This window comes from Arachis stenosperma, chromosome 10 (genome assembly GCF_014773155.1).
Source record: "Arachis stenosperma cultivar V10309 chromosome 10, arast.V10309.gnm1.PFL2, whole genome shotgun sequence".
In the NCBI taxonomy this organism is placed as follows: Eukaryota; Viridiplantae; Streptophyta; class Magnoliopsida; order Fabales; family Fabaceae; genus Arachis; species Arachis stenosperma.
In genome coordinates, this window is record NC_080386.1 from 20,675,437 (window position 1) to 20,747,525 (window position 72,089).

At 36.4% G+C, this 72,089-nt stretch overlaps 1 protein-coding gene across 1 annotated transcript; it reads right to left on the reverse strand.

The window, feature by feature from the left end:
* Positions 1-4,904: 4,904 nt before the first annotated feature.
* Positions 4,905-6,720, reverse strand: LOC130956848 (uncharacterized). The gene is made up of 2 exons (XM_057883807.1): positions 5,441-6,720; positions 4,905-5,331 (listed from the first exon to the last, which is right to left on the reverse strand). Exons 1-2 carry the CDS (start codon positions 6,718-6,720, stop codon positions 4,905-4,907), a joined length of 1,707 nt encoding a protein of 568 aa, XP_057739790.1.
* Positions 6,721-72,089: the final 65,369 nt, after the last annotated feature.

The following is a 72,089-nucleotide window of genomic DNA, read 5'->3' on the forward strand; positions in this document are numbered from 1 at the left end:
CATCCGAACAGTTGGGCTTCTATCCGCTGTTTCGAGATGGTCTGTGAATATCTCGACCTGCCGTGTCCGTAGATGTCTTCCTCTTCTTCTTCACCCTCACAAACCCTTCCAAGGAGGGGAAACATAGAAAGGGTTCATGTCCTTCCGGGCTGCTCAGGGTCGGAAGATTTTCGGCTTGTTCGAAGATTCTTACCATGGGTTTAAGGACAAGTATTTTAAGGTCCGTCCGGCCAAAGATCGTCACCCCTTTTGGTTGTCTCTGGAGGGGGCACGGCTCATCCCGACTTATGGAGCTTCGGGGCGGGAGCCAATAGTTTTATTAAGGTGGTTTATAAAAACATGTCGGCAGTAGATCAGCAGATTGCCGAGGTGCTAAACGCGGTTTTTGGGAAAACCCTGTAAATCCCCATCTCCTTATGGGTGATCGGGAGTCCGGCCGTAACTATATTTGTGAGATGCTTTTCACTTTTTCCCTTTATCTTTTTTCCCTTTTGTTGGTATTATGTGACGATTAACCGACCTCCTTTGTTTTCCTGCAGTGGATATGTCTGCGTCAGTGACTGGTCTTCCCGACCTGTTTCAGACTTTCCTTGGTGGTGGTGATGATGAAGAGGATAATGATCAATCTGTTGCTGAGACGTCCGCAGCTCCCCCAGAGGACAAAACTTCTTCAGGGCAGGAGGCCGTTGTTGGGGGGACCGGGACCTCAACGCAAGCCGCCCAGGTCGAGGTCGGGAAAACGGTTCATGACTCTCCCCCTCGCGAAGTGGTAGGTCAAGGGGGTTCGACGTCCGCTCCTGATGATGACGTGGAGGTGGTCGTCCCTACCCCTAAAAGGAAGAGGCCGGCGTCTTCTAGTCCCGAGGGGGTCCTCACCGTCATGGAGAGGAATTTTGATGCAAGTAACTTTATAGATACCCAACTCATTCCTGGCACTGAGGAGTACTTCCATGAGTCTTCCCTTGCCGGGCAGGCGAGGTGGATGTACCGAACTCTTCTGCGGGGCGCCGTGATAGCCCGGAAGGCCGAGTTTTGAGCTGTCCGGGATGGAGTCTCTCCGTCGGAAATTGGACTCCGCTGGGAAGGCCAACAATGAATTGAAAAGTGAAGTGGAAACTCTCCGGCAGCAGTTGACTCAATCTTCGGAGAAGTTGGACGCCGCCGAGAAGAAGGCTACCACCGCTGAGCAGAAAGCTACCTCCGCCGAACAAAAGTTAACAGCTGCTGAGAAAAAACAGAAAGAGTCGGACGCGACGATTGAACGTCTGGTCGAGCGTGAGATGGCTCTGGAGAAACAGGTCGGCGAGGCGCAGAAGCGTACGGCCGAAGTCGAGAAGGAGAAGCAGGCCGTGGAGGCCGATCTGGCAACGTGGAAGGCCAAGTATAAAGACGTCGTCAAACAGGGTAAAGGCGATTTTGGGCACCGAGGAGGCCCTGAAGGCTCAAATTAAAATGTTGCCCCTGAGTTCGACACGTCGGCAATTGGCGTTTTAAGATTATTAAGGATGGCCAGGTTGTGATGTTCCGAAGAAATGAACTCTTTGTTTCATCGTTTTTGTTTACCGTTTTTTTTGGCTTGTAACAGTTTTTTAGCCGTTTTGGCTTACGACAGTTTAATCTTAGCCGTTTTAATTTTGGCTTTGTGAACAATGACTCTTTGGCCGCTTGCTCGTGTTGTCGCGATGACGTTTTCTTACTCGTCCGATCGTGTTATCGTTTTTAGTAACCGTTTTTGGTTTATAGTTGTTTATATCGGCGGCCCGTGGGCTCTCGTGTAGTTGCTCGTTACAACGGTAGTTGATGACCTCCCGGGGTGATCAGTCCCGGGTTAGGTGCGTGCTAGTCACGACATGATTTTATCTGAAAAACGGAGGTAAAATAGAATGGAGAATTTGCACGAGTGTATCTTATTCGGTATCCACGTAAAAGACTTGAAAGTTTACTATGAAATTCAAATGGCAAGTTAACTACTAGCTAGATTAGCTGGCAGGTTGCTGCGTCCTCTAGGAGTAGAATCTTCTAAGGTTGTCCGCGTTCCATGTCTCGGGACCTCCTTGCCATCGAGCCTTTCTAACTTAAAGGCCCCTTTTCCCATCACTTTCTTGATTCTATATGGGCCTTCCCAGTTGGCCGCTAGCTTGCCTTCTCCTGGGGTCGGCAGGCCGATATCATTTCGCCTCAGGACGAGGTCGTTTGCCCCGAATTCCCTCTTGAGCACTTTAGTGTTGTAGCGGAGCGCCACTCTTTGTTTTAGCGCCGTTTCTGTCAAGTGGGCCATTTCCCGGGCTTCCTCTATCAGGTCCTTTTCTACAGTTTCCTCTACTCCCTTCAAAAGCAATCGCGGGCTTGGTTCACCGATCTCACGGGTATTACTGCATCACCCCGTACGTTAGTCGGAAAGGGATTTCCTTGGTGGAGGATTGCTCGGTTGTTCGATAAGACCAGAGGACCGATGCTAGCTCGTCGGCCCAAGCCCTTTTTTTGTCCAACCCCTTCTTAGCCCTGAGAGGATAACCTTGTTGGCGGACTCCACTTGTCCGTTCGTCCGAGGGTGTTCTACCGAAGAGAACCTTTGCCTTATACTAGGCCGTTGAGAAATTCTGTGAACTTTTGTCAGCAAATTGTGTGCGTTGTCCGAGATGACGACTTCTGGTATCCCGAACCGTGTTATCACCTGCCTCACATGAATTTTCTGCAATTGGCTGAGGATATGCTAGCCAATGGTTCGGCTTCTATCCATTTGGTATAGTAATCAATTGCCACTATGAGATATTTGACCTGCCCAGGGCCGACAGGGAAGGGCCCTAAGAGGTCGATTCCCCATTGAGCGAATGGCCGGGAGGTCGTCAGCAAGCTCAACTCGTTTTGCCGTGCCTTGGCAAAGTTGGCGTTCTGTTGGCACTTTATGCACTTTTTGACAAACTCTTTGGAATCTGCCATCATCGACGGCCAGTAGTACCCAGCTCGGATCAACTTCCTTGCTAGGGCTTTTCCTCCGATGTGGTGCCCACAGCAGCCCTCGTGGACTTCCTGAGGACGTAGTCCGTTTGGTCGGGGTGTAGGCACTTCAGTAGGGGCTGGCTGAGCCCTTTTTCTGAACAGCTGTCCTTGGATGACGGGTATTTGGCCGCTTCTCTCCTTAATTTCCCCGCATCCTTTTCGTCACCAGGGACTTGGCCGTGTTCTAGGTAGTTGGTGATGGGGTCTAGCCATGAAGGACTTAGGGTTGTTATGTGTAGTGCAATTGCAGGTTCCCTTGTCATGCCTTGGATGAGAGACCGGTTTCCCTCCCCTGGCTTCGTGCTGGCTAATTTTGATAGGAGGTCTGCTCGTGTGTTTCTTTCTCTGGGTACATGCTGGACCGTGACCTCGTCGAACTTTTGGCTCAAGCTTTTGACCTTTTCCAAGTACTTCTGCAACAAGGGGTCCTTGGCTTGATAGCTGCCGTTTACTTGGGAAGTGACGACTTGGGAATCGCTGCATACTTCCAGCCTTTTGCGCCGACCTCTGTTGCTAGGGTCAAGCCTCCTATGAGGGCTTCGTATTCTGCTTGGTTGTTCGAGATGGGGAACTCGAATCTGACCGATTGTTCGTATACGACCCCGTTTGGACTTTCTAGGATGATCCCGGCTCCTCCGAAGGTCTGGTTGGAGGCTCCGTCCCACATGGAGCTTCCACCGTGTACCCATGTCTTCGCCTGGGTCTCCTGTTACTTCAACCAAAAAATCCGCCATCGCCTGCGCCTTGATGGCTTGCCGGGGCTCATACCGTATGTCATATTGAGAGAGTTCGATGGACCAAGTCATCATTCTTCCCGCCAGGTCGGGTTTTTGGAGAACTTGTCGGATCCCTTGGTCCGTTCTGACGACCACTTGGTGACTCTGGAAGTACTGTTTTAAACCTTCTCGAGGAAGTTAGGAGTGCTAAGGCTAGCTTTTCCAACTTGCTATATCTTAACTCTGCTCCTTGTAGGGCCCTGCTTATGAAGTAGACTGGTTGTTGGGTCCTCCCGTCCTCCCGCACTAGTACTGCGGCCAGGGCTTCGCTTGTTATAGCGAGGTATAGGTACAGTGGTTCCCCGTCCCTTGGCTTCCCGAGAACGGGAGGTGCCGCTAGGATTTCCTTGAAGTGTTGAAAGGCTTCTTCGCACGCGGTGTCCACTCAAACGCCATCCCTTTCTTCATGAGGTTGAAGAATGGCAGGGCCTTTGTCGCCGAGGCCCCGAGAAACCGGGAAAGCGATGTCAATCGCCCTGCCAACCTCTGGACGTCCTTGACACAGCCCGGGCTCTTCATCTGAAGTATTGCCTGGCATTTCTCCGGTTGGCTTCTACCCCTCTCTGAGTTATCATAAATCCTAGGAACTTGCCGGCTTCCATGGCGAAGGCGCACTTGAGGGGGTTCAGCCTCATACCATGTTGACGGAGGGACGCAACACACTGCCAGGTCGTTTAGGAGGTCGTCAGGTCGTGTCGTTTTTGCCAGGATGTCGTCCACGTAACTTCGACCGTTTTCCCTATGAGGTCGTGGAATATCCTGTTCATCAGCCTTTGATATGTCGCCCCTGCATTTTTCAAGCCAAACGGCATTACCTTGTAGCAGAAAGTTCCTCCTGGCGTTATGAACGCCGTTTTGTCTTCGTCTGGTCGGTGCATCGGTATCTGATTGTAACCGGAGTAGGCGTCCATGAAACTCAGATACCGGTACCCCGCCGCAGCGTCGACGAGTGCATCTATGTTGGGGAGAGGGAAGCAATCTTTGGGGCATGCTTTGTTAAGGTCAGAGTAGTCCACGCACATTCTCCATCTGCCATTGTGTTTTTTCACCAATACCACATTTGAGAGCCACGTCGAGTAGTCCACTTCTCGTATGAAGCCTGCTTCTAGGAGGCCGCCGTTTGCTTGGCTACCTCCTCTCTCTCTCCGCCGACATCTTTCTTCTTCGTTGAGCCACTGGGCGTGCTTCCGGCTTGACGGCTAGGTGGTGTGAAATGATTTGTGGATCAATGCCCGGCATGTCGGCTGGCGTCCATGCGAACAGGTCCTTGTTGGCCCTTATCATTTCAATCAAAGGCTCCTTCAACTCATGCGGGAGGTTCTTGTTAACGAATGTGAATCTTTCCCCTTCGTCACCGATGCTAAATTTCTCCAGGTCCCCTTCTGGTTCCGGCCTCGGGTTGTCCTCTACTCTGGCATCGAGGCCGGCTAGGAATACGCCGGATGCTTCCTTGGACTTCTTTCTGAGGGAAAGGCTGGCGTTGTCGCAGGCGACCACCGTCTCGAGGTCTCCTCTTATGGTCCCTATGGATCCATCATCGTGACGAACTTCATAACTATAGCTTGGTGTTGATTATGGCCTCAAAATCATTGATTGTCTTCCTTCCCAAGATGATATTGTAGGCTGTGGAGTCTCGGAGGATCACGAATTCGGCCATCGCCGACCTTCGGCCTTGCATCTGTCCTACCGAGATCGGTAGGGAAATAACTCCGTCTGGTTTGATGAAGTGGTCGCCTAACCCGATAACCCCGTGCTGGTGGGTCGTCAGGTCGGCATCCTTCAGCCCCAGTGCGTCGAACACGTTTCGGAACATGATGTTTGAGTCGGCCCCAGTGTCGACAAGGATCCGTTTGACGAGGCCGTTTCCTACTCTGGCCGTGATGACCATGGGAGGGTTTTCCGGGGCGTCGCTGAACCATTGATCTTCTGGGCCGAAAGAAATGGACGGGGGTTTTTTGGTACTCTGCACTGGTGAAGATGAGATCGCCAGAACCTTGGCGTCTTTCTTGTGTGCCGACCGAGATTTTGGTGCAGTGTTCTTTGCCGTTACCACGTTTATCACCGTGAGGCCGTGGTCTCTGTCTTCAGACTCTTGTCGCCGCTTGACCGGGCGTGTCTTGCCTTCCTCGTCCTGGTCGCGATAACGCCTTCTCGGCTCCCTGATGAGATGGGAGAACGCTGCCAGCTTTCCTTCCCTTATCGCTTGCTCTAATGCATCCTTCAAGTCGAAACAGTCCTGCGTTTGGTGGCCATATCCCTTATGGTAATCACAATAAAGGTTCTTGTTTCCGCCTGTGCGGTCCTTGAGTGGTCGGGGCTTCGGGAGAATTCCTTTCTCCGCAATTTGTTGGTAGACTTCCATGATGGGGAGGGTGAGTGGAGTGTAGTTAGTAAATTTCCCCACTCGAGGGAACGGTCTAGGTGCTTTGTTTGGCGCCTCCTCCCTGGCCTTTTCTTTCGCCCTCTCCCCGTCGCCACCGAACTGACGAGCCTGGCCGTAACCAGACTGCCGCTTATTGGCAGCCACGACTCGGCTGACTTCTTCATCGTTTATGTATTCTTTGGCCACTGTTTGGATTTCATGCATCGTCCAAACCGATTTCGTTGTAAGGTGCTTTCGGAAGTTCTCGTTAAGGAGGCCGTTCGTCAGGCAGAGACTGGCCACCGAATCGGTTAAGCCGTCGATTTCCAAGCATTCGTCGTTGAACCGATCTAAGTACCTCCTGGTCGGCTCTCCCTGTCTTTGGGTTACCCCGAGAAGGTTGATAGGATGCTTGGCCTTTGCTATTCGCGTTGTGAATTGAGCCAGGAATGCGCGGCTGATGTCTGAGAAATTGTAGATAGAACCTTGAGGGAGGCCGTTAAACCATTTGATCGCTGGTCCTGCTAAGGTCACCGGGAAGGCACGGCATCTCACTTCGTCGCCTACTCCCTCTAGATTCATCCTGGCCTCGAAGGCCGTCAGGTGTTCTAGAGGTCTTGAGTTCCGTCGTACCTCATGTCCGTTGGCTTGTCGAAGTGTTTCGGCAGCCGGACCTCGAGGATAGATCGTGGAACGGGGTGGCGCCCATTATCACAGGTTGTCGTGTTCTTCCGTCTTCGCGACCTCTTGTCGCTCGATGGGTCGGTCTGCCTCGGGAGTAGATGATCGTGTCATTTCGTCTCCTCATTATGGGTGACTCCTCCCGCGAACTCTCTGCCTCCGTCCGCGGGCGGCTTCGGTAAGAGTCTTCCTCCTCGCTTCCGGGAGACGGGGTATAGCTCGGATCGGTAGAGCGTCCGTCCCGCTCCCTGTCGGCAAGCTGCCGCTCCAGGTTCTGGACTCGGTGGCGCAGCTCTTGCATTATGGCGCTATCGCCGCCTGTTCCTCCGAATGGTCGTGTCCCCGTGCGTCGATGGGGGGGACCTTCGCCGCCCCCCTTGCGAGGCGACGGAGGCTGCCCCCTCCGCTCCGGCAGCCCGGCCTTGGTCGCCAAGACCCAGTACAGCTTCCATTTAGACGTCCCCACAGACGGCGCCAATGTTCGTTGGTCGGCTCCTGAACAGGTCGGGTGGACAGAAGATGCGAAGGTGGATAGATGAGGGTGTCTTAGTCCTGGGTGCGCTGATCGAGGGTCTGCCGAGCTGGCGAGCACTTGAGTTGGTGACGGACGAGGGGGGGGGTGCCACCTGCAAAGACGCTCCGACGCTCAAGTCAGAAATCGTACAAGCAGGGGGAGTAATGTAGAAAGTGACGTACCTCGGGGGAAGAGCCAATCTTCCCCTTATATACATGTCAGTAGTGGGCCCCTTATGGGACAGGCCCATATTCCCAAGGACGCTGTCCTGCAGCCGCGTGTGAACCGTACAGGACGCGTGTCCGGGTCGGTTGGAGGGCGCGTGTCCGGGTCGGGTACTGCTCGGGTCGGGTCGGCCCAAAGCTGGTTCTGGGCCGGGCCGTAACAATTTAGAATTTTAAAAATTAACGATAAATATAACTTTAATTGATGATGAAATAAAAATTTAATAATAAATTAATTAAATTGTCGCATATTATACAATGATAATTTTGATCGGTTTAGAAAGGTAATTCTAAAACCAGACTTAATCTAATCCATGCAATTTACTAAAAGTATGTTCTAATTCAATTTGACTTAAAAATATTTTATAAATTCAAAAAATATTCCAAAATCCGTCATTATATATATTTATATTATTTTATATATTTTTATAATGAAATAATTATTTATTAAAATAATTAAATCATACAATTATATGATTTAATTTTTGTGTCCATATATTATTATTCAACTTAATGTTTTTGGTTAGGTACGCAACAAAAAATTTAAACAACGTGAACAGCAGACTAAAAATTTGGTCCAATAAAATTTAAAAAAGAACACTCCACCTAAATTATCCAATTAAAAAATTTTATTCAGTAATTCAAAATTTTAATAATCTATTATACCCTAATTTACCAAAACACCAACTTCTCCTCCAAACTCTCTACAGTCGCAGCGGTCGCTTGGTCGGCAATAAGGACCCTCATCGTGGTTGATCTCCTCTAGACCAGAAACGAACGGCGCCGTCTGGCTCCTCCTCGCCGTCGTCACTTGACTTGCCACACACTGTCACCAGCGTCGCTCACTCCTACTAAAAATAACCATCCACTTAAGGATAAAAATAATCATCCGCATATCTAATAAATTGAACATCCAGCATATTTTAATTATATACTAAACCTAATAAAATCAAATAATCATCTGCATAAGAATTAAAATAACAATCCGTATACCTACTAAAATGACCATTCTGAACTGGCTATTGAAGTAGCTTCATTGAAAGGCACGGCCGTGTTGAAAACAACGCAACAACTAACACTACTGCTCCTCCTTCAACAGTTCGATAACTACTAACGGTGACCATCGGTGAGAATGATGGTAGGCAACCCCTTCCATAGTGGTGAAAGATCGGTGCATCCCAGTGGTCACGTGCTTTCACTGGATCTCTGTATATTGGATTCACTGGAACTTCTTTATGGTTCAAAAACATGGCCTCTGCAACTACATGACCTAGACATAACAAATAAAAGAATGTATATGACGAAAATATTAACACCACATAAGTAGCGAAAAATAAAAAAACCTCCGATCATTTATCGTTTCATGTGGTACCGGACTTGAAAGAACGGTGAAGAAACTCCCATCATTGATCATTGATCGACGATGAAGCCAGTGGCGTAGCTGGCACCGGCAGACTTATGTCAAAGGAGCAGCATGCGGTTATGCAGAGGACGACGACAGCGGAGACGACCTTGCTGAGTGCTCTCCGCCAATCCTCAGCGGTAGCAATGTTCTCCTATAATGAGGGCGGATCAATCTCCATGCAGAACTCATCGGTCTTTGCTACAAAGGGAAAGCAGCGTCATGTGAGGCTTCGGTGGTGTCGACGGGCGGCTACGGCAGCGTCGGTATGGCCGGCGGGGGTGCAGCGGCGTCAGGTGAGGACCAAAGAACAATGATGGCGCGGACGTATAATAAAAATTATGGTAATATTAAGAATAACTGTATGTAATGTAAATACGTTTAAATACTAATTATTTTTTAATCCATTGTTCACATTAATCATAATTGTCATTATTTTCTTATAATTTTTCTTTTAGTATTGATAAAAAATGTGTTACATTATGTTATTTGGCTTTAGATAAATTTTATTTTATTAGAGGACAATCTTTTTTATTTTTCAGAAGACACAAAACATTTGTCTAAAATTTTTTTAATTAATTTAAGAAAAACATCATTGACGTTTTTATTAAAAGAATATTTTTTAATTTTAAAAATTACTAAACTACTAAACAGTATTGTCGTTTTATTTTTACATTTTTTTAAATTATTAAAATAGAAAATACTATTGCCTGTTTTGTTTTGTTTTTTTTTAAATTTTCAAATAGAAAACAGCTTCATCATTTTATTATTTTAATGAATTTGAAAATTAAAGTTACGATACCTCTATATTTCGGTACAACATACATAAAAAGATCATGTGGAGAGATAACAGCCGTAATATTAAAAAAAAAGTAAAGTATTAAATTGGTTTTTTATGTTTGGACATAATTTTGTTTTAGTTCTTAAGGTTTAAAGCGTCTTATTTGAATCCAAAAAAATTTCATTTAGCATCAATTTAGTCTCATGGTGAGGTCAAACTTAAATAATTAACTGAATGTCTTACATAACAACAGTAGAAGAACAAAATCGATAATTTAAAGAACAAATATAACCTCTAGAGACAAAAATCAATCGTTGATGCATCAATATATTTATTTATCATTCTCTTTAGTTCTATAAAATATTTTATTTATATTATAAGAAAAATAATAAATAAATATTGATGCATCAACAATTGATTTTGTATTTTTGGAGCTTGTACTTGTTCTCCAAATTATCGATTTTGTTCTTGTATTGTTGTTATGTAGGATATTTCGTTAATTATTTAACTTTGACCTCACTGTAAGACTAAATTAATTCTAAATGAAATATTTTTAAATTCAAATAGGATACTTTAAACCTTAAAGATCAAAACATAATTACGCCCAAAAGAACCAATTTAATAATTTACCCTAAAAAAAATAAAAGATCGAGTTTCGAAGCCTTGAAACTGGGTTAGTCTGGCATTGAATAGTGTTATTGAATAGTAATTACCACCATAAATAGAGTACTTGGAAGAAAAAAACGTGCAAGATACTTGGGCGCCGGCGATACAAGTATTACAACAAGTCCTTTCCCTACTTAAATGTTACATCAAGTTTTAAAATAAACGACTATAATATGTAAAACACGGATACTTAGTTAAATTATGATGTCAAATATATTTTAGATACCATACTTATTTATATTTGTCAATTATATATATTTTTTGTGTTTAATTATGTTTAAATAAAAAAATTTATTAAAAAATTACTTCATAAAAAATTTAAAAATATTAAAAATAAATTAATATCAATATATATCAAAATATTAAAAATAAATTAAAAATTTAATTTATATCTTAATATCAATAAAAAATATCAAAATATTAATATAATTCATCTAAAAATTACTTCATATATTGTATTTCCGTGTCTTATAAAAATTTAAAATTCGTGTGTCTATATATTTAATATCGTGTCATGTTCCGTATCTTATGCATCATAGCTAGTCATCATAAGTCATGTTAGATAGACAAAATCAAAATTAACTAATAATTAACTGCTTATATTGGAGTATATATTAAAATATAGAACAATTAATTCATGTTAGATACTAGACAAAATCAAAATTAACTATTAATTAACTGTTTATATTGAGGTATATGTTAAAATATAGAATAATTATTAAATTTATAATTATATTAATTAAATTTAATTTACATTTATAATTGAACTATATAAATAACATAATCAAATTAAATAATTTATATGTATAATCAAAATATGAATAAAATTATGAAGTACATTAAGAATCGATTTTTTGTATTCACGAAAAAAAATTAATTATGGCATTGTAAAAACATTAATTTATTTTGGCGGTTTGATCACTTTATAATTATTGAAAATATATGTCAAACAAACGTATATATAAAGAAACATAAATACATGATTGTTGTGGATTTCATATGTTCATATAGCATTGTTGCTAATTTTTAAGTAGGTGTTTGTAATACCGTTTAATTTTGAAACAAAAATTAATTTAATTTTAAGTATATATAAGTTTTACTACAAGGAAGCTATATGGCGGCCGTTTTTTTATGATTAGCGGTAATTTTAAATAGTCGCAAAATTAAAGATTGGCGGCTCACTGAACCGTCCTGGTTATAGGTGACGGAATTAGATTTGGCGGCCATTTTAAGAAACCGTTGGTATAACTGCCGCTAAATGAATATTTCAGAACACACGATTAGAAAACCGCCGCTAAAGGTGAGTTACAGGATTTGTTTCATGTTTATTGGCGGCTTTTTGTTATAATATACGTATAATATATTTAAGATAAAATATATTTGCACGATAAATATATTACTTTAACATAATTATATTTTTATTAAAATTTGTATTAACATTATTTACAAATTAGTTATTTATATATTAAATTTATTTATTTTTTTAATCTTATTTAATTTAAAATAAATTTAAAAATTTATATTTATATTTAAAATATTCTTTTTTTAAAATACATAATTCTAATAAATAAAAATTATTTCTTTAATTTTATATTGAACATTTTTAATTATCTTTAATTTTATTATTATTTTAAAATTATTAATTTTTATTTTAATTATATCATCTCATCGTATTATACATTATTAATTTCTCTTATTATTTTTTTACATGTATAATTATTATTGTCTTATCGTCGCTATTATATTGCCTTGTTTTATTCTCTTTTTTTTCTTTTTCTATTAACTCCGACCGCAATCAATTACCACCATATCATATTACTATTATCACAACTCTCATTTTTGTTTATCACTTTGATCCATACATATTGTGTTAACTTTTGAATTGTTAAAGATTTGTTAAAAGAATTATTTTTTTTGTTTGATTTAGATATTTAGATGTATAACTATTATAAAGATACTTATTTTTCATACTTACTTGTTAAGTCATATTTTATTATTTAAAAAAAATTAAGATATCAAGCATTTAAAAATTTTGTATAGAATAATTAAATAAGAAATAAAAAATTTATTAGTTATTTAATTTCTTTAATATATAAAATAATTGAATTTAAATTAATTTAGGTGTAATACTAAAATCATTATGTTGTTACTATGTGTAATGATGAAGATAAAAATTTATAAATATTTGTAAATTTATTTATTTCTCAATTATATTTAATTTAAAACAAATATAAAAATTTATATTTAAATCACTCTTTTTCTCGCATAATTTTATTAGCTAAAAAAATTTACTTCTTATAATTTTATATTCAAATTTTTAAATTATCTTTAGTCTTATCATTCTTTTAGAATTTTTAATTTTTATTTTATTATTCTTTTTTCTTATCATTATCTATCTATATATGCCTCACCACCACGCTTATATTAATTTGTTCTCTCTTCTTTCCTCTGTTTTTATTCTCTTTTTATCTTCTCTCCAATAGCAATTAGTACCAGCATATATTAGTTCATAATTATTACACTCAGAGCTGAATACTATTTTAAAAATAAAAGTTTAAAAAAAAATCTCGTAATTCTTATGTGAATCATTTACACTTCTATAAATGTAATGAATGAGTAAATTTAACCTTTTTTATTATGAAATTTTTTTATTATCTAATACATTTAAAGTCACATATTTTCATTTATGATAAAAGTTAAAAATTAACGTTAAATGACATTAATACTTTTTGGTTTAATAAAATCAAAATAAAATACAAAAATAAGGATAAAAACTAAAAAAATAGATGGCTCTAGAAAAGGATAATGTTAAATTTTATGTCATTAGGTATGAGAATCGTGATTTATTTTATTATATTTATTTTTGTACCAAATAACAAAAAAGTTAAATTTTATGTCCGTTTTTTATTACTTATGTTACTCATCTATAGTTGTTTAAATTATACTCTATAGCCATTGAGCCATGTTTTCTTCCAACAAAAAAATATGTATAATGTCATTTTCTTTTTTTTTTTTTTTATAGAAATACATCCATTATATCATAATTTTAATAATTAATGTAAAATTTAAAAAATTAAATAAATATATATTTATTTTTATTACATTCAAGAGTGAATTATATATATTCCTATAGTCACAAAATAGACTTAACTTGTTTTATAATAAATAGTTTTTTAATCATTAAATTTACAAAAGATCCCATCTTTTTATTTATCCTACAAGTTAAACATTAAAATTAATGTTAATACTTTTTTATTAACAGAACTAAAATAAAATATAAAAATAAAAATACAAAATTTTGAATTCTAAAATATAAAATGGTTATAAGATAAAAAATTACTTAAATATAATTTTTATAAGGTACTCTATGAATGAATTCAGAAGAATGAATATTATATGTAAAATGAATGCTGATATATTGGTACAAAAATTATTCTATGTTAATTTTTTTAAAAGAATATTGTCTGTTAAACTATTTTACTTTTATTTTCTTAAAAGCATATCCATAATAAAAAAATTCACATGAATAATTTACATCCAATAGAAAACTGTTGAGAAAGTTGCTGTGAAAAATGTGTGAAAGTTTTTTTATTCAATGTAACTGAAATTTTTTTAATAACAAACTTCTCTAAGGTAATATTGAAACTTAAATTTAGACGCCAATTAACATTATATACTGTGTAGGTACCTAGAGTATATTAGAAGAGTATGATAGGTAAAAATTATTCAGTGTAAATTTATTTTTTTTTTAAAATTGTTCCTATTGAACTATTTTATTTTTATTTTTTAAAAATATATCCAAATAATAAAAATCTCCAACAATAATTTATATCCAATACAAAAATCTTAATGAGATTACGGTAAAAAAATGAATAGAAAATTTTTTATTTAACGTAACTGATGAAAGAATTTTTTAATAATAAATTTTTCTTTAGGAGCAATATTGGAACTTAAATTTAGACACAAATTATCCTTATATAAGATTTTATGTTATATTTAAGTAAAATGAGAAGGATGTAAGAGAAGATAGATAAGAAAAGAAAAAAGTTTTTTTGCAGTAATAGCAATCTGATATGATAGATAGTAATAGAGAAAAGAGATAATTATATAAGTTGTGTGATGTGTGAATTAATTAATTAGATAAGAGAGAACGTGAATGTATGTGATAAGAGAGTAGATGAAGTAGTGAAAGTTTTTTAATATGGAATAACTGACATATATTGGGATAAATTATTAAGAAGGGTAAATTTGAAAAAGAATTTTAGACACCAAACCTATGTATTGACATTATATAAGAATCGATTTTTTGTAATTACGAAAAAAAATTAATTATGGCATTGTAAAAACATTAATTTATATTGGCGGTTTGATCACTTTATAATTATTGAAAATATATGTCAAACAAACGTATATATAAAGAAACATAAATACATGATTGTTGTGGATTTCATATGTTCATATAGCATTGTTGCTAATTTTTAAGTAGGTGTTTGTAATACCGTTTAATTTTGAAACAAAAATTAATTTAATTTTAAGTATATATAAGTTTCACTACAAGGAGGCTATATGGCGGCCGTTTTTTTTATGATTAGCGGTAATTTTAAATGGTCGCAAAATTAAAGATCGGCGGCTCACTGAACCGTCCTGGTTATAAGCGCCGGAATTAGATTTAGCGACCATTTTAAGAAACTGTTGATATAACCGTCGCTAAATGAATATTTCACGACACACGATTAGAAAACCGCCGCTAAATGTGAGTTACAGGATTTGTTTCCTGTTTACTGGCGGGTTTTTGTTATAATATACATATAATATATTTAAAATATATTTGCACCATAAATATATTACTTTGACATAATTATATTTTTATTAAAATTTGTATTAACATTATTTACAAATTAGTTATTTATATATTAAATTTATTTATTTTTTTAATCTTATTTAATTTAAAATAAATTTAAAAATTTATATTTATATTTAAAATATTCTTTTTTTAAAATACATAATTCTAATAAATAAAAATTATTTCTTTAATCTTATATTGAACATTTTTAATTATCTTTAATTTTATTATTATTTTAAAATTATTAATTTTTATTTTGATTATATCATCTCATCGTATTATACACTATTAATTTCTCTTATTATTTTTTTACATGTATAACTATTATTGTCTTATCGTCACTATCATATTGCCTTGTTTTATTCTCTTTTTTTTCTTCTTCTATTAACCCCGGCCGCAATCAATTACCACCATATCATATTACTATTATCGCAACTCTCATTTTTGTTTATCACTTTGATTCATACATATTGTGTTAACTTTTGAGTTGTTAAAAATTTGTTAAAAGAATTATTTTTTTTGTTTGATTTAGATATTTAGATGTATAACTATTATAAAGATACTTATTTTTCATACTTACTTGTTAAGTCATATTTTATTATTTAAAAAAAATTAAGATATCAAGCATTTAAAAATTTTGTATAGAATAATTAAATAAGAAATAAAAAATTTATTAGTTATTTAATTTCTTTAATATATAGAATAATTGAATTTAAATTAATTTAGGAGTAATATTAAAATCATTATGTTGTTACTATGTGTAATGATGAAGATAAAAATTTATAAATATTTGTAAATTTATTTATTTCTCAATTATATTTAATTTAAAACAAATATAAAAATTTATATTTAAATCACTCTTTTTCTCGCATAAATTTATTAGCTAAAAAAAATTTACTTCTTATAATTTTATATTCAAATTTTTAAATTATCTTTAGTCTTATTATTCTTTTAGAATTTTTAATTTTTAATTTTTATTATTCTTTTTTCTTATCATTATCTATCTATATATGCCTCACCACCACTCTTATATTAATTTGTTCTCTCTTCTTTCCTCTGTTTTTATTCTCTTTTTATCTTCTCTCCAATAGCAATTAGTACCAGCATATATTAGTTCATAATTATTATACTCAGAGCTGAATACTATTTTAAAAATAAAAGTTTTAAAAAAAATCTCGTAATTTTTATGTGAATCATTTACACTTTTATAAATATAATGAATGAGTAAATTTAACTTTTTTTTTATTATGAAATTTTTTTATTATCTAATACCTTCAAAGTCACATATTTTCATTTATGATAAAAGTTAAAAATTAAAGTTAAATGACATTAATACTTTTTGGTTTAATAAAATCAAAATAAAGTACAAAAATAAGGATAAAAACTAAAAAAATAGATGGCTCTAGAAAAGGATAATGTTAAATTTTATGTCATTAGGTATGAGAATCGTGATTTATTTTATTATATTTATTTTTGTACCAAATAACAAAAAAGTTAAATTTTATGTCCGTTTTTTATTACTTATGTTACTCATCTATAGTTGTTTAAATTATACTCTATAGCCATTGAGTCATGTTTTCTTCCAACAAAAAAATATGTATGAAGTCATTTTCTTTTTTTTATAGGAATACATCCATTATATCATAATTTTAATAATTAATGTAAAATTTAAAAAATTAAATAAGTATATATAAGTTTCACTATAAAGGGGGCTATATGATGGCCGTTTTTTTATGATTAGCGGTGGTTTTAAATGGTCACAAAATCAAAGGTCGGCAGCTCGAACCGCCCTGGTTATAGGCGCCGGGATTAGATTTGGCGGCCGTTTTAGGAAACCATTGGTATATCCGCCGCTGAATGAATATTTCACGGCACACGATTAGAAAACCGCCGCCAAATGTGAGTTACAGGATTTGTTTCATGTTTATTGGCGGCTTTGAAACCGCTGCTATTTACCTAGATGTTTTCTAATTATCTCCCATTTAGCGGCGGTTTTACCTAGATGTTTTCAAGTTGTCTCTTGTTTAGCGGCGGTTTTAAGGTTTTGGTCACAGGTTCCGATGGTTGCAAACCGCCGCAATATGTAATAGGTTTTTTAAACTTTGAATCACTTATTGTTCAATTAAAAAATTTATAAAAGGGAATTTGGTATTTTATAAAAAAAGCGTATAATTTTTTAGAATATTATAGAACTATTTTTTTCTTTTTAGATTTTTTCATTATTTTAAGAGTTAATATTTTGAACCTTAGAATCTAAACTTGTAGCAAAAACAAAAAGTTATTTGCAAAACAAAATAATATATTCATGAAAATACGAAGAAAATAATTCTCTTGCAAAGAGTTGCATAGTCTAATTCAATAAAATGTTTGTTTCAATCCAAAATATCTCCAATCCTAATAAACTATTTTCACTCTTTCATTCCACAGAAGTCATCCCTGCAGCGATGTCTGGTGGCAGCTCCTCACCTTGCCGTTGAAATAGATAAATCAGAGCACTCTCCATTGCATGCATCTTTTTCTTATATGCTGCTGTCTCATCCTCCATCGCCTTCCTCTTCAACTTCTCGCCTTCCACCTCTGCTTACAGTTCAAACAGCTTCCTCTAGGTCTCCTCTAGTTGGACTCTGTTGCCCGGCACATGTGAATTCGGACCAAAAAGTTGACTAGGAGTCGGTCCGAAACCCACACCACGTACTCTACCCGGTTTCTCTTTTCTGAAAACCTGAGCAATGGAATCATTTTGAGACAACACTCTAGAAGACTCATCCTGTTGCTCAATCTTCTCAACTCTTTCTTACAGACATAAATTAGCAAATACAATCATTTTGTTGATAGATCCATCTCATGTCAAGAATATGCCAAATATGATGATTAACTGTATCACTTTCATCACAGTAAAAAACTCACAAATATGTTAAAAAAATTGGTCTCAAAAGATAACAACATAGAACAACCAAAGTAGAGAATCTGTTTCATAGGATGCCAACCACTATAAAAAGAAATAAGGGATAAGAGAAACTGAATCATTTAAATTCTACCCCAATTGTTTCTAAGTTACATCAAAGTTGAAAATGTCTAGAAACATAACAAGGTAAATTTGCAACAATAATTAAAAGTAAGGTGAATTGGAAATTGTAAAGTTCCTTTGGTCCATTTTGACATAGGGCAGTAAACCATTCAGTAAAGAAATGAAAAACAAAATGAGATAGAGAAGTAGACTATTACCCTATTTGAGATCATAACTTTATCGATCAATTATAATAAGTAGTACTTACACCAATTGGTTTTGCTTCATCATTGATATAGGAGCCATTTTTTTTGTGAACTGAGATCCATAACTCTCATCTACCGACTCTTTTCCCTTGTTGTTCCGACTGTATCAACAAAGTTTATACCATCACCATATCTCACACAATCAAGGGAACTTAAGTCATAGAAATAGTCCAAAGAGTGAATAAAAAAGTAAAGTACCTCTTCTTCCATCCGTCGTGCAAAGCTTTTCGATCCGCCAGTGTGGGTACATAGTTGTTTTGATTGATTAATTGCGTTTTTTCTGCACTTCTCCTGTTGGTCCATCAGAGACAAAGGGCTATTAGAAACTGATTTAAAAAGACTCCATGTCTAAATAAATTGTATTGTGGTGTACCAATGATATACTAGATTACTTTCGTCTCAGCTTTGGCGTGATAGTTAAGGAACCATCTCCAATGCTCTCGATGAATTCCCAGCGGACGACGCTCAATGTTTTGCTCAGTCGTGAATGTTGGCTAGTAACAAGCATTATACAACCTCAGCCTTGTTTCCTTCCAAGACTTTCCCATACTTTTCAAAATATTTTTCTTGATAGTTTCTGCACTAGCTTCATCAAAGTAAAAAATTTGCTGAACAGATAATACAATTTTTCAATAATGGTAAGAATAAGCATATTTAACTCAAACGGGATATAAACATTTACCTTGACACATTCGTTATAAACCTTGTCTTTAGTGGTAATCTTATGTCAACTATCCTCACAGATAGAAAATTTTCCATAGTTAGATCCCAGCAGACCAAGCACGCCACTCAACAGTCCAGCTTCGTCTCCAATTGCTTGCTTTGCGTTGTTGAACCTGAGCACGATCTTTCTACCATTTGGCCGTTCCATAGCCTCCCTCACACTTAGTTTTGATGGCTTGATTGTGTCATCGGAATCTATAAGCCAGATATAATACCTTATTTGTGTATCCGTTGTGGATAGCATGCGAGAAAATTAATATATAACATAGAGTCTAAATCATGTTGAACAAAGAAAAATTATTAAATATGTTACCGATGATCTTAACTTCTCAAAACTCTGTAGTCTTACGTCTTTTGTGAATCTGAGATCTAGAATTAACAAAGGGGTCACCAGCTTCTAGATCAAGCGAATCTACATCATTTGCATCAGCTGCCAAGTTTACGTGGCCTGGCTCCAAGTCCTGAATGTTATTTGTACTCGTTTGTAGAGCAGGCCTTGGTACACTGCGCGGCGGAAGGAAGGGGCATAAAGTTGCAGGGATACTATCACCACTGTCCGAAAGAATTTGAGAGTAATCGCGGTGGGAAGTGATCATCGGATATTTTATACGCTTTTTGACATCATTTTCATATAATTTTTAGTAGTTTTTATTTAGTTTTTATTAATTTTTTATAGGTTTTAGTGTTAAATTCACATTTTTGGATTATAATATGAGTTTTTGTATTTTTGTACAATTTCAGGTATTTTTTGGCTGAAATTGAGGAGTTGAAGCAGAAGTCTGATTCAAAGACAGAGAAAGCACTACAGATGTTGTCCAAATCTGACCTACCTGCACTCGGAAGAGCTTTTCTGGAGCTACAAAGGTCCAAATAGAGCGCTATGAATGGCTATGAAAAGCTGACTTCCAGAGCTTTTTAGAAATATATAATAGTCTATACTTTGCTTCGGATTAGAAGGCTCAAAACTGGCGTCCAACGCCAGCTTCCTACCCCCTTCCAGGCGTCCAGCGCCCAAAAAGCAGAGACCAATATACAAACACCCAAAGAGGACCCCCTAGCTGGAGTTCCATGCCCAAGAGACCTCATAGCACGTGGATCTCATCAAAACTTAGACCAACCAGTCACCAAGTGGACCCTAGAAGTGGATTTTAGCACTAAATAGACTATTTTACCCTTATTAGTCATCTGTTTAGTATTTAAAGTGTATTTTACATAATCTACAGACATAACGCATATCATTTAGCCCTATTTTCATTTTTACTTTGTATTTTTACTTCAGTATGAGTTTCTAAACCTCCTAGGTTGAGGGGAGGAGCCCTATTGAGTCCTATGAATTAATAAAAGTACTGTTGTTTGTCTTCGATCCATGTTTGATTAATTCTAATATGTATATTCGTACTTCATCATGGTGAATAGGATGATCAAACCAATTAGCTCTGTTTATTACATTAAGACGAACGTGCCTGACAAACACCCGTGTCTACTTGGGTCAGAATGCGTCTTTCACCGGACAAGGACGACTAACAACTTGAATATAAATCTCTCAGACGGCTAATCCATTATTTCATTTAGAACTTCTCGAGACATCAGTTCAGCTGATTTTCGGGGAAATTAGGGTCTCTGTGGTAGAGGTTAGAACCCAAAGATGCAGCATTCTCTGATTCGGAAGATCCGACCTTGTCTACGGCATTTTTAGTAGGATCATAAAGGAGAATGGACTGTACGCGCTTCACCTTCAAGTAGATATGGATCCACACTAAACCTGGAGTTTAGATCTGGAGGAGTATTGGCAGCTGCTCAAACTAGTGTCAATCACATACAGCCTGTTATTGAAGAAATTACTCACGAGCAAAGAGAGCAGTAGTACCATAGTTAATTCAGAAAGGCAAAGCGACTCCAACTCTCAACTCTATTCCTATCAGTATTTTCTACCCCTTTTGCTTTTATAGTTTCATGATCATCATACTTCAACCAACTCCATATACAACATTATTATTAATTATTCAACAACCTTCTCACTCCACCTGACTAAGACCTGCAAGATAACCATAGCTTGCTTCAAACCACAATCCTCGTGGGATCAACCTTGAGTCGCTCAGGTATTACTTGGATGACCTAGTGCACTTGCTGGTACTACCTATACAGAAGTGTGGGGTTTGTGTACACGCACCAGGAAGCCGAAGCCGGAGGCGAAGTTGTTTGAGGTTGCTAATATTCTGGTCCTAATTTTTGTTTTTTGTGTAACGACCTTTCCTAGCCATCTTAAAAGATAAATGGCACCTGTTTCCTTTCTAAAACAAATTACAATGAATGAGAATAAATCCACAAACTCTTTATTCATACTAATCCACCCAATTAAATGTAGGTTCTCATATAATCACTGAAAGTAAATCTTTACTTAATATTAATATAAGGAGCATATATTAATATTGGGTCCTAACACAGGAATTATTTGATTGGATAAAGAAGTGGGCATGAAAAAATTCCCTTCATAAACAGAAGGATAAACAGTGGAATAATAACAAATCACTTAATATATTTAAGAACAATATGGTGGCTGTAAAACACATTCAAATCATCCAAACAAATAGGCTCCTATAACACAATTACAGACTTCATAAATACTAACCTTCAAGGTAAGCTTCATTAGGTATTAGTTAATGACAATATATAACACTACTAAGTAATAAAGAAGAACACATGGTTCATGGAATTAATAAACAAACATAGCTGTAGATCACAGCTGAAGGAAGTTTAACCGTCAAAATCAAGGCATTCAGTCATTTATACCACACAAATCTCAAATTCAGCATTTAATTATATATAAAATGCAGTCAAAGCAGTCCAATTACCACCTAGATCCTGCTCCTGGATTTTTTCACAGCCCTGAAAACTGCACAGTAAAGAAATATTACTTAGCCAAACTTTATAGCACATTAATTAGTGTATAAATCACATCACTAACTGTGTATTATTATCTAAGAGTTAAAATATTGACTGATTTTATCAGTGTCATATCCATAGTACTCAACTGCAGTCTGCAAACATAGATCAGTTAACTCTTTCAGACATGTTTGCCTTGTGTTACAATGAAATTCTATCAACTGAAGTGTTAAATTCAGTTTCTTGAAATAAAAATTGTGGTCAACTTAGGCTTGCTAGCTAAAGCTATTTACTGGTGTATATTGACTAGTTGTATTTTTTCCCAAAATAAAAATAATAAGAGAATAAAAAGAAAACAAAAGAGTAGCAGAAGATGTATATCTATCTTTTTTTTTTTTCTAACACTCATTTGATTATTATTGATTAATTCTCAGAGAACCAAATCACAGCACAAACTACAAATAGTTTCACACTTCAGTGATCATAAGAAAAATTTGTTCTCAAACATATATTATCAATACATTCAAATTAACCATCTAAGTAAATACCACATATTGGGCTATAATCACTGACTTAGCTTCAGTTAATGGAGTGAGATTTCATAAAAAAATGAGACATGATTAATTGGAAGGCTCAAACCATTGGTTATCATGATAGGACTTTGATCAAATTTCTCATTTCTTTAAATATTACCAAATTTGATCAAAAGCAGAGGAGCATCGTACAATTATGGAAACATGCACAAACTTCGTTGACAGTAAGAACACCTACCATAATCACATTTTAACATCACAAATTAAAAGAAATACTGGTGGTTACCGGAACTGAGAGGACGAGCCAACAGCAAGTCCGAACCGATGACGACCACGTGCAGAGACAGTGACGCGACAGGTAGCTTCTAAAGACCGAGACTGCGATGCGAGATGAATAGTCTTCGTCGGCGAAAGCAACGACAGGCCATAGCGCGAGAGGTGAGAGCTTCTCTTAGGGGGTGGGGGCTTCGTTCATTGTAATAAGGGCTGTGAAGTAGGACTGGGGTGATGTACAGTGTATAAGGATTGAGTAGAAGAGATTGGGGCGCGAACAATTCATAATAGGAATAGCACAAAGGCGGGTATTTGAAATTTTGATAAACCAAATTTTTAGTTTTCTAATTATTCTGAATTAGTAATATTAATATTATGGTTTAATTGTTTTGTTGGTCCTTATAGTTTCGCAAAATTTTCAATTAGGTCCCTATACTTTTTTTCCTTTTAATTGGGTCCCTGTACCAAGTATATTTTTCAATTGAGTCCTTACACTTTTTTTCTTTTTATTTGACTCCCTGCACCAAATTTTTTTTAGTTGGGTCCCTATATAATTAAGCCAATTACTACCAAGAAAGACTTAATTGAAAAAAAATTGGTGCAAGGACCCAATTAAAAGGAAAAAAAGTATAGGAACTTTATTGAAAATTTCGTGAAACTATAGGGACTAACAGAGTAATTTAATCTAATATTATTAATAATAATATCGACAATAATAATAATAATAATAATAATAATAATAATAATAATAATAATAATAATAATAATAATAATAATAATAATAATAAGTTATCTTTTTCTAATAGCTCACACAATCAAATTTTAATTACGAGAATAGTATACTTACAATATTTCATATATACTTACCTAACTAAATTATTTGAAAATAAATTTGTTGTGTATATAAGCATTGTAGATATAAAAGAGATGATCAATGGCCTAACTCTTTACAATAGATATGATCAGAATGTTGATTTGGGATTAGAGTTTTATGTAAATTTTTCTTTAATATACTAGGAGCAAATAGTCTTTTTATTTTGAAGTGAAATATATGTATATATATTTCTTTTGTGAATTGAGTGTACAATACAACTAATATATATATATATATTTAAGTCCTATAAAAATGCGACCTCAATATCATAAGAATCCCCCAAGAGGAATTCGCAATAAGGAGAGAAAATTAATTTTTAAAAAATATATTTAAATTATGGTTAAAAACAAATAAATAAAGGTTTTCAAAAAATTACCAAAATAATCATCAGTTTGCTCAAAGAACATAGTCATGTTGATGAGTAGTGAGTAATTGAGTATGAACAAAATATGAAAGAGTAGAAGAATAATAATAACAAAGGAAAAGATAGTGGAATATGTTGATGATGAAACTGGAGATGCGTTGATGGCATAGTTTCTTAAAATAACGTTGCTATTTATAAGTGTGGAGAACCCTCTCCTTGAGATTCAGAACTTCTAAAGTCCTTAGCTGAAAAATTTTAATACAACAATCAAATTTTCTTTTATCCAATTCCTTTTGATTTGACACCATCTAATTAATACAATAGAAACTACCTTAGCTTAGTTTTCTCCACAAAAAGTTCAACAACCCCACACTATATGTTATTTAAAAAAAAGGATAATGAAAAAAAGTACACACTCAAATTGAAAGAGAAGACAACACAATCTCATAGAAAAAAATTGTGATTAATTAGTTGGAGATCTTTATATTGTTACTTAGAGTGAAAACAATGATATAGTAGTCCATGTCAGAAAAAAATAACAAATGTACCAATCTTAATTAAATATCAAATTTCGTGAGTCTCTAATATGATAATTTTTTTTAGGAAGAACAATCTCTAATAACAATTTGAATAGTTATAAAGGTACGACAAGATCAATAAATAATTCTCGGTTATCCTATATAACCTGAATCGAAATTCTTCACCTAAACTAAAGCATTGCTCTCAAGGATTTAAGTATAATTTTGCCCACATAGCCAAGTGCCACACATTCTTCTTCTCAGGAGACATTCCACTATAAGGATATTCATTCTCTTCTGGCATTCTATTGAGGTCATAGGACAGTATGGAAGCCTTTCGTTCAGCAGAATCGGCCTCATCAGAACTATTAGAGTCTATAACGTCATCTTTTTCCATTAAATCTGGAACCACCTCTCCCAGTTTTTCGGATCCCTTTTGAATCTTGGCTCAAGATAACCCTGAGAGTTGCATCATAGCCAAATAATAACGAAATATGAAGCATTAGTGTGTGAACATAATCTTATTATATTAATATAGTAGAAGTCGTGTCTTTCTTACGTTTCCATAGTCGATCAAGTCCATATTCTATGAGTTTGAATTCCTCCCGTGCTGCAATATCCAGTTCAACAACAAGAGTATTTTCATAGCGTGCCTGCACAAAATAGCCCTTTATGAAGAATAGCCAGGTGTATAACCAAGCATTTAGATAAGACTGAACAACAAGAAAGAAAATAAAGATGTCTCGCAGCAACTTAATTATCTAGTAGTCCCTTCAATTTCTAACTACACAACTATTTTAAATTAGATGAATAAAAGAATGGAAAGAGATTTATTTATATATATGTATGGGCTACTATATGCTCCTTATTGCTAGTAGAGATTATCATAAATAAAAACTTAATTAAAGTCTTCCTTATAACTAACCTTCATCTACAGAAAGAGGTAAAATATGTGTTGTTCCTTAATGCTAAAAATGATAATGCAAGTGGGCATGCAATTAATGTACTCAGAGTCATTACTTGCCACTGTTTTACATTATGGAAGTGACAACAGAATTCAAAAAATAACATCTGATTTTAATCTCTTAGACATGTACTCATATTATTATTCATTGGATTAATGAAATTCTCATATCACGAATTCTTGGGATAAATGAGCTCAGTTCTTAGTAGCATTATGACATAGATACCAAACTTTTTTGATAGGTTTTTAAAGGAAATACAAAACTTTCCATAGAATGCTAAGTAAAGGACACTTCTGCTAACCTTGTGTACCTTAAATCTTAATTAACTTTCTTGGCAGAAGAAATATATAAATCAAACACATTCTTAAATTACCAAGTATCTCACTTTAAACATAGAATATGTGCTGGGTTAGACAACTGGACAGAACTCACTATGTAGAATTTTGTACAAGCGCTTGATTATTTCTTTTTACCATAAGAAAAAGATTTTCTTAAAAGTAAAATTCACCATGCCTCATGTGCAGTATCGTATGTCTATATGTTTAATATCGTGTCATGTTCCATATCTTATGCATCATAGCTAGTCATCATAAGTCATGTTAGATAGACAAAATCAAAATTAACTAATAAATAACTGCTTATATTGGAGTATATATTAAAATATAGAACAATTAATTCACGTTAGATAGACAAAATCAAAATTAACTATTAATTAACTGTTTATATTGAAGTATATGTATCGAAATAAATCTCAAAGTGATTTCTGAAGTTACACTTAAAGCTCAAAGTGATCCCTGAATTTAATAGTTACCAATTTCATCCCTAAAATTGTATGTCGGGACCTAAAATCGTCCTTCTAGCACTTTCCGTCCATCTGACACCACCGGAAAACTGATCCGGACTTGCTTGTGACACACTAGCAAAAAGTAAATGACGTAGTATTTGTGGTGGCGCATAAATGATGCAAAATGATGTTTCACTCTAAAATTGCGTTCAAAGAATCCTCCCTCAACGTTGAACTAACGTATTATCTTTTCTCTCAAAACACAACACAAATAGAGGTTTTTTCTTCTCCCTTATACTCATCAATGACATTGGTGCGATTGCTGTAACTGTAGTAATTTCCTTCAAAAATGACTGCTCTGGAAGATCGATGTTGTCATCTTCATCAGACAGAGAGTGTGCTGAAGGCTGGTTTCTCTAAAAGTGGTAAGCAAAAAAGGAAAAAATATGTGATAATATGAAAGCTTTGTTTTTTGTTATTGTTGTTAATTTAATATTTTCAGTAGTTAGATACAATTTCTTCGAGTATAATGTGTGGGTATGCATGTTTGTATTTTGCGCTATTTGCTAGGGTTTAATCAGAATTAGCTTTCTTAGAGGTTAAGCCTATAAAATTTTTGACTGATTAAGGGTTGTTTGATATGGTAGAAACATGTTGTTTATCTGTTAGGATTTACTGCATTTACAGTTAAAAACAAGGTTTTATGTTTTAGTTGTGGAGTTTCCAATTTGTTAATGTGGTTGAAGATAATGAATTTGATCGTTAAGTTTTTTTTTTTTTAAATTGCAGATGGATGATCCTTTGATTATTTTCATATTTTACTATGGAGGATCATTTATCATAGACCATGATGGAAGTGTGCTAACAATGGTGGATAGATTTTTGAGTTATCGGGAATTGATATAGATACACTAGATATCTTTTTCATCTGAGACTAGCACAACAGCATTGGGTATGACAAGGTGACTCAATATTGGTGCTACAAGACCTTATTCCCAACCCAAACCCCACCACCAATGTTACAACCAAAACAATTTCCACCACATCACCATCAACTCCAATTTTAGAACCAAGTCACACCACTAGCCCCAAAATAATTTCCACCACATCACCATGAACTCCAATTTCAGAACGAAAGCACACCAATATCCCTACTCCAAAAACAATTTCCACAACAAAGCCTATTAGTAAATGTAATCCAGAACCAAAACAAAAGACCCAACCTACTGCAATTTCTATTAGTGAGCCCAACTCACCACTAAAAACAATGGCTTAACCCATTACAATTCCTAGTACTAAGCTCAACCCACCACCAAAAATAATGGTCCAACCCACTGCAAAACCTATAACTAGGCCCGAATTGAAAGAAACCAAAAAATTTGATATACGAAAAAGAGACTCTCAAAAAGTCAAAAATGTAGCACCACATGCAAGGAGGCTTTTAATAAGAGCAGCTGCAACTAAAATTTTTGGAAGAGCATCTGCTAAGGGAAAAGAGCCCCAAACTATGTTGATGACATTGTCTAGTTTAGATGAATCTTTAAATAGCAATGACAGTTATAATAGTGTAGAGGATGAACCATATAGGCCTGGTGGTGATGAAGTCTCTAGTGAGGAAGAAGAAGTGGTTGTGAAGATATCAGTTAGGAAGAAGAGTGATTTTAAATTGAGAACTACAATAGATAAGAAAGAAGTTAAACAAAAGAAAGCTATTATAATTGAGGGTGAGGGTTTGAAGATGATAAATTTTTTTCGGACTGATTCCTAAGGTTTGTGATATGACACCATACTATGATGCTCAAGATGAAGCTTATGATGAATTTAATGGTGGAGAGTCATGGCACTCAGAAAAAATGAGGACTCCTCCGAACTCTGAGGATGAGTTGGAGGAGGTTGATTTAGTTGAAGTCTTTCCTGTGTTCAGAGAAGAAGGAAGGTTAGGAGAGCTTAAATTTGAGGTTGGAATGAAATTTAATACAAAGATGGAATTCAAGGAGGCTGACGCGAGTACTATATTTAGAAGGGAAGGTAGATCTGGTTTAAGAAGAATGATAGTGTAAAGATGAGGGCTGTGTGTAAGGGTGAGAAATGTGGCTGGCTTGTATATACTTTTCGGGACAGTGAGGGTAATTGCTGGCAGATCAAGACCTTTATGGACGATCACACATGCCCAAGGAAGACTAAGAATAGGCAGGTTAACAGGAAGCGGCTAGCTTGCAAACTAGTGAAGAAATTAAGAAAATATCCTAATCTTAAGCATTTTGAGGCTGCACAATACATCAAGAGCAAGTGTGAGTTAGACCTGAACCAGTCCTCACTAACAAGGACTCTAGGAGATGCTAGGGCCGTAATGTATGGAGATGTTACTGCCCAATATGGTATGGTTAGGAATTATGGGTTGACACTACTGAAAAGTAATCCTAGCTCCATTGTTAGTATTACTGTCAGACCTCATCCCAACCCTAATGAAGATCTCACTTTTGAGAATATGTACTTTCGAGAAGTTCCCAACCCTGTTGCAGATCACTTATAGGCTTGAATGGAGCATTTCTAAAAATATAACATGGTGGTCAAATCCTCTCTGCTATTGGTCAAGATGCAAATAATCACATTTATGTGATTTCTTATGCAATTGTTTCTATTAAAAACACGGAGAACTAGAAATGGTTTCTGGAATTGCTACATCAAGACTTAGGTGATTATAAATAACATGGTTGGTGTCTTATTTCAGATATGCAAAGGTTATTATTGTTTATTATTTTGTGTTAATTAATGGTAGTTCTTGACTATTTCTATATAGCATTACTGCTGCATTTCTATTATTGTTGTTTATTATTTTGTGTTAATTAATGGTAGTTCTTGACAATTGCTATATAGTACTGCTGCAGCATAATTATGTTATTGTTGTTTATTATTTTTTGTGTTAATTAATTGTAGTTCTTGACAATTGTTATATAGTACTACTGCTGCATAATTCTGTTATTATTCTTTATTATTTTGTGTTAATTAATGGTAGTTCTTGACTTGCTATATAGCATTGCTGCTGCATAATTCTATTTAGGTTATTTATTATTTTGTGTTAATTAATGGTAGTTCTTAACTATTGCTATATAGCACTGCTGCTGTATAATTTTGTTATTATTATTTATTTATATTGCCATATGGACCAATCATTGTATTTGTTTACTCTGTTGAAGGGTCAATGTAATGTCACTTACACAACTTTAGGGACCATTTTGAGTTCATTAATGCAAATGGCCAAAGGACTCATGGAGCGAGACATTTTTTAGTAATGCACCTAAAATAGATAAGATCTATAATAATGCCTGTGAGGTTTTCAACTCACAGATCAAAGAACTTAGAGTGAAGCCTATTATCATACTATTGGAGGAGGTGAGGATGTATGCCATGAGATCTATAGCCAGAAACAAGGTGAAGATGAGGAACAACATTGGGATTCTACCTCCAATATAGCGGAGCAGGTTGGAAAATATAAGAAAAGGAAAAAAAATTAGATTTCCATGTGGTTTGGTGATACAAATGATGAGAAATTTGAAGTTCATGGCTAGCCGACCAATATGGCTGTGGACTTGGGCAAGAGGTTATGCACATGCAATTTTTGGCAACAAAGTGGTATATCTTTTATGCATGTTTTTTGGTTATTTTATCCATGACATACTGTTGGCATTACTTTTATTTATAGAAGTGAATTTTTGTGTAAGAATGCCATGTGTGCATGCATTTGCTGCATTGGCAAGGACTGATAAAAGGTCAGATGAATTTTGTCACAAATAGTTATCTATGGAAGCATACAACAACAAATATGCCTTCCATATAAATCTACTTCTTGGTAAAGCACTGTGGAAAAAATTACCACATAATAAACCTCAAGCACTAAAATTCAACAAGAAGTCAGGCCAATAAGAAAAGAAGAAGAAATGATACTGATAAAGAGCCATGTATAGGCACGAAGCATAAGGCCTCCTTAAAAGGAATTTAAAAAATGGACATTGTAGCTTCTGTGGTGAAATAGGTCACACCAAAAGGAATTGTGGTAAGAAGGCTGTTGACTTAGAATCAGCTGCTATAGCTGCTGTAGCGGCTGCTGCTAATGATACTAATAGAGGTCAAGTCAACAATTCTGCTCCAACTACTATTGTAGATAGTGGTGATGTCACACTTGTGCCATAGCCTTAGGTCGAAATTCAGCTTGATCTTAGTTAGCCTGTTTTGTCAGAAACTGATGACTCTCAATAGGTTTATATTATTAGTTACCTATATATATATATAATTACTTCAACACTCTTTTAATTTTATTAATCACTTCACATGTTTTATACATAGGTGCAACCCCTTTTTGTTCGGCTAATCAAGCTCCCTTCTAAAAGGAAGTTGTCCAAACCCAGAAGTAGCACTCCATCAACAAACACCCTACCTGCCACCACCCAACCACCAACATCCCACCTGCAATCACTCCACCAGCAAGCACTAATCCACCTAATCCCATGCAAGGTGCAACACAGGAAACTGTATCAAGGCTTGCAAATTTAATGTGATTTCTGCCTACTCTTGGATTCAAGCCACCCAGAACCAAGAACTAATGACTTAGATTGTTATGTTTAGGGACAGATGATGTCTTTGTTTATCTATTTTGATTAAGTTATTTACTTTGTATGCTTTCTTAATTAGGATCCTAGGGTTTGGAATTTATGAGATTTATATTTTGACAACTTTGATATACTTGGTGACCATTGTTCTAGCTCTATAATGTCTTTTTTGGATGTATTTTCTACATTATGAATATGAACTATAACTTTCTTGAATTGATCTGTATTAGATTTTTTGTTTTATTTTGTCCCTCTGATGTGCAAGTAAGAGTAATTGCAAACACAATTCATTTTCATTTCATTGCAAACCAGAAACATTTACAGTCACATAATGTGAATATGCACCTCTCATTTGTTTTTAGCAACATATAATTGTCTAAATTGCCTATCCCACTTTACAAACAAAATAACTTCAGTAACCAGAAACATACATACAAACAACACAGTCCCACCCATTTTTCGAATCCTAATTTCAAACTCTAGACTTCTAAACTTTCAAGAATCTTCATCTTTCACTTTTCGTTGTCAACACCTGCTCTGCCATTAACTGTTGTCATGTTTTCTTCCTGAATTTTATCTGCCCATAGAAATAGCCCATACTACCTCTTACTTACAGTTTACACCCAAGAAAGTTTGAAAGTGAAAGATTATATACAGAAACACAACAACAAAGAATAACCACTTACATTGTAGTTTGGACGACCAAAAAAGAGCCTCCCTGGGTTAGTATCAGTCCCTGACCATCGCGAACTGATTGTGAGCCGCATCTATACCAATATGGCAAACGAGACTCCCTGTTTCTGGTGGTTCTCCTAGCAACGCTTCCAATAGAGCGTGGGTTATTTGAGCTCCCAGCCACATTATTCGCTCTACCCATCATTATTTCAACTTGGAGATGAAGAAGACAATCTAGTAGAAAACAAGAGCTTGAGAAGAGATGATATGGTAATTTTTCTAATATATATACTTTAGGTGCTAAATTTTATTTTTTAACTTGTTTTTATCCTCATGAATATATATATTTCAAATTTTAGATAGAAGAGACTGTAAACGAAGTTAGTAGGGTTCAAATATGGGATATCTCTCACAAAAGAAAAGATGAAAATTATGTTAATGAAAAGGCTAAAGAAATAGTGGTAAGGCTAAAGTGCAATAAGTAACTTGTTTGTATTTTTTTCTTTCTTTTTTATAAGATAATACTATGTTTGATTGTTCTTCTTTCTTTTTTATATATGTAAGAGAAAATTAAAGCACGTAGCACTCAACAAATAGTGGAATCAACTATTAATTCTCCTCTTGGTGCTCTTAGAGTAGTTCTCAGGGAAGAGCATACTAGTTGAGTTTGAGGTTTAGGCATGGGGGTTGTCCCAACAGTTACTTTCAAGAACAACACTACAAGAATTAAACAAATAAATTTAGATTGTTCAAATGATATTGGCACATCATCCACTTGTAGTCCAAATGTACAAGAAGCATTGGATATCATCAAAGTGCAATTGCAAGCGCTTGTTTCCTATATTACATCTAAGGTAGAAGGTAAGATCCCAGTGTAATTAGCTGCAATGTTTCCTAATTAACAAGTTTTTTCAGGTACAAACAAAATTTATGTTCTTATTATTTTAAATTTATTTGCTGTTATTGATAGAATATGCCATTTATTACACTAATTTATACTAATTATGATTATTTTGAGACAAATATATGTTGATATGATTGTTCTGATTTAATATATGTTCTTAAAGGGGAATAAAAGTACATGGTTGAGTTAGAATCGCTAGATCAGAGTTAAAAAGAAAAAGAAAAGAATCTGAACTTTATTTATGTTTGCTAATATGTTAAAATTGCTAGATGAGAGTTACAAAGAAAAAAAAAATCAGTAATTTTTCTCACAAATTATTGTGCTCACAAATGATACATTTGTTGTAGGAATTAGATCAAGAGAGCAAAATTTCATTGCCAAAAGAATTAGAGAGTAGGTCTTCTGGAGAGAGTAACAAGGAAACATGATTTTTGGATACTTTGATACTTTGTTTTTGAATTATATTATCTTTAATACTTTGTTATTGATACTTTGAAAAATATCATGTTATCTTTGATATTTTGTTTTTGAATGATGACTTTCAATTTTTGGAGATATTGTATGAATTAAAAATCATGATATGATGTTTAGTTTTATGGCTATGACTTTTAGTTATTAAGAGATTTTAAAGTTTGAGTTTCGAAAATACCACTTCAAATAGGAAAAAATTATTTTAATGCGGTCAAAATGACAGTTTCAATGGCCATTTTAAGCTGTAAAAAAGGTGGTTTCAATCCTATTTTAAAAAGGAAAAAATTGTCAACATAATTAGAAAAAAATAGCAATTAAATCTGTCATTTTATTCAGGAAAAAATAGTGGTTCAAACAGCCATTTTAAACAGAGAAAATGTATCATATTTGGGTTTAAAAACGCCATTTTATACAAAAATAATGTCATTATACCCTAATAAAAATGACGGTTACAATCGTCATTTTTAAACAATTAAAAATTGCCATTTTATATGGTTGAAATGACGGTTAAAACTACCATTTTAACTGTCGCAAAACTGTCATATTATCCTGAGGTAATTGTGGTAGTTTTTTAAAAGCTATCGTAATAACCAGAATAGCGACCAGGATAACGGCGTTTCTTCGAGGTGCCGTTTTTGGTAATAATGGCGGTTCAAACTGCCGTATGTACTAAAAAAATCCATTTTTAAACCTTTTTTGTAGTAATGGCTTACAAGGTTATTACGAAGATTTTGGTTAATAGACTTCGTCCTCATCTCATGGATATTATTAGTCATCTTCAAGGAGGGTTTATTCTAGGAAGGAGATCACCTGACAACATCATTATTGTGCAAGAGATTCTCCATTTCATGAAGCAAATTAAGTCAAAGAAAGGTACCCTGGCATTTAAGATTGATCTGGAGAAAACTTATGATAAAGTTGAGGAGGTTTCTGAAACAAACTCTTATAAGCTTTAGTTTTCCTACTTCTACAGTCAACCTGATTATGAGTTGTGTCATCGTTGTCTATTCTTTAGGATGATGATAGATTAAATATTTTCACTCCTAGCTGAGGGCTTAGGCAAGGAGATCCTATGTCACCATATCTTTTTGTGTTGTGTATGAAGAGATTGTCCTTCTTTGTTAATCATCCAGTTGATATTGGCTCGTAGAAGCCAGTTGCTATTTTTAGAGGGGTCTGAGGATATCTCATCTAATGTTTGTTGATCTTTTCTGTAAAGTTGAGAAACAGCAAATTCAAAATGTGATGGTTGCATTGGAGAGTTTTTGCAAAGCGTTCGGATGAAAATTAATATAGAAAAGTCTAAAGCGCTATGCTCCAAGTATGTCACCACGACAGGGCAAGAAATTTTCATTGGAGTTTCCTCCATCAGATTCATCCAGAATTTTCGCAAGTGTCTAGGGGTTACTCTTAGTCACTCTAGGGTGATCCGAGCATCTTTGAATGATGTTCTAGACAAGATTTGGGATAAGCTGGCTAGCTAGAAAGGGAGATTTCTTAACATGACGGGAATGCTTTATTTGAACAATTCTCTTTCTTCCCTAAAGGTATCAAAAAAAATATGCTAGCATCTATGATGAGAAACTTTCTCTGGAAAGGTCAAACTAACGGTAGAGGATTGAATCTTGTTAGTTGAAAGGTATTGGTCACTCCAAAGAAGTTTGGGGTTTGGAGATTACAGATCTGTTTTGTGCTAATGTAGTTCTTCTTGGAAAGCTAATTTGGCAATCCTTTTATCATCCAAACAAGTTATGGGTTCAATGTTGGCAGATAAATACCGCTCCTCTCTGAATGATTGTTTTAGTCAGTCTCGAGATAAGGGATTTTATGTTTGGAAGAGTCGTTATAGAACTTGGGAGAACCTGAAGGAAGGTTTTACTTAGTGCATTGGGGATTTGACCCAAACTTTTTAGTTTTTTAAATGGAGAAGAGAGGGACAACATTGTCATGAGTTTGATCATGTTCACATTTTAGATTCAAATCTCCAGATATTGGATCTTTGGTAATTTGGAAAGTGACATATTGAGAATCTCTTTTCTCCTTTAAATAAACTTTTGCAAGCCAACAAGGTGTATGTGCAAGCAGATTATGTGGTAGGTTGGTTTTGGTTCGGGGCGGCGCCAGAGGTTTATGACTCTCGCAGTGGTTACTTTGGCTCTGTAAGAAGATGTTTGGTTGGGAGGTGCAGAAAAATTGGCTTTGACTTTGGCGTCAACTTGTTTTTTGGCGTTAACTTATTCTAGAAAAAGAAATCAAATTTTTGGCTTGGCTTTGTCTTAGATAAGCTCTTCCTATTGCTGTTTTTATTTCAGGAGAGGCATGTGGACTTCAGATAGTTGTCTTAGATGTCTTTCTTGCTAGGAATCAGTTTCTCATTGTGTTTGGGATTGTTCAAAAGCTCAGCTAGTTTTGAGATCTCTTGTCAGTCTTTGGATTTGAAGAACTGGTTCTTGCTCTATAGTAAAGAGCACCCTTTCAGATTATTTTTTGGACTTTGGTGAATTTGACTATCTAAGAATAATGAGATCTTTAATCTCCACGAGACTTGGGCTCTGTATAAAGTGACTACTATAGCTTTAGCCTTAAAAAAGGAACTTAAGAATATTTTTAAATTGCAGTGAGTGTCTATTCCTTCTACAATTGTGATGCTAGTTATTCTGGAACTAGTGATCATGTTGATTTTTCCTGTATTAGCAGAGACTAAAATGGGAGTTGGCAAAGAGACTCTTCGGGAACAATTGAGAGTAATCATATTCTACAATGAGAGTTCTTTGCTATTTGGAGAGGATATCTCCTAGCTTAAGATTTAGGCAAAGGGATGTTATTTGTAAAACGGATTGTGTGGAGGCTTTCAATCTTGTTAATAATTCCCAAAATAATTCTGGTGTTTGTTGATCCTTTGTTGCTTAAAATCAGGGATATTATGGCTTGAAATGGCGTGTTGATCTCCATTTGATCTTTAGAGATGCAAACACAGTGGCGAACATCATGGCAAACACGGCGATGAGGTTTCATTCTCCCTAAGCAGAGATTTCATCGCCTTTGAAGGAGTTTGGGAGTAGTATTCAACGGGTTTGCCCTGCTTCTTAATTAGTACCTTGGACTTTGTTTTTCTTTTCCATTTGTTTGTTACTTTTAAGTCACAAAGAAAAAAAAAGTACATGATACGCATACATGGATATGGTAAATTAAAACAAGGTTTAATTTCTCTGTTGGTCCCTATAGTTTCACTAAATTTTCAATTAGGTCCCTATATTTTTCTTTTTAATTAGGTCCCTATATTTTTTCCTTTTCAATTGAGTCTTTACACTACTTTTAATTTTATAATTAGGTCCTTCCTAGTGTAAAAAATGTTAGAATTAATTGAATATTTCTTTGCAAATTGAAGGTATTAATAATTAAAAACCTAACTAGATCTTTGACTGCATGTATTTTGGGAGAAATATTTTGTTAATTTTAACATTTTTTATATGAAAAGGACCTAATTAGAAAATTAAAAACAGTATAGGGACCCAACTGAAAAAAAAATATAGAGACCTAATTAAAAATTTAGTGAAACTATAGAGACCAAGCGAGTAATTAATATAAACTTTAAAACAATAACCAAACACAACTCATAATATAAGAATATAGGATGCCTCAAAAGCCGAATTTACAATCAAACTTCACAATTAATATAGAGGAATATTAAAGGACCATAAGAAATTATTGTTTTAATTAATTTTTACATCCAAGTCATTTAACCAATCAAGTCTAAGCAAGTAGTTTTAACATAATTCACCTCCACGTGCTACAATCTCTAACGAACTTTTGACTTAACGCCCAAATATATATAACTGCCTTTTTCATTTGGATTCCTTTTTTTCAAATTTTCTCTACGTTTTCTACATTCTCTATGTTCTCTTCATTTTCTACATTCTGTGCATTCTCTTCTTTCTCTGTGTTCTTTTCATTCAAGATCAATGCTCTTTTATCTGATTTGAAGATTTGGATCAAATTTTTTGAAATCAAATAGTGAAATCAGCTTTGAACAGGTATTTTATTTTCAAAGACAATGAATGATTCAAGTTTAGACTATCAATTGAATCAGGGCGAATTGGATTATTATTTTGAATCGAATCAAGTGGGTGAGGTGTGGATCGAATCTATTTAATGTAGTTTGTTAATAGTTTATGATTCTGTAGTTGGTTAATTTTGGTGTAAAAACTAAGAAATTTACGTGTTATTGTTAAGAATTTCAGTGTATTTTTATTCTGATAAGTTCTGCATAATTCAAAACTCTTCCTCTTCCTCCTCCTTACCTTTTACTGCTTTTTCTTCTTCTTTTTTTTATCCCATCATCATTTTCTCCTTTTTTCTTATTCATCTTTTTCTTCTTGTTTTACCTTCTCAAGTTTTTTCTTGTTTTACTCTCTTAACAAGAATAAAAACAAAAAAAAAATAAACAAAGAAGAAGAAATACATAATGATGCAAAATTACTAGGAAGAGGATGAACCTACATTCATTCAACTAAAAGAAAGAAAGAAATAAGGAAAAAAGAAGAAAAAATATAGCATTAAAGAAAATATTTTTGTATATTTTAGCAAAATATCGGTGTAAAAACTAAAAACTTTATATGTTATTGTTAAGAAATTTCGGTGTATTTTTATTCTGATAAGTTCTGCATAATTTAAAACTCTTCTTCTTCTTCTTCGTCATCATTATCTTTTTTTATTCATCTTTTTCTTCTTGTTTTACCTTCTCAAGTTTCTTCTTGTTTTACTCTCTTAACAAGAATAAAAAAAATCAAACAAAGAAGAAGAAAAACAAATAATGCTGCAAAATTATTAAGAAGAGGATGAACCTACATTCGTTCATCTAAAAGAAAGAAAGAAATTAAAAAAAAAAGAAAAAAATACAGCATTAAATAAAAAATTTTATGCATTCGTAGTAAAATTTCGGGGTGAAACTAAGAAATTTAGGTGTTATTGCTAAGAAATCTCGGTGTATTTTTATTCTGATAAGTTCTGCATAATTTAAAACTCTTCCTCTTTCTCCTCCTCATCTTCTTATACTTCTTCTTCTTCTTTTTCATCATTATCATCTTTTTTTCTTATTTATGTTTTCATTCTTGTTTTGCCTTTTCAAGTTTCTTCTTGTTTTGCTCTTATTTTGGAGCAATTATCTGGACTTGACCTCGGTTCCTAGAAGTCACCGCTGGGCAAATATCTCCAACACCGAGTTGAGAATGTGAAGGATCCGAGCTTTTCGTCCAAAGGTATTCCACGTTGAAAATAATATGAGCACAGGGGAGTGTACCTACAAAAGGCACTCCGATGATTAAGTTAATATTATATATTTCTTGTGTATCTTGAGGATATAATGTCTTACCTTTTATAACCGAGCATCAACTGTTACACAGTATTTTATCGTCGTTTTCATTAAGTGATATTATTTGAATAAACGGCTGATTTGTAACGTTTGAAATGATTTATAACGGTTCGGCCGAGTTATAGCTCGTAAAGCCGATTTATACTTATGGTAACGGCCGTTTCAGCTCTCTTAACAAGAAGAAAACAAAAAAATCAAACAAAAAAAAAGAAAAAACACATAATGTTGTAAAATTACTAGAAAGAGAATGAACCTACATTCATTCACCTAAAAAAAGAAAAAAATGCAGCATTAAAAAAGACATTTTTGTGCTTTTGTACCAAACTTTAGGTGTAAAAACTAAGACATTTATGAGTTATTGTTAAGAATTTTGGTGTATTTTTTTTCTGATAAGTTATGCATAATTCAAAACTCTTATTCTTCCTCCTCCTCATCTTCTGCTGCTTCTTCTTCTTATTTTATTTTCTCATAATTCTTCTTGTTTTATTCTCTTAAGAGGAATAAAATAAAAAAAGAAGAAAAATCAATACTGCGAAATTACTAGAAAGAAAATGAGAAAAAGAAAAAAACTAGCAATAACAACAGCAATAAAAGAACAACAATGGAGAGAAAACACGTGAAGAAGAAGAAGGAATGCAAAGAAGAAGAAAGGAAGAATGCCAAGAAGAAGGAGCATATGTTTGCATTAGTGAAGCACGCGTGTGTACACACTGCGTGTAATGAAAGTGGTTTTTATTGTATTTGTGCCAATTTGGTTGCCAAAAAGTCATAAATGTGTAGTGAGACTTGTAAACCTCGTTAAATTAGTAGATAATTAGTCGATAAATTAGATTTTAATAAGAAAAATTAGAAATGTAAATATTATATTAAATTAGGATAGAGCTCATCGAAACGAGAATTTTGACACTAATTTCAAAAAAATCGGTCTAAGATTAGACCGAGCAGGCCGAACCGGTTGAACCGGGTCCAAACAGGGCCATGGGCCCAACTGGGCCAGCCTTTTAAATGAGCCCAAAGCCCTTCTCTTCTTCATTTTCAGCTGGACGACGCTAAGCTCCAGGGAGAAGAGAAACATTCCCGAACCCTTACGGCAAACTTCAACCCGCCGTAGCTCCTCCGTCCGAGCTCCGATCGCTGCACTGTTTGCAGCCACGTGTCCACCGCGTCGAGCTCTATGTTTCTACCATAAGAATTTCATAGGTAACTCGTTCTTTGTTCTTTTTTCCCAATTTTTTGGAATTTGAGTGAAGGTATTGAATTTCTTTGTTCTTTGATGTTTTAGGATCCAATTAGCTTGAGAAAAACATTCACTCTTGCTTATGTGAAGTTTGGGTAAGGTGAGGATAATATAAATATTATTTAATTTGTTGAATTTATGTTTTGGAAATTATATTGGGTATATATGTGTTATAAATGTGTATTAGGTTGAGAATAAATAATTGGAGCTTAAAATTGTGAATATTGGAACCTGGAGGAAGTTGAGCCTAGAGTTTATTGAGCTTTCGAGGGGATGTCTTGGTTTTAATTAAAATTTTCTTGATCGTTACGTGGGAATCGACCAAGGAATGGTTTAGATTTCTTGCATTTAATATGTAAGGTTCTGTGAAAACTTAGGCTAGATAACCGCATGATAGATTGGAATGCATGTGTGTATATATATATATATATATATATATATATATATATATATATTTTGATGGATTGAAGAAAAATAAGTTTGGCCTCGTGTTGGTTGATTAATTGATGGATTGAAGAAATATTAATTTGAGGTATAATTGTTGTGATAATAAGGAAGGCTATATTGTGTATAAGCCTAGAATTTGTGAATTGTGGTTCTTGGCTGGTTTTGGTTGATGGATTTGAACATTGTAAGTGAATTATTGTTAACTTGAGGTAGGTTTGTTGTGTAATTGTTAAATAATGAGAAAAGAATATAGCGTATTGAAGAATGCAGGTTTAATGGTGAAAGGAATGGCATTATTGGAAGGAAATGAGGTTTGGAATTGTTTGCGAAATTTTGGTTTTGGACCGAATTTTGGCGGACTATAACTTAGCTTCCGGAATCCCAAATTAATTTCAACTTGTTTTAAATGAAAATTGGGTTCATGAAGTTTATGCCGTTTCAAGAACGGAAGAAAAACGATTTAAAACGATTGAGTTATGCCCGTCGAAAATTTTGATGTCGAATATGTAACTTATATGTAACAATGCAGGAACCTTTATATGATTCTGTAGCTCTGCTACTGAAATTTGGTTTTTAAGAGAACGTACATCCACGCGTACGCGTGGCTCACGCGTACGCATGGTATGGGATTTTGGCGATGCGTACGCGACTGATGCCATGCGCATGCATAAGGGGTTAGTAGGCATGTCCACGCGTATGCATGACCCACGCACACACGTGACATTAAGTTTTCACCCACGCGTACGCATGACAAAGGGATGCGCACACGAGATGTAGTTTCACACTCCCACGCGCACACGTGAGCCACACGCACGCGTGAACCCTATTCCAGCAAACATGATTTTTGAAGTTTTAAAACCTATTTCAAACTTCTAAACCTCTATTTTCATTCCTTTAGTCATACATAGTAGTACTAAACCTGATAATCAGATGTAGTTAGGAGGTGGGGATAACTTGGAGGTGAAGCAAAGTTGAAAAGTGATGAATTGATTATGAAATATTACGAATAATCATGTATCATACTTGGCTAGATATTCAAATAAATGATTATGTATGATACTTGGCTTGAATGATTAAATGATTTGAGATACGAGATTCCCTGGGTAAAGTATCGTGGCTTGCCACCATGGGTGCCAGGTTGAAAACTCGAGACTGTGTTGACCATACGACGTAAGGGTGACCGGGCACTTATAAATTTTCGGGAATGTTAACCCCATTGAATAGTATTGATTATTTGAGAAAAAGATATGCATAGACTCGTGGGATGCACGTCGAGGGACAGTCTAAGGTTTTCAGACTTGTGGGTTGGCTGGATAACCGATAGATGAGCCTCATCAGCCATAGAACAAGCATGCATCATATGCATACTACTTGAATTACTTGTTTGTGCATTAACTGAGTGTGCCTAAGTGTACTTGCCATGCTAAATTTATATTTGTTACCTGCAGTACTTGTAACCTTCTTGTGCTTGCCTTTATCTGTTTATTTGTCTGTGAAATGCTGACAGAGTTGGAGGTGTGGAGGAATGGCAGTACGAGACTTAGATTTAGAATTAAGTTAAGTTAGGTTCAGATACTTTTAGTAAATTGCCTTTTATGGCTACTGTTTAATACTTTAAGCTCTATAATCTGAGTGTCAGCATTCTAGGATTGCCTCTAGCATTCCCAGGACCTTATATCTTATGTGTGTGGCACCTTTACCATACTGAGAACCTCCGGTTCTCATTCCATACTATGTTGTTGTTTTTCAGATGCAGATCGAGAGGCGTCTCGTTAGGCGTCTGGGCTCCTAAAGCGAAGTGGTTACTGGGTTATTTTATTGTACAATGATGTATTTATATGTACTTAGCTTTCTCTCCGCATAACTTATTCTTTTTTATCCTCTTAGAGGTTTATGGAGAGGCAGGATTTTATTTATGTACTTTTGGGTTTTGGATAAGTATATATATGTGTAAATATTCTTCGGCCAGTCTTGACTGCGCAGGCTGAGTTAGGAGCTTGCTATTTTGTGTCTTTGGCACTCTATTCCTATTTTTACAATCTTATGTTTGTTGGTTATAGCTTTCTTAGCACGCAAGTTAACTCGTTTTCTTGAGTGTTGCGCTTTTATTCCGCGATTTTTATTCCCTCTATTCTTCAAGGCTCCTAGTATATTATAATCTTTCTACTATTATATGTACACGGTTTATTTTAGAGGTCGTAATACCACGCCACCTCTGTTTTACAACTTAAGCGTAAAGTTCAGAATGGTAGGGTGTTACAAGACTTTTGTTATTTTTGGCCATCATTTTGTCATTAATGATTAAAAGTATGAGATAAAGTATGTGATGAACGGATATTTGACGGTTTAGAATTCACAAATAAATTCTCGTTAAAAGTATAGTTCCTAAACCAACAATAATCCTTTCATACAAAATTTTAGTTGTCACAATTACAACCCCCTTAAAAGTAATAACCGAAGTATTCAAACCTCGGGTCGTCTCTCAGGGAATTGCAGGGAAGTATTTTTGTTATTGGTTATGAGTTGTATGTTTTGGGGTTTTGAATAGGAGAACAGGAAAAGTAGATTGCAAAGGAAATCAAATGACAAAAGAGGAATTGGCAAGGTTTGGTGGTCAAGGATCTCTATCCTTATCACTAACCACAACATGATAATTGCAAGGATCAATCCCATTAAATCATCCTCTAACTTAGTAAAGGAACGTCAAATGAGCTATATCAATCCAAGTCCATAAGTCCTAGCTTTCCCCTAATTTAATTAGCGAGAACTAGAGTTAATGGCTCCAATCATCAATTACTTAGACATTAGTAACTCAAGAATTCCTAAGTTACCATCCCAAGCCAAGAACATAAAAGTCTAAATTAAAATCCTCCCAACCATTTCATCAAACACTTGGAAGGCATAAAATAAAAGTATAGAAAAGTAATAATAGAATATAAAACCTAAAACCAACAATTGCAAAATCAATGATAACAAATAATAGAAGAAGCAATAAACATGAAATACTTCAAATTATATTAAAAGGAAATTGAATCTGACATGGAGTTCATAAACCAAATCGGGGGAATAAACAACTCAACAAGAGAAATAAACAAACCAAAGTACTAGAATCAATAAAAGTAGAAGAAGAACTAAATCAAAGCATAATAGAAATTTGAAATTAAGAAAGACTAAACCTAAGAACCTAAAACCTAGAGAGAGGAGAAACCCTCTCTCTCTAGAAAATTACATCTAAAACCTAAATTGTGAATAATGATTGAATGATTTTCCCTTCTGCTCCACTCTGCAGCCTCTAATCAGTGTTTTCGGGCTTGAAACTGGGCCAAGAATAGCCCAGAAATCGCCTCCAGCATTTTCTGCAATTTTTGCACGTGATGCATGTTACGCGTATGCGTCAGGTACGCGTACGCGTCGATGGTCTTCTGCGCGTGTCACGCATCCGCGTCAGGTACGCATCCGCGTCGCTTCTCACTGGTTAGCTCCTTAGTTTCTTGTGTTTCTTCCATTTTTGCAAGCTTCCTTTCCATCCTTTAAGCTATTCCTACTCTATAAAGCCTAAAATCACTTAACACACATATCAAGGCATCGAATGGTAATAAGAGAAGATTGAACATAGCAAATTTAAGGCCAAAGAAGCATGTTTTCAATCATAGCACAAAATTAAGAAGGAAAGTGTAAAACATGCGAATTCTGTGAATAAATGTAAGAATAATGGATAAAATCCACTCAATTAAGCACAAGATGTACCACAAAATAGTGGTGCATCAGTATGTTGTTGGATTACTAGATTAAAAGAATTGAATTAATAACTAAATAATGTTTTAAATCAATAAATTTTAATGGCCCTAATGTTTTTTATTAATATAATATGATCAAATTGAATTAATAATTATAATTAACATTTATTAATTAATATAATGAAACTTGATCATTTGGCTGCCAAAAATTTGATTGTTTTGATAATAATTAATTACTATATTTAAAGATTTGTATAAGATATTCATGCATATATATATATATATATATATATATAGATTAATTTTCTTATTGAGAATTTTAGAATTTTATTTACCGATTGTAAAACTATATTATTATTATATAATTTTTATTATAGTTATATATTTGTATAAAATTGCATGCATACAAATTAAAACTAAAAATAGTATGAGATCATCTGAATTGATCCATGGATAAATATCTTGTGGATGATAATTTTATTTCTACTTAACCAGTCATAGCATTCCGATGATAATCAAGTTAGACGTATCTTATTCTTAGTTCAACAAAAATTTAAGCTATTTATAGTCAAAAGAGATTTTTAGAGAAAACGATAAACACAAAAAATTGATAACCACAAAATTAATTATGTTTTTTTATATATTTATACATGTTATTTTATAAACTTTTTAACAAAATAATTAACTATTAAAATAATTAATTATTTCTCAAAAAATAATCAACAAAGTTACACCACATACATAGTATATACAGATTTCGTATACAAATACATCAGCGGGAGAATGAAATCAACTTCAGCTTTTTCTGAACAAGGGAATAAGTACAAGAAAAAGAGGTGGAATCAAATCACCTAATAATATGCTATCACTAAAGCAACTAGCCAGCCAGTAATGCGAAAGAATATAACCCACAAACGTTTTTTTTTTTTTTCCTTTTATACTTTTTCTCTTAGAGAATATATATTTTGACAGAATTAGAGAATGTTCGTTATACTATGATCAGTGGATGCTTAAAGTTTTGGCATCATGTCCTAAAGTGTGTGTAGTGGTTCAGTGTTTTTTTTTACCATTTTTTATATATATTTTATATGCATTTTTTACTACCTATAATATTAAATTAAAAATGTGTGGGTTTAATTACTTAATATTTGTGTCTAACTGTCTATAGACGAGAGGAGAGGCTAAAAAAGATAACAACTTGGTACATAAGTATTTTATATTAATTCAGAGTCTAAAAAAAAGTCGCATCCAAAAAGTATAATATATGCTGTCTAATTTAATAATTATATCGGTGATTGTTTTTACAATTTAAACTCATAATAATCTCGAAGTTATATAGAGATAATTCAACCATTATTCTAAAACTCTCCTTCGGATCGAAAGATAAACTAGAAATAAAAATTTTAATCGTTCGATATTTTTTTCTCTTTAAAGTGATTAGGAAAAGTTGAATGCCACCCGGACCCAAAAAAAGACAAATGTTATCTGTGTAATGTGATATGTGTTTTACCATCAAGACAGCGTTTTATATCAGCAAAGTTCCATAGCTTATGTTTTGCAAGTTTATAAAGACTTATTGGCAAATGAAATAACTATTGAACTTAGAAACAACCAATAATTTGTATGCCTAAAACGGATTTGAGTTGATTAAGTGTGTAACTGGTTCATGCAATCTATGACAACTTTTCAATAAAGCACCTAGTCAGCATGGATGCTGTTATTTTGATGTCAATTCTTCTGTGATGTAAAATTTGGACACAGTTCTGTTTCGCCCATCGTGTCACTACATAAGTGACAAAACTCTTTGATTAGGAGTTCAAAATTAATGTTATTCATATAAAAATAGATTATACTGATTTCTTTTTAAGATGATATTCCACTCTATACTTCTTATTTTAAAATTTATATTAATATTATCTGTGTACAATATTTTTGTATGGTTTATTTTAGCGATGTACCATTTTTTTAAAGATTTATTTGAATGAACTTCTAAAAAAAGATCTATTTTTTTAATTATCTTTTTTAAAAAGATCTTTTAAAATAATATAAAAATAATTTTATATTTAGATGTTTCATACAAAATTTTTTTTATTTACCAATTATGTTTAAATATAATAATATAAAAATATTTTTTATTTATTTATTATGTAAAAAGATCTTTTTTTTTAAGAAAAAAATATTTAAATTGTAACTTCTTAAAAAAGGTTTTTTTTAATGTTTTTACTTTTACTACTAGAAATTTACCAAACATATTAAAAAATAAAAAAAAAATATTTTTTCAATGAAAAAAATATTTTTTTATTAACTTAATATATAGCACCCAAATAAATACCAAAATAATATTTTTATCAAACTATTTTTTCAATTGTTACTGTTTAGCCATCAAAGTATCTAGTCTTTTTCTAAGTTGGTGATTGAAAAGTACTGAAAGGTTACACGCCTTCCACAAATAAAAAGATTTTTTTGTTATAAAATAAAAAATTTTTATTTTCAAATAAAAGTTATTCTAATTTTATATTCTAAAATCTTTTTTTTTTTTTTTTGCGTCATGGGCAAGTTCGCTTCTTTTCTCGGCGAACCTTGTCATTTTCACAAGGTTTGCTGTTCCCTTTAGCGAACTTCATGTAATATGTGAAGTTCGTCGTCCTCTTTAGTGAACTTCAAGTAGCCTCCTCAATAAAATTCCACCAAGACCGGTTGAAAATTCCAAATCACTACTAGTAACTCATCCTTCTCCCTTTATTTTGATCTTTAGTTTAATCTATACAATGTCTGAAATTCTATTATTATCTATTTTATATGATGCTGAAATAGTCTATGCTGAAGAAGGATTTATTGTGTTTAGTTCTTCTCAACTAGTATTCTTCATAAACTTCTTCGTCCGTTTCCTAAAAATAGAGTCTGTAGGGGAGTGAGAACATCATTCTCGAAAGGGTTCTCAATAGAGAATTTTTAAGAATTGTCATAAGAGGATAGTGGAATTAAAAGTTATTTTCAAAACATAGTGATTATCAATTTATTATTCAAATCTAAAATTCGTATTTTTCTTACAAAAAATTTCATTTAAAATAACATTTTAACTAATACTTACTATTAATTTAGTCAATCATGGCCTCCGGCCCAAACATAATCAACCACACTATCATCTAAAGCATCAATTCATTTACTAATACTGAATCTCAAAACAGAATCAAACACAGACACAAATAATACAAGACAAACATATTTAAGGAGCTGTTACAGCAAGTATTACAATTACCAGTTAATAACAGATAAGCAATTAAGTACACCAAAATAAATTCAAACTCAAACAAAACATGAAAATGCATATGATGCATGCCTGTTTAACGGCTAATGATATCATCTGTCGGTTATATAGCCAACCCGACATGTCCTGGTAGCTAACCAGGAACAGAAACATCCATTACGGAGCAAGTGAGTTTGAACTACAACTCCTTTACTACTACCCGTTTAACTCAGAGCGAGTGGAAGAACTACTACTACCGCTACTACCCAGGCGGGTGTTTAAGAACTCAACCTGGAGCAAGCGAAATAATCCACTACTACTGCTGCTACTACCCAGATGTCATAATCACTGACCTAAAGCAAGCGAGACAAACCACAATCCTTGATACTGCCCAGTATCTCAAACATACATTTATTCAAAATTTCATAATTAAACTCATTTTTCATAATTCTTCTTCTCCATCTCATACCCAAAGCAAGTGCGACTAAGTCATAACTCTTGTGTACTACCCAGATATTTTTGAAACATCAAAATCTCTTTTTAAAAATAATTCAAATCCATTTCTCTTTCATTAAACTCTTTTTCTTGATAAATCGAATTCAAACATAATAATTTTCGCGATAAAACTCAAAATATAATCATTTCTTTAAAAATTTAAAATTAGCTAATATAATTTTTAAAGCTTTTGAAAATTTATTTTTACTCCCAAAATAACCAAAAACACTCCAGGTGGATGTTCATACATAATTGAATCAAAATCTCAAGCAAATAATAACAATTAAACATAAAATCATTCAAACTCAAACAATAATAAATCAAATTAATATTCTCTTATCAAATTTACATTTAATTATTATAAGATTACCAAACTTTATTTCCGTACGAAACTGAAATCAATAAAAACTCTAAAAAAGCTTTTTGACTGAGTTGTTGAAGAAAAAAATATCAGAAATCGTCTGTGTCTTCTAGAACTCTAATTGGCCGAACTCAAGGGAAAAAGGAGTTACGTCACTGTCAACTTCTACCAAACAAAAATAATACCAACATATAGAAGAAAAGGATACAAATATTTTTACCAAATTAAATTTTTAATCGAAATTACAAATCTCAAAAAATTAAGAGTCAAAGGATTTCGGTCATGGTGGTTCTCGTTCTCTCTCAATCAAGACTCTCTCTTTCTTTTTCTTGTGATTTTCGGTGATCAAGAAAGAGAAGGAACTTAGAGAATTTATAATAGTGACGATGTGTTTGATTAAAAAGGCAAGTGTCACTAAGTAACCATATATATATATATATATATATATATATATATATATATATAAAGAAAACATTAGTAAGAATTATATATATCTATATATGTATATAAGCATGCAAGCCACTTATTTTATTTTCTTCCTTTGTTTCCTTAAGGCTTTGGCCAAATTCTTCTTTTTTTTCTAATTTTAATAATAATAATAACAATAAATAATAATAATAATAATAATTTTTTTATTTTTTAAAATATTTTATTATAATAAAATTATTTAAAAATTTTAATAGATTTTAAATTCAAAATATCATTTAATTTAATTATTTCTAGAAAAATAATTTTTTTAAATAAAATAATAAATTTGAAAAACTCATTATTTATTTTTTTTTAAAAATTCGAGATGTTATATGCCACTCATCTTATAAAAATTTTTGTTCTCGAAAATTGTTATATTGGAACAAGTTTAAACTCAAACTAAAGAAAATAAGGTCCACGAAGAGAAATACAAGAATATCAAAGATAATATTTGGAAGAGGTCAAGTAAGCAATTAAGTTTGTAGGCAAACAAAAGTACATGGGAACAATAAAGTTTGGTTGGGAAGTAATCAGTTCACATTCTAAGAAAATCCAAGGCAAGAATTCCAATAAAGATAATGAAAGAAGAGATGGCACGAGTTCTTGTAGTACGAATAAAGGGTATATTTCGAAACGAATCCTTAAACGTAACTTCTAACATTTTCAAATTCTGTAATTCGCATTACCTATTACTTCTATTTTATCCATGATAACCTATTTGTGTTTTCATATACATAAATCATCAGTATTAAATTGGCCAGACCTAATACCATGAAAAATGCAACGGTCAATTAACAGCATTAATCAATAGACAGTCATGCATCTAAAACTCAAACTCTAGTCATTGAGACAAGTCCTAATGCATGGCAGACACTCAGAGTATGCAATGAAGCATAGTCATGCCATTCTCAAGGCTCTAATAGGAACGGACTGCTCTGATACCATAATGTAACACCCTAACTATCAGAATGTCACGCTTCCGGCTATGCCACTCTTATATCAAGAAGTATTATGACAACTTCATATACTTAATAATATAATAGGAGCCTTTGACTCGAAACCGTATCACTGTTTCCTTTGAAAAACCGAAAACTTACTTTATCTTGAAAACAAACAAGCATATATCAATATACATAACTTATTACTTAAGTAATTTATACATATTATATACATACAAATCATACAACTCTTATCCCTCTTACAAAATTATAATGTTAATGGTGACGGAAAAATAATAATAACTAAACTAATACATCTATATCGCATAGGCTAAAGTCAACAACTTTTCATAAGCTTCTTCGCCCGTTTCCTTAAAAGAGAGTCTGTAGAAGAGTGAGATCATCGTCCTCGAAAGAGTTCTCAGTAGAGAGTTTTTAAGAATTATTGTAAGAAAATATTGTAATTAAAAACTATTTCCAAAACATAGTGATTATCAATTTATTATTCAAATCTAAAATTTGTATTTTTCTTATAAATATATCCTTGTAAAATAACATTTTAACTAATACTTATTGCTAATCTAGTCAATTATGGCCTTCGGCCCAAACATAATCAACCTCGGCCTCCGACCCAAACAAAATCAACCATACTATCATCTAAGGCATCAATTCATTTACCAATACTCAATCTCAAAACAGAACCAAACACAAAGACAAACAATACAAGACAAACACATTTAAGTAACAGTTACAGGAAGTATTACAATTACCGGTTAATGACAGATAAGCAATTAGGTACACCAAAATAAATTCAAACTCAAACAAAACATGCAAATGCATATGATGCATGCCTATCCTACGGCTGATGATATCATCTGTCGGTTATATAGCCAACCCGACATGTCCTGATAGCTAACTATGGACAGAAACATCCATTGCAGAGCAAGTGGATTTGAACTACAACCCACTTACTACTACCCACTTAACCCAAAACGAGTGGAAGAACCACTACTATCGCTACTACCCAGGCAGGTATTTAAGAGTTCAACTTGGAGCAAGCGGAATAATCCACTACTACTACTACTACCCAGGTGTCACAATCACTGAGCTGAAGCAAGCGAGACGAACCACAATCCTTGCTACTACCCAGGATCTCAAACATAAATTCCTTCAAAATTCCATTATTAAACTCATTTTTCATAATTCTTCTTCTCCATCTCATACCTAGAGCAAGTGGGACTAAGTCACAATCCTTGCGTACTACCTAAATATTTTTCAAACATCAAAATATCTTTTTAAAAACAATCCAAATCCATTTCTCTTTCATTAAACTCTTTTTCTTGATAAATCAAATTCAAACATAATACTTTTCCCGATAAAACTCAAAACATAATCAATTCTTTAATAATTAAAAATTAGCTAATATAATTTTTAAAGCATTTGAAAATCTATTTTTACTCCCAAATAATCAAAAACACTCCAGGTGGTTATTCATACATAACCGAATCAAAATCTCAAGCAAACAATAATAATTCAACATATACTCATTCAACCTCAAACAATAATCAATCAAATCAATACTCACTTATCAAATTCACATTTAATTATTATAAGATTAGCAAATCCTACCTCCATATGAAATTGAAATCAACGAAAACTCCGGAGAAACTTTCTAACCGAGCTGCTGAAGAGGAAAATGTTAGAAATTGTCTGTGCCTCCTAGAACTCCAATTGGCCGAATTCAAAGTAAAAAGGAGTTACGTCACGTCAACTTTTACCAGACAAAAGTAGCGCCAACGTATAGAGGAGGAGGATACGAACATTTTTACCGGATTAGATTTTTTTATCGGAATTACAGATCTCAAGAAATCAAAAACCAAAGGTTCCGATCATGGTGGTTCTCGTTCTCTCTCACTCAAGACTATCTCTTTCTTTTTCTTTTGATTTTCGGTGATCAAAAGAGGAACAAGGGAATTAGAGGATTTATGATGGTAACAATGTGTTTGATTAAAAAGGCAAGTGTCACTAAGTAGCCATGGTTTATATATATATATATATATATAAAGAAAACATGTGTAAGAATTATATATATCTATATATGTATATAAGCATACAAGCCACCTTATTTTATTTTCTTCCTTTGTTCCTGTTCATACTCTGGGTCGAGCTACCCGACCTGGGATAATTGGTGACAAAGCGACCGACCTCTTCAGGTCAGATTATCCGACCTCTTCCCAAAGAGCTCGGCCAAATCGACAGGAAAGCCCAGTAAAGGGCCCAGATAGAGGAACACGACCCAAATCCTAAGGCAACCCAAGCCTGCAGAGATAAGGGTGGTTCCCTTGGAGATAAAGATGACCTCACTCAAAGATAAGATAAGATAAGATAACTAACTTATCTTATCTAAGAAGGTCGCTCCACACCATTATAAATACACTGGAGCACCCAGGTATAACTCATACTCTGATTCTACATAAAAACCTGCTTAATACCCTTGCTAACTTAAGCATCGGAGTCCCTTGCAGGTACCCCCACCCTTCGGTGGCAGAGGATCAGCAGCACCATCAGTCCAACAAGTCGGACGTACCAGCTCTGGCTGCCATCCACCTGCCGGACACCCCAGCTACGACCAGTACGAAAGATCTCGTCCGAGATTGACCTTCAGTTTTAGGTAACCCTCGGAACATTGGCACCGTTGCCGGGGAACCTAGAAGTCATCCCATCACCATGGCGGACGATCATGACAACGACCACGATTCAGGTCTGGAAGATAGAACACCGCACAAGAACGCGGATGTCACGCTACAAGATACCCCGGAAACCAACAAGGACAAAGACTCACCAAAATCCGGGGCAATAGAAGCGCTCCTAGATCGCCTAAAATAACTTGAAAAAGAAACCTAACAACAACGAGAAATCGGAAAAGATCTACAAAGAGAGGTGCGGCGACGTCGAGAATTGGAAGAAAAACTACAGCAATTGGAAGCCGATCTTAAATTAAAAGCCCCCCGGGCCAATCCTGAAAAAAATTCACGCAAAGAGCAAGACCCGTTCACCAGGAAAATCATGAAAACCAAAATTCCAAAAGACTTCAAACTCCCGGATATGACCCTGTATGATGGCACCACGGACCCCAATCACCACCTCAGCAACTTCAGAAGCAGAATGTACCTTACCGACGCCCCAGATGTTATTCGCTGTAAAGCCTTTCCAACAACTCTCACAAAGACAGCAATCCGATGGTTCGACAACCTACCCCCAAAGTCCATCTCAAGCTTTGATGACCTAGCTAAAAAATTCCTAGCCAGATTCTCCATTCAGAAAGATAAGGCCAAGCACGCCCCCAGCTTACTAGGGATCAAACAAGGAGATCGGGAGAGTCTCCATAACTACATGGAAAGATTCAACAAAACGTGCATGGACATACAAAGTTTACCAACAGAAGCTGCCATCATGGGACTCATCAACGGCCTACGAGAGGGACCTTTTAGCCAGTCTATATAAAAAAAGTACCCGACCTCCTTAGATGAAGTACAGGAACGAGCAGAAAAATATATCAACATGGAAGAAAACGCTCGGTTAGGAGAGACCTCAAAATCGGGGACCTCCTACCGAGACAAAGACAAGGAATCCAAGAGAAAAGAAGATCGATAAGGGGAGAAAATCAAAAAATACCATAATTACACTCCTCTCAGGGCATCCCTGGTCGAGATATACAAAGAAGTTTGCCATACAGAAAAAATTCCCCCCAGCACGGCCACTCAAAGGCAAAAAGGGAGGAGGAAACCGGAAGGAATATTGTGAATACCATCGAGTCCGTGGACACTCCACAAACGAATGCTTCGACTTAAAAAATATCATAGAAAAATTGGTGGGAGAAGGAAAATTAGATCGATTTCTGGCCACCTGAGATGATGATCAAAGAAAGAGACGAAGGGATGAAGATACCGAACGAACTGAACGATCACCTCGGACACCAGAGAGACATGTCCACATGATACATGGCAGATTCACAGGAGGTGGGATCTCCAAATTATCTCACAAAAGATATCTCAAAGAAGTATATCATGTCGAGGGAAAGGAGGAAGCACTCAACGTCCCGGCAATAACATTCACTAAAGAGGACGCCTCCGACATCATCACAGGATACGACAATCCCATGGTCACCACCATCATATTGGCAAACGCCAATCTACACAGCACGTTAATAGACCAAGGGAGTTCCGCCGACATCTTATCCAAAACAGCCTTCGATAAACTCGGCTTAGAAGAAAAAGAACTTAAAGCATACCCAAACAGTCTGTTCGGACTAGGAGATACCCCGGTTCAACCACTAGGATACATACCACTACATACAACCTTCAGAAAAGGGAACCAATCCAGGACCCTCAGAATAGACTACATCGTGGTCGATGTAAGTTCAGCTTACAATGCTCTCATAGGTCGGACAACACTCAACCAACTTGGCGCAATAGTCTCGACCCCACATCTATGTATGAAATTCCCCACTACGAAAGGAATAGCCACGATAAAAACAGATCAAAAGATGGCACGTCGCTGTTATAACGAAAGCCTAAATCTCAGAGGCGGGGGAGAAGAGTTCCACACAATCGAGCTGGGCGGAGTCCAACGACGAAAAGAGCTTCATTCACAACCAGAAGGTGCGATAGAGAAGATTCAGATCGGGGATACTTCGGAAAAAATAACCAATATCGGCACAATCCTAAGAGGAGATTCAAAAGAATTACTAATACAATTCTTACGAGATAATGTTGATCTCTTCGCGTGGAAAGCCGCAGACATGCCAGGAATAGACCCTAAGCTAATGAGTCATAAGTTGGCGGTCTACCCAGGATCTCGGCCGGTACAGCAGAGACGAAGAAAACTTGGGCCAGAGCGATCCCAGGCTGTGGAAGAACAAGTACAAGCACTACTGGAAGCAGGATTCATAAGAGAAGTCAAATACCCACTATGGCTAGCCAACGTCGTCTTGGTGAAAAAATCAAATGGAAAGTGGCGAATGTGCACCGATTACACCGATATCAACAAAGCTTGTCCAAAAGATCCATACCCACTCCCAAGTATTGACGCCCTGGTAGATGCTTCCTCCGGATATAGATATCTCTCGTTTATGGACGCTTACTCGGGGTACAACCAAATCCCCATGTACCCACCAGATCAAGAAAAGACCTCGTTCTTAACACCGAAAGCAAACTACTGCTACATTGTGATGCCTTTCGGTCTCAAGAACGCAGGAGCTACTTATCAAAGGCTAATGAATAAAGTCTTCTCGGATCACATCGGAAAGGTCATGGAAGTCTACGTGGACGACATGCTAATAAAAACACAAAGCGAAGAAACATTATTGTCCGACCTGGCCCAAGTGTTCGACACCATAAGAAAGCATGACATGCGACTCAATCCCGCAAAATGCACCTTTGCAGTAGAAGCAAGCAAATTCTTAGGTTTCATGCTCACACAAAGAGGAATTGAAGCAAATCCAGACAAATGTCAGGCCATACTCAACATGAAGAGCCCAACCTGTGTCAAAGAAGTACAACAACTCAATGGGAGATTGGCCGACCTATCCCGATTCCTAGCAGGAGTTGCGATAAGATCTCTCCCTTTCTATGCTACTTTAAGAAAGGGAAAACAGTTCGAATGGACAACAGAATGTGAGCAAGCCTTCCAAGACTTTAAGAAGTTCTTAGGACGGCCACTTATCCTATCTCAACCACGAGAAGGAGAACCACTCATATTATATCTCGCAGTAGGAAGCTGGGCAATAGCCTCAGCACTAGTCAGAGAAGACGAGAATGGACAACAACCCGTCTACTTCATCAGCAAAGCACTACGGGGATCCGAGCTGAACTATCAGAAAATAGAAAAATTTGCCTATACTCTCATTTTAACATCCCGACGACTCTGCCCTTACATCCAGGCTCACACCATTAAGGTTTGAACTAACCAGCCTCTAAAAGGAATATTGCAGAAAACAGATTTAGCAGGCAGCATTCTACAATGGGCAGTCGAGCTGTAAGAGTTCGACCTCCAATATGAAGCTCGGACAGCCATTAAATCACAGTATCTGGCCGACTTTATCGCAGAGTTCACAAATGTCCTGAAAACCCTCACATAATGGAATCTCTATGTGGACGGTTCTTCAAATAAAACTGGAAGCGGCACAGGCGTAATAATAGAGAGCAAACAAGGAACCTAAGTCGAGCTCTCCCTCAAGTTCGGGTTCCCGGCCTCAAATAACCAGGCGGAATATGAAGCATAGTTAGCTGGTTTGAAGCTGGCTGAAGAGGTGGGAGCTCAAAAACACAACATTTACAGCGATTCACAAGTGGTCACATCACAAATAACAGGGAGCTACCAAGCCAAAGATCCCACCATGAAAAAGTATTTGGATAAGACCAAGGAACAGCTCAGACAAATCGGGGAATATAAGATCTGCCACATCCCCCGCGAACAAAATGCCCGAGCTGACGCACTCTCGAAACTAGCCAGCACCAAACCAGGCGGAAACAATAGAAGCCTCATCCAGGAAATGTTATAGAACCCGTCAATCTCGGAAGAAGAAGAAGTCCTAGCCATAGTAAACCAGGACCAAGGATGGATGACTGCCATAATCAACTACCTCAAAATAGGAACACTCCTCACAGAAGAAAAGGAGGCAAAGAGGCTAAAAAGGGAGGCACAGTACTACACCATCATAAACAACATCCTGTACAAAAGAGGGATCTCATTACCATTATTAAAATGCGTACCGACCTACCACACAAAGGAAGTTTTAGAAGAAGTACACGGCGGCATTTGTGGCAATCATCTTGGAGCACGGGCCCTCGCCAAAAAAGTACTCCGGGCAAGGTTCTATTGGCCAACATTACAGAAAGAAGCCACAGAATTTGTAAAGACATGTCCACCATGTCAGAAACATGCCAACTTTCACATCGTCCCGCCAGAAGAGCTCATCAGCATAACTTCGCCTTGGCCGTTTTCAAAATGGGGACTCGATCTTCTTGGCCCCTTTCCCCAGGGATCAGGACAAGTTAAATTTCTCATAGTAGGGATAGATTACTTTACAAAGTGGATCGAGACAGAACCCCTAGCCAATGCTACCGCCCAAAGAAGCCGGAAATTCCTATATAGAAAGATTATCACAATGTTCGGAGTCCCATATTCAATAACCACAGACAATGGCACTTAATTCACAGATGCAGGCTTCAGAAAACTAGTAGCCGACTTGAATATAAAGCACCAGTACACCTCCGTCGAACATCCACAGGCCAATGGACAGGCCGAAGCAGCCAACAAAGTCATATTGGCCGGGTTAAAATGGAGATTACAAGATGCAAAGGGAGCCTGGGCAGAAGAGCTTCCACAGGTCCTATGGGCATATCGAACGATGTCACATTCCACCACAAAGGAATCCCCCTTCCGGTTAGCATACGGAATAGAGGCAATGATTCCAGTAGAGATTGAGAAAAGATCGCCTAGAGTAGTTCATTACAATGAGGGAGCAAACTCCCAACTTCAGAGGGAAGAGCTCGACCTACTACCTGAAATCCAAGAAAGAGCTCGGATCAGGGAGGAAGCTCTAAAGCGTCGAATGGCTTCCAGATATAATCAAAGGGTAGTACCGAGAAGTTTTGCAGAGAACGATCTTATCCTAATCCGAAATAATATTGGAACAACTCGACCAGGAGAAGGAAAGCTGGCAGCAAACTGGAAAGGACCCTACCGAGTTATAGAAGTACTTGGGAAGGGCTACTACAGACTGTCCGAACTCGATGGACGAGAGCTTCCCAGATCATGGCACGCCTGCAACCTAAGAAGGTACTACAGCTAGAAAAGGTAAAGGATCTCATTATTGGATGCACTCTTTTTCCTGAAAAGGTTTTTTAATGAGGCACCAGGTTAAGACCTAGACACTATCCGCCTTAAAAGGATAAAAAAATTTCCACATGTATATATTCGCACTTTTCTTTGAATAAAATTTATTTAGATATTCTACAAGATTTCAAGACGCATTAGTCTGAAGTATTCATCGTCCGATTATAAAGCAACAGATCGGCAGAAAGTGAAAGACAATTTCACTGCACAATCACGACAAAGATAACCGTCTGATAAAGGTGAAAACGCGATTCACCCAAAAGACAATCTAAAGATGCCAACCACTTTCTACAAATCGGCAAAGATGAACACAGAATAATGTAAGAAGTTATCGAAAGCAATCCAAAAAATAACCTGACGAGGTCTTACGGATAGCTAAAATAATAACTTAAAAACTGGCCGACGTTCAGAAGTCGGACCAAGTCAACCCAAGTTATAAGTAAACCCTGGAAAGAGGTCTGGCCATCCCTATTAAAGAGGATTACTTTAACTTAAGAAGAGATCGACCTAACGAAGTCGATTTCCTACAAAACAAAGTTATAAAAGTAATCCCTGAAAGAGACCTGACAAAGGTCCAAGAAAGAGGATTACAAAAATAACTTAGAAAGAGATCGACCTAACGAAGTCGGTTTCCTACAAAACAAAGTTATAAAAGTAATCCCTGAAAGAGACCTGACAAAGGTCCAAGAAAGAGGATTACAAAAATAACTTAGAAAGAGATCAACCTAACGAAGTCGGTTTCCTACAAAACAAAGTTATAAAAGTAATCCCTGAAAGAGACCTGACAAAGGTCCAAGAAAGAGGATTACAAAAATAACTTAGAAAGAGAACGACCTAACGAAAGTCAGTTTCCTACAAAACAAAGTTATAAAAGTAATCCCTGAAAGAGACCTGACAAAGGTCCAAGAAAGAGGATTACAAAAATAACTTAGAAAGAGATCGACCTAACGAAGTCGGTTTTCTACAAAACAAAGTTATAAAAGTAATCCCTGAAAAAGACCTGACAAAGGTCCAAGAAAGGGGATTACAAAAATAACTTAGAAAGAGATCGACCTAACGAAGTCGGTCTCCTACAAAACAAAGTTATAAAAGTAATCCCCGAAAGAAACCTGATAAAGGTCCAAGAAATGGGATTACAGAAATAACATAGAAGGGGACCAACGCAAAGGAATCGGTTACGGAGCGCCAAAAATACGTACAAAAGCGAGAAAACCGAGAAACAAGTCGGACCCACACAGACACAACTTCAAAGGATCCAAGCTATAAACAATACGTACAAAGCAATCCAGAGAGGTTGAGCTGCAAGGTTCCAACATTCTCAGAAAACAGAAGAGATAACAAGTTATAAAGCCTCGGAGGCCATCAGAACCTACCTTAAAAGGATAGCGAGCTACTCTTTGTTTTTCAAAGTAAAAGTTGCTAAAGCAAGCAACTAGAAAATGTCAGCAAATAAACAAAAAAGTTTTAAGAGCCCACAAGCCGGGCCAACTACAAAAATATCCAAAAAGAGATCAGCAAGCATCAGGAGCCTTCTTGGCATCATCAGGACAAGGAGAAGGAGGACGAGTCTGAATAGGCATAGCATCTATAGTTCCATCCTCCCGGTTCAGAACCTGGCAATCCGAATCAGGTGCAACCGAAGGAGCAGAAGAGGTCGACACTTTGGCAGAGGACACAGGGGGAGGATCAGCATCATCATTACCATCGTCATCAGGGACAATCTTGCCATCCCTGACAACGTTGTCCAGGCTGAAAGGGGTGAGATCGGCCTCGGAAGCAATGACCTGAACTTGCTCCTTCAAGTTCTCGTAAGCAGCAGTCACACTGCCAACGAGATGACCTTGGAGCTCAGAATAATCTTTCCGGGCATTGTTCAACTCCCCCCTCAGACGCATCACCTCCCGATAAGACGTAACGTAACTTTCCTTATGCATCATGGCTGTGTCCTCGGCCAACCTCAAAGAAGCTGCCAGTGAAAGGTAACTCGCCTTCTCGTTCTCTAGATCCTTCTCCAACTTGGTCACCTTTACTTCAAGTTCCTCCTTCAGCTCCCTCATCCGGTCAAACTCCTGCTTTGCCTCCTCCATAAATGCTTTGGTGGCGTGGAGAGGAAGATTCTGAGCAGTCCGATATATAGCAGCCGCCATATGCGCCATCTTTACGTTATTTCGGGCCATAAATTCCAAATGATGGAGGATGGACACATCGTCCATGGAGAGGGCACCATAGGGACCGATTTGCTGATCCACAAATTCAATGGCATTAAAATCGGGAGCATCGAGGTCGAAAGGCTCAGCTGTTTTTTGTTTTTTATTGGGAGGAGCAACAGAAGGAGCAGCAGAAGTAGGATCCACAAGACGAACTCGGGGAGTAGGGATCACCTTCTTCACCCCAGGGGAACTCGGCACAGACGGCTTCACATGCACTTGGGAGGATCCTTCTGGTGCACGAAATTGCAATCACACTTTTGCAATCCCGCACAACTAACCAGCAAGTGCACTGGGTCGTCCAAGTAATACCTTACGTGAGTAAGGGTCGATCCCACGGAGATTGTCGGCTTGAAGCAAGCTATGGTTATCTTGTAACTCTTAGTCAGGATATCAATAATTCTCAGGTTTAATTGTGAAAAGTAGAAGAACATGAAATAAATACTTGTTTTGCAGTAATGGAGAACAGGTTGAGGTTTTGGAGATGCTCTATCTTCTGAATCTCTGCTTTCCTACTGTCTTCTTCTTCAAGCACGCAAGGCTCCTTCCATGGCAAGCTGTATGTAGGGTTTCACCGTTGTCAATGACTGCCTCCCATCCTCTCAGTGAAAATATTCAACGCGCTCTGTCACAGCACGGCTAATCATCTGTCAGTTCTCAATCAGGTTGGAATAGAATCCAGTGATTCTTTTGCATCTGTCACTAACGCCCAGCCCTCAGGAGTTTGAAGCTCGTCACAGTCATTCAATCCTTGAATTCTACTCAGAATACCACAGACAAGGTTTAGACCTTCCGGATTCTCTTGAATGCCGCCATCAATTCTAGCTTATACCACGAAGATTCTGATTAAAGAATCCAAGAGATATTCACTCAATCTAAGGTAGAACGGAGGTGGTTGTCAGGCACACGTTCATAAGTGAGAATGATGATGAGTGTCACGGATCATCACATTCATCAAGTTGAGGAACAAGTGATATCTTAGAATAGAAACAAGCGTGATTGAATGAAAAAACAGTAGCACTTGTATTAATCTATCAAGACACAGCAGAGCTCCTCACCCCCAACCATGGGGTTTAGAGACTCATACCGTAGAAGATACAATAAGAAACGTGTAAAGTGTCATGAGGTACAGATACAATGTCAAAATGTCCTATTAATAGTGAACTAGTAACCTAGGGTATAAAGAAATGAGTAAATGACGTAAAAATTCACTTCCGGGGTCCACTTGGTGTGTGCTTGGGCTGAGCATTGAAGCTTTCATGTGTAGAGACTTTTTCTGGAGTTAAACGCCAGCTTTTATGCCAGTTTGGGCGTTTAACTCCAATTTTTGTGCCAGTTCCGGCGTTAAACGCCGAGAATTCTGAAGCTGATTTGCAATGCCGTTTTGGGCCATTAAATCTCGGGCAAAGTATAAACTATTATACATTGCTGGAAAGCCCAGGATGTCTACTTTCCAACGCAATTGAGAGCGCGCCAATTGGGATTTTTTAGCTCCGGAAAATCCACTTCGAGTGCAGGGAGGTCAGAATCCAACAGCATCTGCAGTCCTTTTCAGCCTCTGAATCAGATTTTTGCTCAGGTCCCTCAATTTCAGTCAGAAAATACCTGAAATCACAGAAAAACACACAAACTCATAGTAAAGCCCAGAAAAGTGAATTTTAACTAAAAACTAATAAAAATGTAATAAAAACTAACTAAAATATACTAAAAACATACTAAAAACAATGCCAAAAAGCGTATAAATTATCCGCTCATCACAACACCAAACTTAAATTGTTGCTTGTCCCCAAGCAACTGAAAATCAAATAAAAAAAGAAGAGAATATACTATAGACTCCAAAATATCAAAGAAACTTAGTTCCAATTAGATGAGCGGGACTAGTAGCTTTTTGCTTCTGAATAGTTTTGGCATCTCACTTTATCCTTTGAAGTTTAGAATGATTGGCATCTATAGGAACTCAGAACTCAGATAGTGTTATTGATTCTCCTAGTTAAGTATGATGATTCTTGAACATAGCTAATTTATGAGTCTTGGCTGTGGCCCAAAGCACTCTATCTTCCAGTATTACCACCGGATACATTCATGCCACAGACACATGACTGGGTGAATCTTTTCAGATTGTGGCTCAGCTTTGCTAGAGTCCCCAATCAGAGGTGTCCAAGGTTCTTAAGCACACTCTTTTTGCCTTGGATCACCTAAAAAAAAATTTTTCATTGCTTTTTCTTGCTTCAAGAATCAATTTGATGATTTTTCAGATCCTCAATAACATTTCTCCTTTTCCATCATTCTTTTAAGAGCCAACAAGTTTAACATTCTTTAATCAACAAATTCAAAAGACATATGCACTGTTCAAGCATTCATTCAGAAAACAAAAATTATTGTCACCACATCAAACTAATTCAACTAGTTTCAGAGATGAATTCGAAATCCTGTACTTCTTGTTCTTTTGTGATTAGAGCATTTTTCATTTAAGAAAGGTGATGGATTCATAGGACATTTATAGCTTTAAGACATGAACCTTAAATTTTATTAATCATGAATTAAGAACAAGACTCAAAAATAGATGTAAGATAAGACTAATATTAATAGAAAACAAAATTTTAAATGACTCTAAAATAGACTCCTACTGATAGAGATTATCACAGAGTTAGGACTCAACAACCTTGATCTTGAGAAGTGGATGCTCCCTCAACTTGTGGGGTATTTGACCCTTCAAGGGAGAGCTTTTGGCGCTTCAGCTTCTGTAGCTCACGCCCCTGCTTCTCTTGTTCCTTCAGCAATTTGCAGAGCATGCAGTTTTGATTCTACTGTTCTTCCTTAATTTGTTCCATAGCTTCTTGCAGCTTGGAAACAGATGCTTCTAGACGAGTCTAGTAGTCAATTTCAGGGAGTTCAGGGAGGAACTCCTGCGCCCTCCTTTTGATAGAGTTATCTTGCATTTGTCCTTCCATTGACCTCTTGGTGATTGGGTGCTCAATTGGGATGAATTCATCTACTCCCATCCTCACCCCAGCATCTTTACATAGCAAAGAGATTAAGCTTGGGTAAGCCAGTTTGGCTTCAGTGGAGTTCTTGTTTGCAATTGTGTAAATGTCACAAGCAATCAGATGATGAATCTCCACTTCTTTTCCCAGCATAATGCAATGAATCATCACTGCTCTCTTGATAATAACCTCAGAACGGTTACTAGTGGGCAAGATAGAATGCCCTATGAAATCCAACCAGCCTCGTGCAACTGGTTTGAGATCTCCCCTCTTGAGTTGGTTTGGGACACCTTTTGAATTGGTCATCCACTTGGTTCCAGGGAGGCATATATCCTCTAGAACTTGATCCAACCCCTTATCTACTCTCACTATTCTCCTATTAAAGGATTCGGGATCATCTTGTAGTTGAGGTAATTTGAAGACCTCTCTTATTTTTTCCAGATGGAAGTAAATAATTCTCCCTCTGACCATGGTTCTGTAGGTATGAAAAGCGGTTCCAGTCATTCTTTGCTTATCTGTCAGCCACAGATTTGAGTAGAATTCCTGAACCATGTTTCTTCCAACCTTTGTCTCAGGACTGGTTAGAACTTCCCATCCTCTGTTTCAAATTTGCTCTTGGATCTCCGGATATTCATCTTCTTTCAGATCAAATTTAACTTCCGGGATCACTGACCTTAGACCCATTATTTTGTGGTAATGGTTATGCATGTTCTTTGGTTAAGAACCTCTCTTGACTCCAAAGGTCCTTTGGATCATTCTCTTTCTTGCCTCTTGAATTGGTTTATTTTCCTTTGGGAGCCATGATCTTGATGAGCCTTAGCTTAGTGATCACAGAGAAACACACCAAACTTAGAGGTTTGCTTGTCCTTAAGCAAAAAAAAGAAAGGAAAGAGGAGAGAGAGGAGGAGAGCAAATTCGAATGGTGGGGAAAGGGGAATGGCCAAACGTGTATTTATAAGGGAAGGGGAGAGAATTTGAAAATTTTGAAGGAGATTTGAGAAGATATGGAAAGAATTTGAGAGATATTTGAGTTTTTGAAGAAGATTTGGGAAGGATTTGAAAGAGATTTGAAGAATGATTTTAATTTTTGAAAATTTGAAGGTGAATGATGAAAGTTTGAAGTGTGTTTATGTAGAAAATTATGGATCAAAACAGGAAAGTTTGAAAATATTTGAAGTGGAAAGCAAAATCTCTGTCCCTCGCCTATCTGGCGTTAAACGCCCAAAATGGTATCCATTCTGGCGTTTAACGCCCAAATGTTGGCCAATTTGGGCGTTTAACGCCCAGCCAGGTACCCTGGCTGGCGTTAAACGCCAGAAACCCCTTCATCACTGGGCGTTTTGCTAAACGCCCAGGATGCTGAACACCTGGCATTAAACGCCCAGAATGGTGCCCATTCTGGCGTTTAACGCCCAGAGTACCCCTTACTGGCGTTTTTTCGCCAGCAAGCTCCTTTTCTCTGCTTTTTGCACTGAATCCTTCTGTAACTCTGTGAATTCCTTCAATTTTGATGGTCACCCTTTGAGAATATGTATCAAACTTTTATTAAACAAAATAGATAACCTGCTAATGACTGGGTTGCCTCCCAGCAAGCGCTTCTTTACTGTCTTTAGCTGGACCTTTACTGAGATTCATTCAAGCCTCAGTTTTGAGCATTCTTGCTCAAAATTGCTTTCAAGATAATGTTAGATCCTTTGTCCATTAACAATAAACTTTTTGTCAAAATCAATATCCTGAAGCTCAACAGATCCATATGGTGACACTCCTGTAATCACATACGGACCCCTCCACCGGGATTTAAGTTTTCCTGGGAATAGTCTGAGCCTAGAGTTGAAGAGCAAAACTTTTTGTCCTGGCTCAAAGACTCTGGATGACAACTTCTTGTCATGCCACTTCTTTGCCTTTTTCTTATAAATTTTTGCATTTTCAAAGGCACTGAGTCTAAATTCTTCTAACTCATTTAGCTGGAGTAATCTTTTTTCACCAGCTAACTTAGCATCCAGGTTTAGGAATCTGGTCGCCCAGTAGGCTTTATGTTCCAGTTCCACGGGCAGATGACAGGCCTTGCCATACACAAGTGGGTATGGAGAGGTTCCTATAGGAGTCTTGAATGTTGTTCTGTACGCCCACAGAGCATCATCCAAGCTCTTTGCCCAATCCTTTCTACGGGCCATTACAGTCCGTTCTAGGATTCTTTTTAGCTCTTTGTTAGAGACTTCAGCTTGCCCATTTGTCTGTGGATGATACGGAGTTGCTACTTTGTGGCTAATTCCATATCGGACCATAGCAGAGTACAGCTGTTTGTTGCAGAAATGAGTGCCTCCATCACTGATTAGGACTCTGGGAACACCAAATCTGCTGAAGATGTGTTTCTGGAGGAATTTTAGCACGGTCTTAGTATCATTAGTGGGTGTAGCAATTGCTTCTACCCATTTAGATACATAGTCCACTGCCACCAGAATGTAAGTGTTTGAGTATAATGGTGGGAACGGACCCATGAAGTCAATACCCCATACATCAAACAATTCAATCTCTAAGATCCCTTGTTGAGGCATGGAGTATCCATGAGGCAAGTTACCAGCTCTTTGGCAACTGTCACAGTTACGCACAAACTCTCGGGCATCTCTATAGAAAGTAGGCCAGTAGAAGCCACATTGGAGGACTTTAGTGGCTGTTCGCTCACTTCCGAAATGTCCCCCATACTGTGATCCATGGCAATGCCACAGGATCCTTTGTGCTTCCTCTCTGGGTACACATCTGCGGATCATTCCGTCTGCACATCTCTTAAAGAGATATGGCTCATCCCATAGGTAGTACTTGGCATCTGAAATTAATTTCTTTCTTTGCACCCTGCTGTACTCCTGGGGTATGAACCTCACGGCTTTATAATTTGTAATATCTGTAAACCATGGAGCTTCCTGAATGGCAAAGAGTTGCTCATCTGGAAAAGTCTCAGAGATCTCAGTAGAAGGGAGGGACGCCCCAGCTACTGGTTCTATTCGGGATAGATGATCAGCTACTTGGTTCTCTGTCCCTTTTCTGTCTCTTATTTCTATATCAAACTCTTGCAGAAGCAACACCCACCTTATGAGCCTGGGTTTTGAATTCTGCTTTGTGAGTAAGTATTTAAGAGCAGCATGGTCAGTGTACACAATCACTTTTGACCCTACTAAATAGGATCTAAACTTGTCAATGGCATAGACCACTGCAAGAAACTCTTTTTCTGTGGTTGTGTAATTCTTCTGTGCGTCATTTAGAACACGGCTGGCATAATAAATGACGTGTAGAAGCTTGTTATGCCTCTGTCCTAACACTGCACTAATGGCATGGTCACTGGCATCACACATTAGTTTGAAAGGCAATGTCCAGTCTGGTGTAGAAATGACTGGTGATGTGACCAGCTTGGCTTTCAGGGTCTCAAACGCCTGCAGACACTGAGTGTCAAACACAAATGGTGTGTCAGCAACTAGCAGGTTGCTCAGAGGTTTTGCAATTTTTGAAAAATCCTTTATAAACCTTCTGTAGAATCCTGCATGCCCCAGAAAGCTTCTGATTGCCTTAACATTGGCAGGTGGTGGTAATTTTTCAATTACCTCTACCTTTACTTTATCCACCTCTATTCCTTTGCTTGAAATTTTGTGCCCAAGGACAATTCCTTCAGTCACCATAAAGTGACATTTCTCCCAGTTTAAGACCAGGTTAGTCTCTTGGCACCTTTTCAGGACAAGTGCTAGATGGTTAAGACAGGAGTTGAATGAGTCTCCATATACTGAGAAGTCATACATGAAGACTTCCAGGAATTTCTCCACCATATTAGAGAAAATGGATAGCATGCATCTTTGAAAAGTTACAGGAGCATTACACAGACAAAAATGTATTCTTCTGTAGGCAAACACGCCAGAAGGGCAAGTGAATGCTGTTTTCTCTTGGTCCTGAGGATCTACTGCAATTTGGTTGTAACCTGAATATCCATCCAAAAAGCAGTAATAATCATGACCAGCTAGTCTTTCTAGCATTTGGCCTATGAATGGTAAAGGAAAATGATCCTTTCTGGTGGCTGTATTGAGCCTTCTGTAGTCAATACACATACGCCACCCTATAACTGTTCTTGTAGGAACCAGTTCATTCTTTTCATTATGAACCACTGCCATGCCTCCCTTCTTGGGGACAACTTGGACAAGGCTCACCCAGGAGCTATCAGAAATAGGTTAAATAATCCCAGCCTCTAGTAATTTAGTGACCTCTTTCTGCACCACCTCCTTCATGGCTAGATTTAGCCGCCTTTGTGGTTGAACCACTGGTTTGGCATTATCCTCCAATAGGATCTTGTGCATGCATCTTGCTGGGCTAATACCCTTAAGATCACTTATGGACCACCCAAGAGCTGTCTTGTGTGTCCTTAGCACTTGAATCAGTGCTTCTTCTTCCTGTGAATTTAAAGCAGAGCTTATGATCACTGGAAAAGTGTCACCCTCTCCCAGAAAGGCATACTTCAGGGATGGTGGTAGTGGTTTGAGATCAGGTTTGGGAGGTTTATCCTCTTCCTGAAAAATTTTCAAAAATTCTTTTATTTCCTCTGGTTCCTCTTGATCAGGCTGAACATCCTTGAAGATGTCCTCTAGCTCTGATTCTAGACTTTCAGTCATATTGATCTCTTCCACCAAGGAGTCAATAATATCACTGCTCATGCAGTCATTTGATGTGTTTGGATGCTACATAGCTTTGACAGCATTCAACTTGAACTCATTCTCATTGACTCTCAGGGTTACTTCCCCTTTTTGTACATCAATAAGAGTTCGTCCAGTTGCTAGGAAAGGTCTTCCTAGAATGAGAGTTGCACTCTTGTGCTCCTCCATTTCCAGCACTACAAAGTCAGTTGGAAAGGCGAATGGCCCAACCTTGACAATCATGTCCTCAATTATGCCTGATGGATATTTAATGGAGCCATCAGCAAGTTGGAGACATATCCAGGTTGGTTTGACCTCTTCAGTCAACCCAAGCCTTCTGATAGTGGATGCAGGTATTAGATTGATACTTGCTCCAAGGTCACACAGGGCTGTCTTGGTGCAAGCACCTTCTAATGTGCATGGTATCATAAAGCTTCCTGGATCTTGAAGCTTTTCTGGTAAGCTTTTCAGAATGACTGCACTGCATTCTTCAGTGAGAAAAACTTTTTCAGTTTCTCTCCAATCCTTCTTATGACTTAAGATCTCTTTCATGAACTTAGCATAAGAAGGTATTTGCTCAAGTGCCTCTGCAAACGAAATCTTTATTTCAAGAGTCCTTAGATAGTCTGCAAAGCAGGCAAATTGCTTATCCTATTCCGTTTGGTGGAGTTTCTGAGGATAAGGCATCTTGGCTTTATATTCTTCAACCTTAGTTGCTGCAGGTTTATTCCTTACAGAGGTGGTTGGAGAAGCCTTTTTAGAGGGGTTACTATCAGCACTCTCAGATGTCTGATTCCTCATTGGCGTTTGAACGCTAGGATTGGGTGAGGAATGGGTGTTTAATGCCAACTTTTCCCCCTTTTCTGGCGTTTGAACGCCAGAACTGGGCAAGAAATGGGCGTTTAATGCCAGCTTTTCCCCCCTTTCTAGCGTTTGAACACCAGGAATATTCCTCTCTGGGCTCGTACTGTCCTCAGAGGGATCTTGGGCAGTGGTTTGGTTATCCTCTGTCGTTTGTTCCTTTCTTGGCTTTTTGCTACTTTGAGCGGTATTATTCAATGTCTTCCCACTCCTTAGTTGAACTGCTTGGCATTCTTCTGTTATCTGTTTAGATAATTGCTGTTTTGTCTGATTCAACTGTGATTCTATGTTCTTGTTGGCAATTTTAGTTTCTTGGAGCATCTATTTAAATTCTGCCAACTATTTTGTCATCAGGAGTAATTGCTGATTAAGCTCAACAATCTGTTCTTGAGGCTTAGGATCAGTAGCTACTGCCATAGCTTCTTCTTTTGTAGAGGGCTCACTGCTAGAGTACAAATGTTGATTTCTAGCAACAGTATCTATGAGTTCTTGAGCCTCTTCAATCGTCTTCCTCATATGTATAGATCCACCAACTGAGTGGTCTAGAGATATCTGAGCTTTTTTCGTAAGCCCATAGTAGAAGATGTCTAACTGTACCCACTCTGAAAATATTTCAGAGGGGCATTTTCTTAGCATACCTCTATACCTCTCCCAAGCATTATAAAGGGATTCATTATCCTCTTGTTTAAAGCCTTGGATGTCCAGCCTTAGCTGTGTCATCCTTTTTGGAGGGTAAAATTGATTCAGGAATTTGTCTGATAACTGTCTCCATGTTTTTATGCTTGCTGTGGGTTGGTTATTCAACCACCTCTTAGCTTGATCTTTTACAGCAAATGGAAACAGTAATAATCTGTAGACATCCTGATCCACCTCTTTATCACGTACTGTGTTAGCAATTTGTAAGAACTGTGCCAGAAACTCAGTAGGTTCTTCCTGTGGAAGACCGGAATACTGGCAATTTTGCTGCACCATGATAATGAGTTGAGGATTTAGCTCAAAGCTGCTTGCTTTATTGAGAGGTATACAGATGCTACTCCCATATGCAACTGTAATGGGGTTAGCATATGACTCCAGAGTCCTTCTGGACTGCTCAATTCCACTTAGGTCCATGATGGAGAAAGGGAATATGATATGGATTCACAAGTAAAGTAAATATTTTTTTTTTAAAAGTTGACCGAAAAAAATAAAATAAAACAAATGGAAAATAAAATAAATTTTCGAAAACTAAAAGAAAATAATATCAAAGCAAATTGAAAACTAAATCAATTAGTCAATTAAAATGATTTTGGAGTTAGCAATTGAAAAGATATGATTGAAAATTATTTTGAAAAAGATTTGATTTTTGAAATGAAGAAAGAGAAAAACACAAAATGACACCAAACTTAAAATTTTTAGAAAATCAAACACAAATTTTTTGAAAATTTGAAGGAAAACACAAAGAAGACACCAAACTTAAAATATGAAACTAAACTCAAATAAAAGACTCTAAACCAACAAAAATAAAACAGTCCTAATCTAAGCAACAGGATGAACCGTCAGTTGTCCAAACTCGAACAATCCCCGGCAACGGCGCCAAAAACTTGGTGCACGAAATTGCAATCGCACTTTTGCAATCCCGCACAACTAACCAGCAAGTGCACTGGGTCGTCCAAGTAATACCTTATGTGAGTAAGGGTCGATCCCACGGAGATTGTCGGCTTGAAGCAAGCTATGGTTATCTTGTAACTCTTAGTCAGGATATCAATAATTCTCAGGTTTAATTGTGAAAATTAGAAGAACATGAAATAAATACTTGTTTTACAGTAATGGAGAACAGGTTGAGGTTTTGGAGATGCTCTATCTTCTGAATCTCTGCTTTCCTACTGTCTTCTTCTTCAAGCACGCAAGGCTCCTTCCATGGCAAGCTGTATGTAGGGTTTCACCGTTGTCAATGGCTGCCTCCCATCCTCTCAGTGAAAATGTTCAACGCGCTCTGTCACAGCACGGCTAATCATCTGTCGGTTCTCAATCAGGTTGGAATAGAATCCAGTGATTCTTTTGCGTCTGTCACTAACGCCCAGCCCTCAAGAGTTTGAAGCTCGTCACAGTCATTCAATCCTTGAATCCTACTCAGAATACCACAGACAAGGTTTAGACCTTCCGGATTCTCTTGAATGCCGCCATCAATTTTAGCTTATACCACGAAGATTCTGATTAAAGAATCCAAGAGATATTCACTCAATCTAAGGTAGAATGGAGGTGGTTGTCAGGCACACGTTCATAAGTGAGAATGATGATGAGTGTCATGGATCATCACATTCATCAAGTTGAGAAACAAGTGATATCTTAGAATAGAAACAAGCGTGATTGAATGAAAAAACAGTAGTAATTGCATTAATCCATCAAGACACAACAGAGCTCCTCACCCCCAACCATGGGGTTTAGAGACTCATACCGTAGAAGATACAATAAGAAACGTGTAAAGTGTCATGAGGTACAGATACAATGTCAAAAGGTCCTATTAATAGTGAACTAGTAACCTAGGGTATACAGAAATGAGTAAATGACGTAAAAATCCACTTCCGGGGTCCACTTGGTGTGTGCTTGGGCTGAGCATTGAAGCTTTCATGTGTAGAGACTTTTTCTGGAGTTAAACGCCAGCTTTTATGCCAGTTTGGGCGTTTAACTCCAATTTTTGTGCCAGTTCCGGTGTTAAACGCTGGAAGTTCTGAAGCTGATTTGCAATGCCAGTTTGGGCCATCAAATCTCGGGCAAAGTATGAACTATTATACATTGCTGGAAAGCCCAGGATGTCTACTTTCCAACGCAATTGAGAGCGCGCCAATTGGGCTTCTGTAGCTCTGGAAAATCCACTTCGAGTGCAGGGAGGTCAGAATCCAACAGCATCTGCAGTCCTTTTCAGCCTCTGAATCAGATTTTTGCTCAGGTCCCTCAATTTCAGTCAGAAAATACCTGAAATCACAAAAAAACACACAAACTCATAGTAAAGCCCAGAAAAGTGAATTTTAACTAAAAAATAATAAAAATGTAATAAAAACTAACTAAAATATACTAAAAACATACTAAAAACAATGCCAAAAAGCGTATAAATTATTCGCTCATCACCTTCCCCAGCTGCCTTGGCCGAGATGTTTCTAGCTGGAGTCGCCCTCTGCGCTCTTTTATAAGCTTTCATGGATTCATTATTCTTCATTGCCTCTGCAAATAAAACAGAAATTAAGCCACAAGTCGGAAAAGACAGTCACAAGCAATATAAACAGATAAAAAAGGAAACACAAAATACCCAGCTCAGTTTGAAGAAGAGAGGGATTGGTTAGAAATTTCTTTGTGTCGAGATGGGGAGGTTGACCCCAGTGTTCTTCCAAGACAGTCACAAAGGCTCGCTCAGCCTCATCCAACATTTCCCACATATATCGGGACACCCTCACATCCTTTTGCCATTTCAAGGGAAAAGCAGGCTCGTCATTTTCATCCAGAAAGAAGGGCCGAGCTCCTTCAACAGCTCGGAACTTGAAAAAGTAGTTTTTAAAATCACGGAATAACTCGTCAAACATGGAAAAGACCTTCTTTCCCTGGGTAGAGCGAAAGGAGACCCAAGCTGCCTTCTTTTTTACCACTCCGGGCTTAGTCAAGACAAACAGATAGAAAAAGAGAGATTGGGAAGCAAGGATACCAAAACCATTGCACAACAATTGAAAAATCTTTATGAAATCCCAGGAATTAGGGTGAAGTTGAGAGGGGGCGACATTGCAGGACCATAACAGGTCGGCCTCAAATTTAGTAAAAGGAAGGGTGATACCCAGCTGACCAAAGAAAAAGTCATAAACATAGAAGAAAGGGCGATCGTCAACAACCCGAGTAGAGAAGCAGACTCTCTCTTCAGAGGAGAGAGGGACAAGTTCATAGTTCTTCTCATCACCAGGATTACTACAGACCCTATGAAACTGCCTAAGATGCGCGCAAAATTCGGAATCAACCAAAGAGACACACATAAGAACCATTGAGTCCACCCAATCAGCCATGCCCTCAGGAACCCGGAAAGGCATCTCTACAACATTATTGCGAGAAGACATG

Bases quoted from the DNA above. Each gene is read 5' to 3' on its own strand.
- LOC130956848 (XM_057883807.1), bottom strand. From the start codon at position 6,720: ATGAATCTAGAGGGAGTAGGCGACGAAGTGAGATGCCGTGCCTTCCCG. The intron at 5,332-5,440 runs GTCGGCGATGGC...ACCAAGCTATAG, and splicing joins GGACAGATGCAAGGCCGAAG to TTATGAAGTTCGTCACGATG.